Genomic DNA, 72,089 nt, shown 5'->3' with positions numbered 1-72,089 from the left:
TAGAGGTCAAGTTTCTAATGAGGAGTTTGCTAAGTTGGAGAAGAAAGAAAGTGAAAACCTCACTAGAAAGTACTCATACAGAATAGGCAAGGTATATTTTTGGTGGATTCTTTGGCTTCTACCTTGCAATGCATGTCTTGAAAGTCATTTGTCACCCTAGAGTTAAAGATTGCTTTAGCTTTGACAGATCTTTAATATTTTGGATCCAAAGTTGGGTGGTGAATGGAAGAAGGCAGTACTCTCTTTGAAACGGAGCGAGGATAGTTTTGTTTCATTGGAGAAGCTTAATTTGCTAGCTTTGTGTAATGTGAGCACAGATGTGAGGTTGTCATGGCTTTCACTTTTTGAAAGCCTACAATTGTCCATGTTGGTTAGACATGGAGAAAGGCCACGTTCTAGAACGAGAGAGAGAGAGAGAGAGAGAGAGAGAGAGAGAGAGAGAGAGAGAGAGAGAGAGAGAGAGAGAGAGAGAGAGAGAGAGAAGCCTTTCTATGATGAAAAAGGATGCATCGGATGATTTCCCATTGTCAGCACACACGGTTCGTTAAAACTTTATGTGAAATATGCTTTTTGTTCTTCTTGAGTTTATTTGGGGGCTAGGAGGTGAAACAAAAAGAAATCAGGTGGCCGATGTTTTTGCACCGCTTTTGGATCACATTGATGATGACTTATCTGCCAATGAGAATTATTTGGCTCATAATGATGAGTGGGTAGCTTCTTGCACTCGTAATTGTTGTGAACATTGCATCATGGTGTTTGTGTGATGGTTTTTCGTTATTTTGTGCTCTTGTACAGAGTCTCTTTCTTTGTCTATATCTACTTTGAAGCTTCCACAAACCTTCAATTTTTTGAGAGAGCCCACTACATGCTTTGATGGTATCTCTCCATGCATGGCAGTTCATGGGGGCTACATCGTGATTAGCAAAGATTTTGCTAGTGGGCAAAGAGACCCCGTGTACACACACATTCACAAGTTCTTTACAAAGAATAACCCTATGTGAGTGGTATGTACACTAGAAAAGTAAAGCAGTCGCCATGGGCGGCAAACTTTGTTATGTTGGACGTTCTGTTTGGAGGGATTCTCGACAGGAGTGCACAAAGGCCTCAAAGGGATATGTTCATAGAGGACCATGTCTGTTATGGTCTATCTTTGGCGCAGTTTATTCTCTTTCCAACAGTGGTTGGTTGGTGGTGGTGTCCTACATGGCAGGTTAGAGCTTTCCTTGAACTCACTTTCATGTTCACCAACTATTTGTCATAGGTTTCAACTTGGTCATGGAGTTTATGCAAGGGATTCTATGGGGTGGATTGAGCGCTACTCCAGAGTATATGACATGGAGGTTTGGCGTATGGATTGTTATCTTTTATCATTCCACATACAGGTACATTGAACAGGAAGGCATCATGGTGGAGGTGATGTGACTTACTCTTTTAATGCCCTATGGCATTTGTGTTGTTGTTTCTATGGTGTTATATAATTGGAATATGTTGTGTGGTTGTGTTTATACATGCGGTTCTTGAAAATATAGTTTCGGACTTCTATGATGTACCTTGTTCGCAAAAGTGGGATGTTTGCGCCCACTTTTGCTTCAGCGAGCAGACCATTGTTTGAGGCATTTGAATGGGAGCCATGGACTCGTGTTTTTGCATTACCTGCTGATGAGTGAGTGCACTATAAGTGGAGGATTGGAGCTTCGAGACAGGCTAGAGATGAGCCATACATTTCTATTTGGAGTTGCTTTGTTGTGGGGTACGGCACGACGCGTGCTCTGAAGGCATGCTTCTGTTCGAGGAGATCATGTGTTTTATTGGACGTAGATGATGGCATCATCTCTGGCTATGTAGAGCCGTACTTACGCAACTACACATGCCCAGGCTCATTTATGAGGATGAGATTGGATGCGCACTTGGAGGATGAGATCGATGCTCGTGCAGGGGTGAACCCCTACGATGACTAGTGAGCTTTGGCAGTACCTCTTTGACTTCTTTTGGTGGTTTTTTGCTAGATTTGGAGTGCAGCTTTTATACTACACTGACATTTCCATTGGTCCTTTTTTTTGGCTTTGTCTCTATCATGTGGAGTGTTTCTTGCTAACTATTTGTGACGATGGATAACTATTTTTGTGCTGTATTTTGGGTATTTGGCTTGTCCTTTTTGCCACTAGTAGTTTGGACACGAGCACTAGTTTTTTAAATCGAAATTAGTGGTGTCTTTTCTGTGACTCTCTTTTTGGTTGTTCTATTCAATTGGAATTAACAAATATACTCCTTTGGGATTCAATGCAAGCTTCGTACTGTTGACACATGTGCTTTTGGTGTCATTGTAGTGTATTATCCTCTTATGCAGAGGCTACAGCTCATAGAATGGTTGCTGAAAAGAAGTACGAAAGGATGTCACGAGCACATCGTCGAGCATCGTGCTTTTATGTGGATGATAGAGTGTGAGAAGGGTTAGATAGTGTGCCTGCTCTCTTTAATTGTCCAGTCCCATATTTCCTCGAGGTAATTGTTGTCATGACATGTACAATTTGAATTCCATTTGGTTTTTATTTGGTTCATGGCTCTCTCACGTGTTGATAGATTGTCAAGATGATCAATGTTTGAAAACCACATGGTTGTAGGGTGAGGAAGTGTTGGTTGTTTCGTCTATTTTTGTAATTATTTTAGTGCTATGAGTATGTTGCGTGATTCACCTTTTATGATTGCACGTTGAATTAAGAACTCTTAAATGACAATACGTGTTAATACATTCAAAAGCTATTACAAGACTTGGTGGTTTGGACAGATGTGGGGATCCATCACCTAGAGCACTATATGGTTTTTGTAGTCGCTTGAGTTTGGGCTTGCTCGGTTATGTTCGCTCGGTGTCTTGTAACACTCGTACCAACCCTATGGAACCATCAATGGTGCTTTGGCAAAACCACATTGAGGATTGTGAGAATGGCTGACATAAAGAACTTATGGCCTTTGAAAGAGAGAAGCTGATTGTGTTTAGAGAGGCAAGCTTTGTGATTGCCAATGCCATGGACTGTGTTCTCTAAGGTAGTTGAAGAGCTTCTCCTGAGGCACCATGAAAAGCTTGAAAGAGTGGGATAGCCATAGATTTCCCCCAGCTGCTCCAACAACCACCCAGCACTTCAAGTCACGCAATCGGCATTCCAAATACATTGCCATGGCACGCTTGCCCAAGCAAACACCATCCCACCCTAGCACATTCAAAGCATTGCCCTGCCACTCGACAAAGCTCCTAGCCCCCTGATCAAAAGACTGAGATGCTAGCACACTAGCTCCGAAGATGGTGCAACTAGACGCAACCACCCGGTACACCACACCACCGCTGGCAACAAGATGAAACCACTGACAGCAAGAAGCCACCGATGAGAAGAAGACTGCATCCGACCGCTACTTGCAGTTCGGCAAGCAATGATCACGTCCACGTCTTTTCGACAAGCCAGTGTAAGTGCCAGTAAAACACTTCTCACCCTCCTTTTACTACTTAATTGGGCTTCCCACCACGAAGCGTAGAGCTGGTATAGCTAGTATTGTTTGCAAGTATATCACCCCAATAGCCCAATTGTCAATTCACCCGTAAACCCAAAACAAAATCTTGCTACCACCAAACCCAAATCAACTTCCACTTCCAGCCAAATCCTTGCAAGTTTTCGATGTGCAGTCAATCTCAGTCATATCTATTCACCAAGAGTACTTAGGCACGTAGAACCGGACCATCCTTCCTACCTTGTGGTCCATCCGACACCCATCCTCGCACCCATTGGTCTCATCCACATCTTATCAAGGTACTCTGATATTGGATCCCATTCTCGCATGCAGCATTCATGTCTATGCCAACACCTTGCATGTTTGACTTCGATCTAATTGTCTTGGCCCATGGTACAACCCATCACCCGAAGAACCCTTGACCTTGTAGGTACCTCCAACGAGCTTCCATGCCTAAATCCTCTGCTTTGACTCCAATTCAACTCTTAACAAAACCTCGCCCTTGCTCAATCTCTAGGCATCACACTATGAAGACCAATATCTAGCATGCTCCACTAGGAAGACGGATCTCCATCTAATCATTGAGAGCTCTCCCTTCACCCTTGTCACAAGGAGCATTTATGATAAATGTGTGAGAGCTCTCCCTTCACCCTTGTCACAAGGAACATTTATGACAACAGAGTGCGGACACGATGGCCGAGCTAATGCACCTACAATGGAAAGTTACATTTGTGGCTCAAAGGCAAGACCTTATGGCACATGCTTCAATAAGGCTAAAGTAAAGTCTTAACTTAAATTAAAGGAACAGCCTATGACGTGATTATTCCCAACAATGAGAGATGTTTCAAAGACAAATACATACATAACATTGACTTGACACACCAAATGCACATGTATTTAACCATTGACACCACCAAATTACACAAAACTAGTGAGAAGTAAGAGAGGACGCTATTCCTTTCCTACGTTGTTAAAAAAAAAAGTCCACATTATATGTTGTGTATGAAAACACATGAAACTCAGATGCACATGCCACACAAATACAAAATGAATTTAGTACAAACAATCCAGAAAACCACATACAACAACTCCACAACCTCACCCCTTCATATGAAGTCGTCTTGCATGTTAACTTGAGTGCGTGGCAAAAATGCCTAGTTTGAACACAACAGCTATTACATAAAGCCGAATTTCAAACACTGCAAAGAGAAACAGGAGACGTTTACAGAAAAGCAAAGCAAACTTTACAAGATAACATACGGTACACATACTCTTCTTGTTAGTGGAAGCCAAGGGTAAAGGCTCCAAAAATGTGGGCAAGCAAAGTCCGTGCAGAAGGGATTGGAAGGAATGGGAAAATCCACATACAACTCAAGCGCTTGAAAATGCTAAAGTATGCCCATTGCTCTTCTTCATTGCACCAAAGCTTTGACATCCATCACCACAAAGCACTTCAACAGTATTACCTATAATACATGATTTTAGAACTTCATGACACTAGGTGTACACCATGTTATCTGAAGGTTCACAAGCATCACCAAAGGGCTGCTTCAAAAAATCAGAAACCTTGGATGCACACACACAAATATATTTATATGACCATCCTTGCCCTCTGTTGGTCACTGGGAATGTGTATAAGACACCTTGCCCTTGTCGGTTAATCTTGTTCTATGAAGCTTTGAAGCTTTGTGTATGTATGTAAGTATCCATAGTCACATGCCCTGGCTAACAATAAGAATCTGCAACAAAGCGCTTGCCTTGCTCTTACCCCTGGGTGATCCTGACGTTAGAAGTCTTGCGAGTGAGCGAACACACGAGCTTGCATCGAGAACCTCCTCAACCACACGTGTCCCTCCACTCTTGCAGAGATTGAGGAGCGCAGATGTTGCATTCTCTTGAGCCCTAGGACTACCTGTATCCAGTAGATCAACAAGCAAGGGGATGGCAGATGCCTTATAGAAAGCATCTACACTCTCTGGACAACTTGCAGCCTGCGCCAGGACGGCGAGGGCATCCTCTATGACCCCAGATTTGCTCTGCAGAAGCAGGAAGACGAGCGCCGGGATGGCGCCGCTGCTGACAACACATGGCCTGTTATCAGAACAAATGGCTATGTGGAAGAGAGCTTTGAGGGCATCCTTTTTACCTCGCGGGGATCCTGTGCGCAGCAAATTGAGTAAGGCGTCGATTATGCCGGATTTCTGGCCGATGAGAGGCCTGTGATCTTCCACAACCATGATGCTGAAGAGGAGAGCGGCGGTGTTCTCTTTGGTTTCCATCGTGTGGCCAGATGTGAGGGCATGCAGGATGGAATCGAGAGCACAGGGGGCCTGCACAATGAGGGCCTTGTTGGCCTCGCAGATGGAGAGATTCAAGAGCGTGGTGACTGCGTTTTCCTGGACTTTGTCATTGGAAGAGGAGAGGAGCTTGAGGAGCAAGGGCACCGCACCTGCTCTGGCGATGGCGAGCCTGTTGTCCGTTTCATATTTGGCCAGCAGCCTCAGCTCCCGGACGCCCTCCTTCTGCTGTTCCACGGACACCGAAGCGAGCTTGGAAACGAACGGAATGACGGCCTGGTACTTCACATCCATCAAACGAACAGACCGGGCGAGCGCTTACAGAAAAAATGGGGAAACCCTAGCACGGAGAGATGGGAAAATTGCAGCAGAAACAGCAGAAATGGGGAGGATTGCAAGGGGAAGAAAACCCTAAGCCTGTTTTTTTGCAAGGTAAGAGCAAGAAATGGAGAGAACCCGGTCATGGCAAGACAGTTCCGTATACGAGAAAGAGAGAGAGAGAGGGAAGGTGTTTTAAAACTTTACAGAAAGAGAGACACGTATTGAGGTTTACACGTGAGAGATATGGGCTTGGAAGGAGCTTTACACGTATTGAGAGAGAGAGCCCCTCTCTCTCTCTCTCTCTCTCTCTCTGCCCTTCATACCCCCGGTGGAAAAGTGGAAGGAGCTTTACACGTATTGAGAGAGAGAGCGTTACACGTATTGAGAGAGAGAGCCCCTCTCTCTCTCTCTCTCTCTCTCTCTTTCTGCCCTTCATACCCCCGGTGAAGAAAAATCTTATAAAAAAAAAACACCTTCATGGACCTTCCTTGGCTGTTATAGGTCTCCTCTCTCTCAGTGTCGGCGGAGTGGTTTAGGCATCAACCTTCTAATCGATGGACCCCAGGGTCAAGTTCCATGCCCTTCACTTGGTTGATGTTGGCGTAGTGGTTTAGGCATCAAACTCCTAATCGATGGACCCCAGGGTCAAGTTCCATGCCCTTCACTTGGTCGATATCATATACTTTACTTTGGATATGAAATTGAAAACCAATCTCTCTCTCTGTCTCTCTCTCTCATATGTAAAGACTAAAATTTTCCAGTGTATAGTGGGTTTTTCTTTTCAATGTTCACTTCAATACTACACCTCAAGGTATTCCACCTTTTTATTTCCCCCCCTCTATGCATCCTTGTTAACAAGCTATGATCACTAAATACATTTCAACACATACTGCCTTGATCACTCTATTTCCCTTGTTCTCATTTCAAAATCATACAGGTTGGCCTTTATAATTGTGAGATAAATAAGTAATCAATTAAAAATCCTTGCCTATCCTATGGTTATCTAGCTATTCTAATTGTTTTTTTCTAACCAAAGTTTCATACTTGGTAAGTTGAGATTTCCTTATAAACTTTGCTTGTGACCACCTCAAGATTTACCACCCCTTTTGGGGATTTAGGTGGAGTAGTTAAGCAAGTAATAGAAGCTAGAGTAAACAATGTTCAAAATGTGATATGCAAGAAATAATATGATGCACGATGTAATAGAATGTATCACGATCCAATGGCGGCTATTGCATTGCTTACTTCTTGACCATTGTTGGAATGTAATGAGCTGTAACCTTCAAAAACACATGAAGTCATGGATGATGATATTCACGATTGACTTACTTCCCAACACTGTAAGAGCTTAGAGAAACAAAAAATAAAGCATCTACATCCACTAATATCTCTAATATTCACGATTGACTTACATTGTAAGAGCTTAGAGAAACAATAAATAAAACATCGATATGCACTGACATTGGGGTGCCCACTAAATAACTTTTTTAAGGGTAGGTATCATACATGCTATCAACATCTCAATCTACCATGCTTTGAAAAAAAACATAGTTTCCTATGTCGAAGGATCATGGATGCGTTATCAAAGGAAATCTGAAACTTGAAAAAACGCAAACTTACAATTTCACATGACTAGTGTTTGGGAAAGGGTAGCTAGCTCATCCTTCATCAGATTGAAAATCTAAAATGACTTCTTGTTGAGAGCATGTCTCTAGAAGGAATTGATCTAGTTGACAAAATTGTAATAATGCTGATTTGTAAAAAAAAAGTACCACTACTTTCAACATCTTTTTGGTTACATGAGAAATCAAGAGCATGTCTCCAGAAGGAATTGATCTAGATGGAAAAATTGCAATAACAGTGATTTTTTTTAAAAACAAAAGTATTTTTATTTTTAACATTTTTTTGGTTACATGAGAAATCAAGAGGAAGAAATGTGTACGCTTCTTAAAAATAAGTTTTCCCAATGCACATATGATTCATTTATAATTTTACAAAACGTAGCACAACACGTTGTAATGTTTGGGCAATGTAAACTCATGAATCATTGATTTATACTTTCCGTGGTAGATTTTTCTTCAATCATGAAGCGATTCCTGAGAGAGTTCCTTGAAGTTAGGCATGTCATTATTAGGGCAAATTTGCACACTTGGAAGTAGTTGTGTTTGGGTAGAGCATTAAATAAAATAAACCAATAGGACAAATTTGCATGCTTGGAAGTAGTTGTGTTTGGGTAGAGCTTTAAATTAAATAAAACAAATCAACAAAAACTTTTCTGAGGTGGCAAAGTGGACCCCTAGTACTTGAAAGACTTGAAGTTGCTATCAATTGTAAAATTTCGTGCTTTGAAGTGCGCAAAAAAATGTATTCCACAAAAAGTGTGAAACCTTTATGTGAAATCACGAAAACAAATAAGAGTAACTCCCAAATTTTAAAGTTTTTTCTTTTGCAACTTATCTGAATTTATGAGTTTTGAGGCCTTCAATCTTAATTTCTATAGGTCGATGCACAAGTTGAGGGAAAACAAAATGGTGAGAATGAAGATATAACAAATAATGTATTGTACTTTTCTTGTTTATATATGTGTTGGGATTGTAAAAAGTCAAAACTTGTATCAAAAGTGGTTGGTTAGAAAGGTAGCTTTATGACTTTATATATGTGTTGGGATTGTAAAAAGTTTAAACTTGTATCAAAAGTGGTTGGTTAGAAAGGTAGCTTTATGACTTTATTTTGGATAAGTTTTAAGGTGGCCTCTTTATGCCCAAAAAAGTGTAAAGGTATACCTTCCTTTATTGTTGTACCTTTAGGAAATATTGTCTCATTGTTGTTAACCTCCCTTTATTGTTGTACTTGTAGGAACGGTTGTCTCATTGTTGTTGAGATCTCTCTCTCTCTCTCTCTCTCTCTCTCTCTCTCTCTCTCTGTGTGAAACATCATACAAAAATCACACATGAACAAACAACCATAGTCTAAGCTTGAATCAACACTATAAAAGCATGGAGATGAACAAAGATAGAGAGAGCACAACACAAGACCAAGAACAAAACTATTGGGTACAATGTCCCCCCTCCCCAAGCAGGAGTGGATCCATTACCTAGGTATTTAAATATTATACTTCTAAATTCAACCCTTGGGGCCAATAATAGTGTGAACATCCAAAATTAGGTCTGTGCTTTTACGAAAATAACAGTAACCTTAGTGCTAAGCACACTTGCTTAAGCACTTGAAAATAAATACGAGCCAATACACACATGGCATAGATACAATATGCATCACTTATATAAATATAATGCCGCATTAAAGCCAAAATAAGGCATGAAAGCAAACCAATTACTGAGACTGGCACACGACCAACTTAAAAACAATGCTCTATTTGACACCGTAATATAATGCCGCATTAAAGCCAAAATAAGGCATGAAAGCAAACCAATTACTGAGACTGGCACACGACCAACTTAAAAACAATGCTCTATTTGACACCGTAAAGGATGTTCACGTGCTATATACAAACCATCATTAATGCAACACCTTAGTCGGGCGCTTATCTCACCAATGTGCTATACACATAAACCATCATAATGGAGCAGCTCATTCGGGCACCATCACATTGCTTATTATCACCTATCTCACCAACGCCAATCGTGTTAGTTAAAACAATTAATTGGAATCCGTACAATCAGTCTCACGGGCATGATAATGTAAAATAAGAACACACACACATGCCAATAATACAATAGCTCATTATTTAACATAGTGATCACCGCCATACCAATAACACTAGCATAGCCCCAAAAATAACATTGGCTCACCCACAATACCAATAACACAGTGATCTAATGCAATACCAATAACACATTGATCTAATGCAATACCAATAACACTAGCATAGCCCCAAATGTATATAACAAACATTGGCTTGTTAGTATTAATGTGGTCTCAGCCATAATACCAACTACTAGCATGATACACAAATGCATATAACAATAACATTGGCTTGTTAGAATTAATGTGGTCTCACCGATGATACCAACTACCAGCATGATACACAATGGTATCTCATGGATCCCCAATCAACCATAGATTGGGCTTCCTAATATCCCTTTTGCTTAGGTTTACAACTGACCTCACTTGTGTGTTTGATTATATGAACAGATGAGGTTTGGAAAAGTGTTAAAAAACTACTTAGTCATCCACCATGTTAGTATATGATCAATGCGCCCGCCTCTCAGCATGTATCTCACATTGATGTACGCTGCACATTTGTATGGCCCCCATTGTGATGTGAGTGAGGAGAAGCCATTGGTGCACATATCGTTAGTGGGAACCCCAGCTTAGATGCTTGAAGGGGTCTTATTGTGATTGACCGTTGATGGTTAGGAGAGGGTTGTGCGTGAAGCTACTCTAATAGGAAGTGTGATGACATCATCTCATGACATAAGCATGATGTCAGCATATGATGTAAGCATGATGCCACCCATGGCATCATCACATGACATCATCATATGATGTCACCCACATGACATCATCGCATGGTCATCCATGACATCATCACATGATGTCACCCATGACATCACATAGATGCTCCCTTTCACCTATAAAAGGATGTAGCTTTGCATTGTGTGGAATCCAATGCTTGTGAGCATATATTCCCTATACTCTAAGTACGCCCTCCATCTAGAGTCTGTCTAGATCGCCATCTAAGCTCTACACTAGATCGCACGGGTGGACAGCACAATCAAATTGTACCTATCTCTTGTTTGGTATAATCAGAATTTTAAAATTCTCTCTATTGCATTGTCTCGTGTACTTTTCTCTTGCTGTATCTCTTTCTGTTGCACCATATTCTTCCATGGTATCAGAGTTGTAGGTAAGGCACTAGTAGTGAATAGATCCACAATACATGCCAATCAAAAGGATCTATTTGTGGTGGATTTACTTGAACAACAAGCAACAAATTCATTTTTGATTAACTTTCTAAAGCTACCCTCTGTGCCCACCAGCATGCTAAGTGAAGCCATTGTTGAGCAATGAATGCTTGAACTGATGGGCATGTTGCAGGGTGAACACAAAGAATCTGAAGACCTACATGTCTAAGTCACTTGCAAAATCTTCCACACACTGACTATTTTCCTTAAAGGTTTACATGATAAAGAGCTCTCGAGGGTGGCACATATATCATGAAAGCGAAGTGCAGAAATTAGCCTTTGGCTTTGCAATCGGTCCACCGACTCTGTGAGGCAAATATATAAGTATTATCATCAATGAGGACATTCGAGGAACGTTTTATGACAGAGATTTTTTAGTGTGGAATGTCAAAGATTTTTGAGTCTTTTTTGTCAATCCCGTACTATGACATGATGCCACCCGTAACTTTTCGCTCATGCTGTTTGCTATATAGTGATGCTTTTGAGTACGGAAGCTAGACTAGGTAGGGGGGTTGTTACTCTTTTTCCATACTCTCTTTGTAATCCCCACCCTAGCTTAGTTATTTCACATTGTGTATGGCCAAAGGCCCACCGTTGTAATGAAATTTGGCCATATAAGGCTTGAATATGTAATGAGAACATGTTTTGGGCACCCCACTTATATATTAGTGACTTATGAGGGTGTGTCAGGAAACTTTTTCATAATAAAATCTACTATTGAGATCGAGCTTGGGAGATCCTTTCTTCTGGCTTGTATTGTTCCTTTCTTAATTCTTACATGCTTCCATGTTGATAGTTGTCTTTAGCTATGGAATCTTGTTCAGTTTCTTGCTTGTATGTCTGAGTGCTTGAGTGTGTGTGTGTGTGTGTGAGTGCGCGCTTGAAGTAAGCTTTCTTGATATTAGCTAGATGTGGAGTGTGATTGAGAGAGAGAGAGAGAGAGAGAGAGAGAGAGAGAGAGAGAGAGAGAGAGAGAGAGAGAGAGAGAGAGAGAGAGAGATGTGGATTGAGAAGAGAGGAAGCTTGCTAGCTTCTCCCTCATGAGTGATTAGATTATGGAGGTCTACCCTTGAGGGCTTGACCACCCTTGAGGCTTTCATTCTTGTGAGCAATGCACTATCAAATGACTCTAGATGGGTTGTGCTCCTTGGTGTTGACATGCTTGTTGTGGTGGTGGACGTATGCGCAGCATTGGAATAGCAGCATTAGCAGCACATGTAGACATCACTCCAAGCTACTTCTATGCAAAGAAAGAATAGACTTCATGTACTATTGTTGCTAAGAGTATAGTACGTGTTTCTTTATATTGGGGCCTCTCGCAAACCATATGAGCCTCCATGCTGGCTGGTTTTCCATGGTGCTTTTGGCAAAAAGTTTTTTCTTGAGTGATCTGTGGTGGTAGCCCGCCCTCTCATATTCGATATGATCACTATTCCCCATTGTCTCTATCTGGACTCCAGGTACTCCAAAGGTAGCTCCATTTTGTACATATCTAGTGTTGCGAGAGACTGCACTCTATGGTGAGCTATGGCATAGATGAAATTGTTATATCTTAGAATATTTCTTTTGTGGAGAAGGCTAACCTCTAAGTTTCTAAGCAGCAGCTCCTCCTCATTCTTGCTTTCCTCTCATGCACTTTCTTCGTATTCTAGTAATAGTGTGTGCCATCGGATGGCCCTGGTTCTTCCTCTCATGAACAGCTATTGGAAATAGTTGTTGGAAATGCCTTGGGGATCTTCCATATGCTTTGGTAAGGGTAGTGCCAAGACTTATGCTACTTTCTTTGTGGGCTTATAGAAGATGGTAGATTTGTGAAATTAAAGTCTCGAGGTTGTACGGGTTGTTCCCCTTCCTTTGGTTGCTCGTTGTATTTTCCAACCTTGTGCATTTCCTGTGTAGATCTATCTGTCTGGTGGACCTTGGCCTCCTTCAACGTGGTTCTTCTAATCTTGCAAACCCTAGGAGTCTTCTTTTGTCTTTGGATCTGGTCTTTGGCCCTCCATGTCTTTGTTCTTAGGCTCTTTGCCATCTTGCTTATCTTTCCCCTTATTACTTTTGTCATCACCTTCTTCCCCCTCTTCAGAGCTGTTTGAATAATCCAATCCTTAGTGCTTTTCTAAGCACTCTAGTTCCTCAAGGAGATCTTCTACTTCTCCTTTCTCCTTATGGGATGGTCTTGGGATAGGCTATGTGCTCCAGAGGTGCTTCGTCTTGAAGAAACAAGCATTCTCTTCTATTTACATTGTAAGATGCCTCTGTGGACTCAAAGATATATAGTAGAGCAAAAAATGTGTGAGCTCATATGTTGGGCACATAATTTTTGTCAGTTTTTTTGTAAGTTTTGGTGCGTATATGCACATCTCATAACGCAATCTCATACATATGTGTCTTAGCTACATGTGACTGCAATAGCTACAGTGTATTGTATACAATTGCCTCTGCACACCCCTCCTCTAGTCTCAAACTCAGCATTGTTGCATAATCAATATCTCTTGCATCCAACAATTATGCTATTTGCTTGGCATTTTCAAAAAGTTTGGACAATTTTTCGGTTGCTTGCATTTGCAGCATGAATACTATAAAGGGGATGTGTCGCCATGGTGGTGGTGGTTGTGTTGGAGGCTATGGGACAGGCTGCAGTGTTGATGTGGCTTGATGCTTTTCTTCCACCTCAGCTTTGACCTCCTTTTACCTTTACTTTACCCTTTTCTTTCTTCTACATTTCTTTACCCTTTTCTTTCTTCTATGGGGCTCCCTTATCTGCTTCTGTGTCAGTCTCTAGCTTCGACCTAGACTCAATAGTAATGTTACCTTGTTCATCGATACATAATTTTTTCTTCTTGGGCATTCTTGTTGTCCCCCTTGTCTTCTGTCCTTCTTATCCTTGGGTGGGCTCTTTTGTTGGGAACTAGCACTTGCTATTGTTAGCAGTGGTGGGAGGTTGTACAAAAGAATCTATGGCCTGATAAATGACTAGTAGGGGAAGATGCGGGTTCCTTTGGGTTGTCCAAACCCTCTTGATCTTAGCATAAATAGTTTGGTCTAATTTTATTTTTCTTGAATTGGATTTGGGTATATGTGAATCATGTTGAAGTGAGCGAGTAGCCCTACATCCACCTGGGTTGTGTGATGAAGCTTGTAAGAGGATAAGTAGGTGTAGTACATGTATGGCATGATTAGATGTGGCAAGATTACATCCTAACAATGTAGTAACATTAGATGAGGTAAGATTACATCCTAACAATGTAGTACATGTATGGCATGATTAGATGTGGCAAGATTACATCCTAACAATGTAGTAACATTAGATGAGGTAAGATTACATCCTCCCAATAAATTTACATCATGCCAATACGGTAAGATTAGATGAGGTAAGATTACATCCTCCCAATAAGATTACATCCTGCCAATATGGTAAGATTAGATGAGGTAAGATTACATCCTGCCAATATGGTAAGATTAGATGAGGTAAGATTACATCCTCCCAATACGGCTTGTACTTGTTTATTGTGAAACATGTTGCATTCTCTACAGGTTTATTTATCCTTTTGAAATCCCACTATTTTGTGACCATGCACAAGTTAAATGTTGGGCAAATGCTTAGGGGACGAACTCTTACATGAGCTTTACTATTCTTCTTTCATTGCTAGGTGGCCCACCATTGGTGGCTGTATGACAAAAGACTCAATGCAATTAGCAAATGAATGGATGGCCTAGCAATACACCAGGCCAGGTCCTTTCCCTAGGGAGGTAACTCAAATAAGAGCAACATCCCAATCTTCTACAACAACAGGCGCCTTATTGGCTTATTTGACAATGTAAGCTTGCGGCATTTTGGGGTGGGGAGTGCCCACCACTGAGCAGTGCATGAAGGGTAGTGGATCCCATAATTGGAATTTAAGGATTGCACCACTTGTTGACCATCTGATAGAAGTCACAAATTGGTGGGACCTGAAAAACTGGCCGGCCAACATAGGCCGATAATAAACGGCAGTACATGCGGCAATGCACAGGCGTGCTCATTATAATCATATGTATACTATTGTAACACTATGATAACAGAATGTTCTTGTAACAGTAAGGGCAACAATGGGACATAAGAAGAGGGTCCTTCCAAGATAGTAAAGTAGGAAGTAGTTAGGAGTACAAGACAGAGATATAGAGGGATAGAAAGAACATTCAAGACAGTTTTTTGGGCAGAGTAGCATTGTACAAGTTTGGGAAGCACATTAATACAAAATAATCTAGCAAGGCAGCTTATTACTACCTAGTCAGTGTTGTGCGAAATCAACTGTAGCAGTCAGTGCAAAATTAACTTATTGCCCAGTTAGTAATACATGGTAATTCTAGCAGTCAGTGCAAAATCAACTGTAGCAGTCAGTGCAAAATTAACTTATTGCCCAGTTAGTAATACATGGTAATTCTAGCAGTCAGTGCGAAATCAACTGTAGCAGTAGTCAGTGCGAAATCAACTTACTACCCAGTCAGTAATACATGGTAATTCTAGCAAGGCAACTTATTACCCAGTTTTAGTGCAAAATTAACTGTAGCAGTAGCACACCTCGCTAGGCTTGGCAAACGCTCCCCAACATTCATCATTAGCATCAAATGGCTTACCAAGGAGGAAACAACAAGTATCCCACCTACAAGGGTAAGAAGGCTGAAGACCCCAACACACGTGTCATAAAATTTGAGGCTGTGTGGAAGGTGAATCACACTCACGCCAATGCTCCAGATGAAAGGAAGCAAGACTAGTTCCAGGCCACATTTAGCGATGTACCAACTAAATGGGTATCCCAATATGATCCGGATCACTTCCACACCTTCCATATGTGTTGAAAGAGGCATTCTTCATAAGATTTAGGGCTGTCAAAACTAACTCTGAACTGCAAGACAAGCTAAGAAGTTTGAAACAGAAGACATTGCCAGAAAAGATTATGTAGCCAAGTTCCGCACTCTACGTGCAAGGCTATCTCTAGCTGACAGACCATCAGAAGTAGTTCTTGTGGACTGGTTGCTGCATGGTCTTAACAAGAAACTGAATAGGCATCTTCTGCCCAATCTATGAGAATGAGGGACATATGAAAGAGGAATGCAAGATGCAGCCAACCTGTGCCATTTGCCAAACCTTCACACACCTGACATCCAATTGTAGATACAATGCCAAGAATCGGGCAGGCACAAGTGTCAATGCATAACCAATAGCAACACCCATGGCTACTACACAACACCTTACAGACCTTACTATGGCCAAGGGAAAGGAAGAGAAAGATGTGGTGCTGGGCAGTAAGACAGGTTCCAATGTATTGTTAGAAGCTTGGTCACAAGCAGAATGACTGTCAGCTATTTCAAAAGCACCAACAAGAGTTGCAAAAATTAGAAGGGGCGGATACTACAACATCGTCCATCAATGTGATCGAAATGAAAGAGATGGAAGATGTACAACCAACTGTGGCCATAATCACCGGATCCCAAAAGGGGAAAGAGAAGATGGCTGTGTCAAATGCACCACTCAGTCTAAGGACACCAATATGGAACGGAAAAAACAAAAACAAGTTAGAGACTCTATGACAAAGGAGGTACAAGAAGCACATAAAGGGAGTTGGAGAAGAAAACCCATCATATTGCACATAAAGGGAGTTGGAGAAGAAAACCCATCATATTGCACAAGGTCTAAGGGGAACAGAGGAAAGCTCGGAGGAGGCAAAAGAACAAAAGTTGCGAGAAGATAAGCCTCACAAGGAGTCAGACAAAGAAGGGTTGTGGGAGGATAATCCCCACATGATGGCCATGATGGTAGAATAAGGGAAGCTGTGGGAAGGTAATCCTCGTAAGGTACAAGGATCAGCTGACAAACTCAAGGGAGAAGAGGAGCCTAGGCAGTAAGCAGAAAACCGTGTGCTCAAGAAGCAGGTACAGCCTTCCCAAATGCAACAGAAGTGTTGCAGAAGGATAATCCCCACATGATGGCCATGATGGAAGAACATGGGAAGGTGCGGGAAGGTAAGCCTCGTAAGGTACAAGGATCAGCTGTGCTGACAAACGAAAGGAAGAAGAGGAGCCTAGGCAGTCAGCAGAAAACCATGTGCTTAAGAAGCAGGTACAGCCTACCCAAAAGCAACAGAATGGAGAGTGGACGAAAAAGTCCATAGAAAAAGCTGAATTAGAAACGAGGAGCAACAATGAGGTGGAATCCTCAGGCGCCACAAAAAAGAGACAGCAATAGCAAACATCAAAAGAAGTTCCTCAAGAAAACAGCAGTAGACAGAAAAAGGCGAGATGATATGACATATGGGAGGATATGAAAGGTTAAAAACTAGACATATCCCTTGATCAACTCTTGTACTTAGTGCCTAACTACATGAGGAAATTGTTGAGCAATCTACTAGGTCCCAAGGAATAGGACAGTAGCCTGTTTGATTCCTCCAGTAGTGAGTTGGAAGCAGATTGCAAGTTAGTTTTGTGAAATAACAAAAATGACAGTAACGGATAATGATGTACCTCAGATAACAATAATGTTAAAAGAGAAGCACATCCAAGGAGAAATACTAGATGGAGGCTCATGAGTCAATATACTGTCAAAATCCACAGCAAAAGAACTCGGCCTCACAAAATATAACCAATTCTAAGTCCAATCTATCCTAATCTGATAACTCTGCATTCAAAAGCTTTTGATCTTACCGCTTCTGATAGCTTTTGATCTTACCGCTTCTGATAGCTTCAATTCAAATAGCTCCTATCAGCTCTTAATTTGACAGCTCCTAATCTATTAGCTCCTGAATTGAACAACTCTTGATCAAATCAGTCCTTTGACCAGCTTCTAATCATATAGCTCCTGAATTGAACACCAGTCTAACTTGTTTTCATCTAAGCTCTCGATTTGGATAGCTGGGAATCTGGTAGCACTCCTCAATGTGATAGGTGAGCTTGTGCTCCACCTTCTTGTCGGACTAGATGCGACGACTATGAATCATGTGGTCGATGACTTCTTAGTGCAACTCCCCCCAGCGGTCGATGACTTCTCAATCCAACTCCCCCCTAGTGGAGAGAAGTCGGTGGTGGTAGCTACCTAGTATTCCAAGAGCTTGTCGACCTTGGTGGCCTTTCTCTTCTTGGTGGGTGTGAGGAGCGCAGTATTTGAAGAGGCCTCAAAGGCCCCTATTGCACATCGTCGTCGAAGGACAGTGGTGGATGTAGAAGATTGGGAGGTGGAGAAGATTCTGGTAGCACTGTTGAGTGTAATAGGTGAGCTTGTGCTCCACATTCTTGTCAGACTAGATGCGGCGACTATGAATCATGTGGCCTATGACTTTTCAGTGGAGCTGCCACCCAATGGAGAGAAGTCGATGGTGGTAGCTACCTAGTATTCCAAGAGCTTGGCGACCTTGGTGGCCTTCCACTTCTTGGTGGCTATGAGGAGTGCAGTGGTAGCTTGTGAGGTAGCTTGGTTTCAGAAGCTACTTGGTGATATGGGTGAGCTCGTGGATAGAGCAGTCGTCATTCATGACAACATGAGTAGCATACAGTTGGCTAGTAACCTAGTATACCATGCTAGAATGAAGCACATTGAGGTGCACTATCACTTTGTGAGGGAGAAGGTTCTAGCAGGTGATGTAGATCTGGTATATGTCAGCATAGAGGATCAGGTGGCTGACATCTTCAAGAAGGCATTGGGCATAGAGAAGCTCCACAGGTTTAGGAGCTTACTTGAGTAAAGTGTGTGGAGTTGAGCTCAAGGGAGAGTGTTGAGATATCGCGCTTAACTAGTGCTACGACGGACTTTGATGACCCACCTGGGTGATAGCTTCTGCACTTATGTCACTGGCATGGTTGGTGAGATAATGGTTGATATGCCGCCAGTGGATGATAGGTTGTGTGACAGCCACTTTGGAGTACTAGAGTTATGGCATAGTTCTAGCACCAACTCATATAGTCGGGTTCACACTATAGACCGATCACTTATTATGTTGTAGGAGAGTACTTTTCCTTTATGTATGTACTCTTATCTTTTAGTTATATGGTTGTAGAGAAGAGAAGAAGATAGAAGAAAATTCATCCATCCATCTCTCTTGTGTCTTGCACTCTCTTGTGTGTAGGTGCACTTGGCTTGATTGAGGCTCAATTTGGCTATTCTGCACTTCTCTAGACAATCATAAGGTGCTTTATGTGGTCTTTTTTCTTTCTAAACACATTGAAATCATCCACAAAGACCCTCATGAAGGTGGTTAAATATTTGTAGAATATTTCTTGAACCATCCTTTGGAATGTGGTTGGAGTATTCGTCAGCCCAAAAGTCATCACATTGGAGAAAAAAGCCCCCATTCTATTATAAAAGATGTTTGTCCTTATCTTTTGGAGCCATCCACACCTGGTTCTACCCACTGAACCTATCAAAAAATGAGTATGTCTCATGTCCTGCGACCGCATCCAGTAGAGAATCTATGAATGGTAGCGGGAGGATCTGATATAGTGGAGGCATTCAGTTTACCATAGTCTATACAGACTCTGAGCTTCTCGTTCTTCTTGGGACAATGACTATGTGTGATAGCCATTTTAATATGTCAACTGTGGATAGATGAACCCCACTCTTAATAGCTTATTAATATCCTGTTTGACTTGCTTGGCATAGTTAGGGTTTATTCTACACCTGCTCTTCTTGATAGGAATTGCATCCTCCTTTAGGATGATCTTATGCTAGTAAAAGCTAGGATCAATTCCCTTCATTTCATAGTAGTTTCATACGAAGACATCCTTGTAGGATTTGAATAGCTCTAGGAGTCTTTCTCTGAATTCCTAATTTAGTTTCGTGTTGACTCTGACTATTTTGGGCTCTTGATCATCTCCCACGTTTACTTCCTCAAGCTCGTAGACCTTGATGTTTAGCCTCCTCAATTTCTCTTCTTCTTGCTTGAGAGCAACCACGGCCTTCTCCTGCTTGGCGTTTATTTCTGCTATACTGTCTCGAGTGTCTTCCTCATCTTCCCTTGTACTTTCCTCATTCATGAGTGAGCACCTTAGGATGAGTGACCAAGACTTCCGGATCGTATCTCTGTATAATCCGCTCAATGTCCACCTCAAAGAGTGACAACAGATATGGATTTTCTTTTAGGATCTTCTCTTCCTTGTGTCACCCCTTCCAAATAATTTAGGCCTTCTGCATGCAACAATCGGTTGGCCATATTTAACTTGTCTTTCCCTGCAAGATTGAGATGCATACCTTCTTTTTTCCCCTCCAGATTGTAATCCTGTCCGTATCCTAGTTGTGCTTGATTCTTCCACTTCAAAGCCACGATCTTTCCAACAGCATGGGATATGCACCTACTATCTCAGTCATCTTTAAGACTATGAACACGGCAGTGAACATGCATCCCGCCACCTCAATTTATTCTCCCCTGATGATTCCAACTGGTCGAACTCTTCTTTGATCAGCCATCCGGATTTGAAATGGAGCACGATGCATATTTGTGATTTCTAGCTTTTTGGCCAAGCTATCTGATATTATTTTTACTCTTGATCCTCCATCCAGAATGACCCTTGACACTGACTTCCCTCTGATATGTAAGGTCACCTTCGGAATGGATGTGTCATAGTCTTGGATTGTTTCCACATTCCTCCACTCTGCAATCGGATATTTTGTTTCTTGTGTGAGCATCTGCGCTAATCTTTCACTTGGCACTATGGCTTGGAGTAGCTTTTGCTTGTACTTGGGAACCAGATTTAGCATTTGCTCTAATGTGATGTTTAGCTTCATCTTGCTGAGATCCTCCCATGGGTCATATTCCTTCACAGGGTTGCTGCTTTTCTCCTCATCAGTGGGCGTACTCTAGCCTTTATAGACTCTTCCTTCTCCCTCCTTTGCTTCTCTTTCTTTTCCCTGACCTTTCCTTGTGATTTTTCCTATCCGAACTGGCTCTAAATTTCTTTCCATTTCCTTTTTGGGGACACTTCCACTGCTTTGGGCTTTAATGGGCTCCAGTTGGCACTTCAACATCCTTTCTTTGGTCGTTTTATCATTGCATAACGCCTCTTGCCTGATGCAATTTGTTCCTTCTTCTTGACCAGGCTTGTCCTATCTGGATCCATGTTAGCACGCTCACTCAAGAGCAGGCTTTTCTGCATTGTTCACACCATCCCTTGTGTATTTTGACCAACTTCATGATTTTCTCTCGGACCCTCTGCTACCTTGCCCACTGTTATGGCTTTTTCTTCTATTCCGACTCAAAATTCTTGACTACCAACTGTCTTGAATAAGTCCTTATGATATTGTCACATCCATCACCACTAGTGGCTTTTCTTGTTTTCTTGCCCATTGGTCCACTTTTACCATATTTCACTGCTACATCAGTTCCTGTTGAGTTTACCTCTCTTTGTGGCCTTGCCTCTTATAGTTCCTGCTGATGGTATTGTAATATGGGGCAATCATTTTGTCTATGCCATAGGGCACTGTAGCAGTAGCATATAAGCCCGACTCCCCTCTGTCCAAATCTTCCACCTCCTCTTCCATATGGTTTGCTATTTTGGACCCGATGGCGACTTGGTGGGACCTGTTGTGGGTGGCTGATGTTGCTACCTTTCCACCACTCTCGGATTCCTATTCTGAGTGTTGTAAAAGCGCGTGTTAGTTGTGTGGTTTCTCTTTTCGTCTCGCAGATAGCGCATGGATCATGCATGTCCTCTGACAAGCTTGGCTAGGGCGATCTTCAGTTCTCCTTAAACATCCATTGCTTGCGTCTTGCCTTTCTTCTTTAGGGGCTTCTGCTCTTCGGCATTCGACTCCAAACTAGAATCTGATTTTGGGGTTTCTTCTCTATAATCTGACTTGGAAGATCTTTTTCCTTAGTCCTCTCATAAACCATTAACTCAGTGTGGCTGGGGCAGGTTTGTTGGGCTGATCTAGATGCATTAGCAGTGCTAGGAATTCTATTGCATAATCCTCTGTTAGCCTTTTCTTTCAAGTCAGCCTGTGTAGCTTCTCCACTACTTTTGTGATGGCCTTGTTTCTCCAGAATCTTTTCAGAAAATATTTCTTCAATTCTTCAAACATCTGGAAGTTCTCCAGACCATATTGTGCATACCAGTTGGTGGTAGCTTTGCCACGTAGAGTTATCGACAAAAGTACTTTGTCTTTTGCGGTAAATAGATTTTCTATATGGACTTGCCATGTAGGACTAACCTTAGAATTAGCCTCTACCTTCATACTCCCCTTCCTAGCATACCAATCCCCAGCAAGATCACCAAAAGTGTCGGTGTTCGGTCAAGAACTGGCACTTATGTGCTTCCGGACCACCTAGTCGGCTCCTGATGCAACTGTGCCCAATGCGATAAGCCAACGTTGGCACATTGAGCTACCTATCTGTTTCCAGATCTAGGGGAGTTAATTGTGACTGCAAGAACGTTAGTTTCTAGGCTTATCTCATGATTTCGGATAGGATTTCACGTCCAGACAGGAATGCACTTAACATGGAATGGATGCAAAATAGATAGAACTATGCAGAGCAGAATAGAGACAAGTTAGAGAGACCAACTCCTGTAACATTATTTAGTATTAGCTTGAACAATACAATTCAATACATTGGCAAAAGCTCAGCTCATCAACTCAACCAAATTTTGATCTGGTGTTCCATGTATTCGTGGATGCTTCTTATTTTGACATTGGAAGTGCTTTGATGCAGAAGTCATAAGAGGGCTAGTTTTGACTAGTCTATTATGCAGAAGTCATAAGAGGGCTAGTTTTGACTAGTCTATTATGCAAGCAAAAGGATGCCAAAGCCAGAAAGGAACTACTCCACGACGACAAAAAAGGAATCATTGGAGAGCTGATCTACTTGATTAAGAAATTCAAGCATTATCTCTTAGGGAATGTGTTTGAATTCCATGTGGACCACAAAGCGCTCTTGTACCTGGTAAACAAACCAGACCTAGTAGGAAATTTATCCAAATGGATGCTGCTATTTTTACAAGAGTTTGAGTTCACTATCAAGCATGTAGTGGTAGATTTCCTGTCCAGACTGGAGTTGGGAGAAAATCCAGAGGGGGTGGAAGATGACTTCCCAGATGCTCGACTCTTTATCATAGATGGAGAGAGACCTAGGTGGTATGATGAGATGCTACAGTTCCTCTCTGACTTGTCCTTTTTGGAGTATATGTCATCCAAAGATCAGAGGAAAAAGCTGACTCTCTAGAGCAAGTTGCTTATGATGTGGTGGTAGGGAAACTTTACAAGATGGGCATTGACTAGATCCTAAGAAGATGCATTCTCAAGCATGGATAGTAGCCTGTGCTAGAAAAAACACATTATACCTCTTCTCTCAATAGCTTTTACTCCTTGATACCCTCAATAATCAATTTGATACCCTAAATAAGCTCCATGATTTTGTAAAGGAGTTTCTTTTCATGTGAGCGATTTGTGTCAAAGGGATATAGTCTAAGAACCCATTAACCGCCCATGGGGATGGCCACAATTTATCATTCGATAGGGATCGAGTGATATTATTGTTATTTAGGTACCTTGATAAGCCTAACGCTACGATGTGGCAAATACTAAGTAGTGAGATTGGAGTCTGACCGAGATTACATAGAAGCGGCACCTTCATGATGTTGTGCTAGCTCCAATTTTAAGGTGCCACAAAGTGCTTTCATAGCTTACAACAACTAAGTGGCAAACCCAACATAACTAACGAGTAATCCTATGTTAGTAATGAGACAAACTTTGTAATAGGAAGGTTCAGTTTCCATGGAGATTTATCCATCTGTAATAAGAATGAATTGATAAGAGTATAAATAGAAACATATTCACCTTATGTTTCAATTATGAGTGAAGCGATCCAGATACTTGCACTAGTCTAGTCTAACCTTTTGTGGCTCTTTCCAATGAACATAGATATGAATGGGAGATATCCTCATGACCTGATGGTTAATGTGTGATAATGACATTTGTCGATATGCCATGTACTACTTACTAGGATCATCATAGATGATTAATGCGTGCATTCCATGATCCCTAGAAGACTCTCCCATAGCACAACCATGATATTTTGTCGAGAATTATAGGGGAGCATAATCCAAAGCTATGATGTAATAATAATGAAATATTTTGGAGCACTAGCTTCCGAGGGAATCTTAACCAATTTTACACGCAAAACAATCTTTCACTATCGAAGGTGCCCTATGCATTGTTTGGTTTCTAATTCACAATGGTATCAATAGAGCTATAGTAGTCTTTCCGCATTTTTAGCCCACCGATTATTTGTTCTTCCCATTGACCTGACCTATAAGGACTGGGCTATCCACCTCTTTTGACTCTATTCACATAGGTTTGTGGACAGATTTACATGCAATAATGTCGGAGAGAAGTTAGAGGGCCCATATAAGCTTCCTATCTTTTGGGGTTGAATAGCTCCCTATTATTTAGATTTGTTTATAACCCTAGTAGGCTATATTATCTACTACTTTGGTTTGAAGCCATTTGTTTGCTAGAACTAAAGTGTGTTAGAAGTCTATTGATTTGAGATTTTCTAGAACTAAAGTGTGTTGGAAGTTTGTTGACTCGGGGTTTCCTAGCAACGTTTGAAAAAAACCAAGTTTAGTGTAGTTTGTACCTGCATATTTTGAAAAATACCATCAAATTTAAAACTTGAAGGTACAAATACCTCTAAATTTTGAGAAGTTAACAGAACAAAAGCCTTAAGATTTCAAGATTTTCCTTTATAAATAATTTAACAATTTTTAGAGAAAGGTTTTCCACTTATTGGAAAAATACTTTTTTTGGAACAGAGTAAATTTCTAGCCTACCTACGTGTTTGAACTTCGTCTCACAACCACCTATACACCGTCTGGAAATCTCCAGAACTGTTGCCGCATACATACCATCTAGAATCCCAGACACACGTTGAGGGCCTCTGGCCTCTCCATTTCTACTAACTCTGAAGTAACCGTGGAAAATCGAATTGCAAACTCTCCATGGAGAGGAGAATACACTTGAGCACACCTTCAGCCCCACACATACAGCACATACACACCTTCACTCCATGCACGTAGCCCATGCATGACACATGCAATTATCACTAAGGGCTTTGCAATTCATAAGAAAATCTTGCATCAATAGACGCCATCCATGTACATCTTTGGATTGGGAGGTGTGTGATTGGAAACACTTTAACCTTACAAGATAGAGAGAAGGAGAAGAGAATGCAAGGGTCTTAATGGTTTGCACCTCAAGCCACTCTTAGTGGAATAACTCTCTCTTCTAGATAGCTAGGGTCCTCAACCTTGCCTCCTTTGAAGGAGAATTGTGAAGGAGATTCCACAAGGAAGCCAACACTATTTTTATGAAAAGTGGTTCTCTAATCACTAGCTTTCTAGGTACATCTAAAGATAAGGGGGCCATGGTGGGTGTGAACCGGGTATATTTTTTTGGCGAGCATTTTTGAGTGAGCGCTTTTTGGTGTTTAGGCAAGCGGTTTCTCTCTCTACACTTCTAAGTGTCTATCAGCTATCTATGGTCTTTTGTTGGAATTAGGGTTGCAGGAAAGCACACAGCTTGGAGAAGAAGAAGCAAGAATGCACACAACACACCATGTATTAGATTGTGTCAATGTACAAAAGATAGTTAGCCCTAGAATAATGGGCGTATATACAAGCCGGGGAAAAAAACCTCCTAAAGAGGAAAAAAGTGCCCCGGCGGTTCTAAGTGTGTTCACACACAACACTGCCTATATATATGGCAACAAATCCCCCCTGGGAGTGATGGTGTGAACGAGAGCTGGCACTCATGTATAGGGAAGTGCCATGCCCAAAGTAGACCAGTCCACAAAGGGGAGCAAGCCCAAAGCTTTGCGGAAAGCTTCGAACTTCTCAGCCTCAAAATTCGACCCAGAAATCGAGACAAAAAAACATACCAAAAACCACAAAATCGTAAAAAAAACAGCGCGAAAACGACAACGGCCATATTCGGGCTACTTTTTGAGGATCTAGATGACAAAATCACAGACGACTCAGGGAAACAAAGTTGTAGTACTACAAAAATACTAACACCTTGTGACCAATGTGTGAGTAATGTGGCATTGATCACATGTTCTAAGATTGCCCAAGATGAGTTGCTTCAATGCAACTTGTCTCACAAAATAGAACTCTTAACATCTTAACACGACAAATAGTCAAAAAGAACGTAAAAGACAATACCTCAACATGGGTAGAAGAACATGTTTTAAATAGAACCTAAAAGAGAAAACAAAACCTTCTAAAACCAAGAAAAACAAAGGACAATAAACTATCAAAACCAAGGTCGAATTAAAAGACAAGAAAAGGCAATAATTCTTTTACAAGATCAAAACAGTCTCTCAAAACCTCATTCGGAGGAATGCTCTTCTCTCGTGATAAAGCCAGCATCACATCAACACTTGTACCTTTAATGGCTCAACCTAAGTTATACAAGGACATAACGAACTACATAAAACAGGAATGTCAGGATTCACAAGTTTCCAAATAGCCCTCATTAAGAATTGTCAGAGGGCCAAGTGTGCCATTGTACGCATTGGGTACTCTTGAAAAAGCTGAGACCCAAATAGAGAATGAAAGTGAATGGGAATATGAAACAAACACAGGATCTGAAGCTGAAACAATAACCGAAACACCCATGGTTCCTTTGGAAGATTCTATCATAGTATGGTTGGATTTTCCTATAGGCAATGATGTTCAGTGCAAACGTGCATTGATTAGCCCTCGAGCAAGTCATAACATCATGAGACAATAGACACTTGGGTGTCATTGGGACAACCTAAACTCACCCTGACAAGCAATAGTCTTGCAAAAGGAACCAATGAACAAAACATTGAAGTTCCAGGTTACTTTAGATACACTACTCGAACAATCAATGGTGCGATATGGAATTTACATTTCATGTTACCCTAGATTCCCTTGAGTATGATGTCATCTTTGGTGGACCTTGGTGGATAAGTGAATCGTTGTATTCACTAGATGAATCCATGAATACTCTTGCCGGCAATGTACAATTGTTATTATTACGGGAGGAAGAAACCTTGCAGGAGCTGGAACTTCCAACATATCTTACTGAAAAGATCCCTAGGATTTTGGTTGGATTAGAAATTGCAAATAAAATCACCACAGCTCAAGCATAGCTTTATCCAACACGAGAACACAATCTCATGACCCTTGAGCTATGAGATTTGTTAGGTCAACCAACACTCACGGCCCATCCTGAAAAGGATTACCTTTACACACAAGACTTAAACATGCCATGTCTGGGGTACTTTGAACATATAATGTATATTCATCAACAAACCTCACCAAAGGAGACAACCACATGCTCAAAGGCCTCGTCATCAATAGCCAAGGAAATTTAGAGTTTAAAATTTATCTCATGTCACTATACACATAGCTATGCATGTGTCTAGAACCGTGTATATAGCTCATGGGCATAACCCCACCTGCATAGTAATCTACGCAAAAAAGGGGGGGTTAGAATGGGAGAGAAATAGATTTGCTTCTCTCTCTCCGATTCCATCCTCACCCCCCCCTTTTTTCAAACTAATAAATGCATGCAAAACACAACATTTTTGATATTTATAAAAAACTTCAAAATATATTTACGTAAAAATGCCTCATTCAAAAACAGAAACATATATATTGATAATAGTCTATATCAAGTTTCAATATCACTTTTACATAATCCCAAAAAAGAAGATGTTAATATTGTGATAAAGGAAAAATGAACAAGGTCAAAATGTTTTTTAAAGATAGAGTGTAATAAAAAACAAGCAAACTAAGATTATCTTTAAATTTAGTCATCCTCCTTATCATCCCCACCACCACCACCTTCACCTCATCCTGACCACTTTTGTTTTCCTCCTACATTACATAGTGAAAAGTATGCACATTAGTGTACATTTAGTGCTAAAAACCTCTCATATAAATCTTCAAAGAAATTAAGTACATGTGGGACTATTGACCACATAGTTGCATCGAGCTCTCTAGATGTCATCATCAATCACAACTCCTACTTTTTAAACTACTACCAAGTTTCAACTTCAGTATAACATCTCCGCTATAACTATTCTTCCATTCTCTTAGCATGCAACTAACTGTCATGCATACGTGGCATGCATATTGGACAACATAGACAAAGTATTTATCTCTCTAGTCCACCAATGGTTTGAAGGTGTTCTTGTATGTTCGATTCACCACTTGGTGGTGGAAGCTATAATAAAACCTCCTCCCCATATCATCCTTAAAATAGCCAACATTATCACTCAAGGAATAATAAATATTACCATCCTTGGCTCCTTGTCTCATCACTTCTAAATAAAGAACGATTGCTCATCTCATCCAAAATAACCAAGGCATTCCCCCCACCACTTACACTAGAACATTGATGGCTTTGTGAATCGCTCCACTTCTACCACGACTGTATGTGGCGATGAGAGACAGAGCCACATGTAAGAGATGGTTGTGATGTGAGTGGGATAGTGGGAGCATTGCAGGGGGCAGGGGTGTGTTGGGTTGTTGGAGGAGCAAAGATGGTCGATTTTGATTTCGGACGACCAAGTCCAAAGTCAAAGAGCTCGATGTCAGCTTTTCGATGAGCCCTAGAGCGCCTTCATCGGATTTACGGTTTAGGACATACGGGCCTCCAAACAGGGGTGTTTTCTAGAGTTCCCCCCTCCCCACGTGAAACTGGTGTTTCACATTGTGACGGTTCAAGCCTGACTTCACGAAAAATTATTATTATTATTATTTTTTGCTGCAGCCTGCGTGAACTAGTGTTTCACGCCGTGAAACGGTTTTCACACGTGAACCGGACTTCACGTGGAAATTAAATTTGGTTTTTTTTTGTTTTTTGCCGTGTGAATTAGTGTTTCACGCCGTGAAATGGTTCACATGCGTGAACCGGACTTAACACGTGAAAATTAAATTTTGATTTTTTTGGGTTGCGTGAACTGGTGTTTTATGCCATGAAACGATTTTCATGCATGAACCGGACTTCACGTGGAAAGTAATTTTTTTTTTGGCCGCGTGAATTGGTATTTCACGTGTGAACTGGACTTCACGTGGAAATTAAATTTTGATTTTTTTAAAACCATGTGAACTTGTGTTTCATGCCGTGAAACGGTTTTCACGCATGAACTGGACTTCACGTGGAAATTAAATTTTGATTTTGATTTTTATTTTTTTGCCGCCTGAACTGGTGCATGAAACGGTTTTCACGCGTGAACTGGACTTCACGTGGAAATTAAATTTTGATTTTTTTAAGTCTAATGGAAAATACGAATTTTCCTTTTGGGGGGGAATATATTTTTTGAATTTAAAATGAAAGGGATATGGGCATTTTCCCAAAAAAGGTAAGTGGAATCAAAAAAGTCAACCTTTTAATGACACCCCTTTCACCCTTCATAAATGACCCCCAAAATGGATAAATTGACAACTCATGAGCATCTTCTCATTGAATGCTCATTAGCCTTAATGAGCATTCAATGACACCGCTTTCACCCTTCATAAATGACCCCCAAAATGGATAAATTGACAACTCATGAGCATCTTCTCATTGAATGCTCATTAGCCTTAATGAGTTATGTAAGAAAGTGATTAAGGATTAACTTAAGATTAATCCTTTCACTAATCTTTACCTCTTTTACACTAATCAAGGACTCTAATTAACCATTAATTCTTAATTAATTCAAACAATTGAGCACATCATTGGATAGAGCAAGGAAAAACTAATCTTTTTGCATCAACAATTGTGTAAATTAATCTAAATTAGGAGATTAATTAGACTCTTGATTATAGTCTCCTCTTTAAGGCAAAATTAAGCAAAGAGAGTCAAATTTCTCCAATTGATCAAAAGATTGATGTAATTAGGTGTTTTGATGCATCTAGATGCTCTCAACACTCAAAAACCCCAATTTTGACTACTCATATGATCCATTTAGACCCCAATTGACACATTTTCTAAAATTTTGGCCTTTCGAACAACAAAAACCAGTCCATTAAGAGAAATTAGTCAAATTCAAGGGTTTTTTGATGGTTTTAAGAAACTTTTTGAAAGATTAAGCACTCTTAATGCTTGCTAACACTCTAATCCAAACAATTTCAACAATAAACATACAATTAAACTAAAATTATTGATCTTAGATCTATGTTTAAACTAAAGAGAGCTAACATTCACTAAGAAATGCATTCTCTTGCATTCTTTGATGCAATGGATGTAAACTAAGCCTAATACAAACTATGTGCAAGTCCTAAGAACATGAAAAACCACAATAACAACAACAAAAACAACAAATTAATTTAAAAATTAAGCAAAAAAAATATTCTTTTGAAAAACGAAAAAGAGAACTATTCTACACCAAATCTCACATAAATCACCATCAAATCCACATCTTTTTCATGGAAAACCACTAATCAAGATAATGGGAAATGGGTTATGCATATATTAGAGACAAAACAATAAAAAAAGCTAAGGGATGGCTCCTTAGTAGCAGCACCAAAAATGTTATGGTTCACCCTACCCCTCCTTGAAACACATCCAAAAAGAGCTTACCTGGTGAACCGCAACTGTCCTGAGGATCTTTCCAATGGCCGAGCTCGTAAACCTTAAGGTCTCCAAGACCTACAACTCCTTGAGAAGCAATTCCACCGTGTCTCCCAGGAGCGTTGTCACACCACCGCGCATTGCACCACGGGTCCTTGTCCCTCCTCTCACCTCACTTCACTCACACACACTCACTAGCATGCAATAGGGAGAGAGATTAGCAAGAGGATTAGCAAGAGCAAGACTCAATTGCACAATCGGAGAGTCCCTTGTATTATGAGAGAAATTCACTTATATACATGGCCATAAGTGTTCACACTCACTTAAACTGTGGTCGGCCGGGCACTTTAGGCTCATAAGAGGCCTAATGCTATTATAATGACTACTCTCATAATATATCCATGAAGTACATCACTTAGGACTTCATCCTATCTTGCTATCACACGGACTTCATCCTATCTTGCTACCACACGCTCTTGAAGTGGGAATCCATAAATACTCCGTCACACCATTACAGGCACCCGTCCAAGTTGTAGCTTTGGATACTATTACTTTATATCTTGAATGTATGACCCTTTGGTGTATTTACCATGACTCCTGGATGTAAGATAATGGCGGTAGCTCTTGTTAATTCTAGAATTGGATTAACAATTAACAAAAATCCTCCAAAATTATGTGTTTTTATTATTTCTTACATCAATTTCATGTTTTTCATGTTTCTAATCATTTCTTGTTACTCTTAATACTTGTAATTTCAAGTTTGTTTGATCAATTTTGTTATTTTTTGTTTAATTTTTCACTCTTTTTTCAAGAAAATTGATTTTTTTCCTAATTGAGCACGAAATCATGGGATTTTGATGAAACAAAACCCTCCATTGCGTCCGTAGAATGCCAATTAGTCTAGTACACATGAATCGACAGAATTTGAGCTTTAATTTAATATATGTAGCAAAGGGGTTTGTTGCATAAAAATTTCTGGTTTTTTGCAAAAAAGAGAGAGCTAAAACTCTCCTTTAGCTCTCAAATTGTCAAAATTGGGAAAAAAGAACATTTCCATCGTGTCTAGAGCATGATAATTAGTCTAATTGGCTATGTGTGCACACCATTATGATAGCATTGCATAGGCGGTCATTTAACCATGCTATTCAAGTCTCGTCCCTGTGCATTGCTAGGTACATGGGGTACATGTGTTCACCCTCCATCACCTAATGACTTAGGATTTGCAGGGTGGACTGCCTGACTCCGTGGGTTCAAAGGTGGTACTGTTAATGGCTTCTTCCTTCTCACCTTCTTCAAAGATCTCCGTCAAGGTCAACTGGTGAACATGGGTCACTCTAGGTAATGGTGGACAGTGAAAGAACTGGGGGTGGTAAGGGTACCTCACGCACCCTAAGAATTCCTCTGAAGGCCACTTCATGGCCTAGTTGACATGCATTGTGCTGCACTGGGGCGCCGGTAAGGCCAGCGGTGGTTGTCTAGGATTTGGAGGCAAAGCCTGGGGTGGAGCTTGATGCTTGAGTAGCTCTCCGGTGGTAACAATTGGAGGTTTTGTGATTACCCCACCTTTGGCAATAAGCATAGTAGAGGGTCGGGGTCTCAAATGTGGACACTCCATACTAGTGTGGTTAGCTCCACAAATCGGGCACCATAGTATTTCTCTCTTAGGGTAAAGATGTGGTTGCCCAACTTGGTCATGGCCTTGTCCTGTTCTCCAGTGTTGGGTCATTTGTTGCATTAGTGCAGCTGCTAGCTGCTCCACTTATTGTTATGAGAAGGACTCTTTTCCTTTTCCTTCAAATTTCATGCTCGTAGTTTTGAAAGAAGCTTTAGAACTTCCCTTGTGCAATTTTGGGGAAGATGTTTCTTTGAAATTGTCCTCAAAATCCATGGCACTTCTGCAACATTTCTCAAAGAAAGTGTGGGCTAGAGCATACACGGAGTTATGCAAAGCTACATCTTCAAGGCCCTCTAGGAATCGCCCAATCAGTCTCTTGTTAAAGAACTTGTCTCTATCTTACAGCGAGAGTGGAGATAACTCAGTGGGTTGATGTAGTCCTAGATAGATTCTCCATCCTTTTGTCTTATATTGTGTAACTATTCGATTGGACTCCATTGAGTTCCTTGTGTTGATCCCACTTTGAAATCCTCTTTCAAGGCGTCAAAGGTAGCCTTGTCTTCCACCTCCAGTGATCGAAAACACTGTCTTGCTTTTCCATCCACGGTGAGGCCAAAGGCATTCACATTAACCTGACTGTCCACATGGCCAAATGCCTCACAAATCTGGTTGAACATCTCCAAATGAGGTATGGGGTCTCCTGTCCCATCAAACTTAGTGATTAGTTTGGAGATGTGGGCTAGTTTATTCCTCTCGTGTCTTGACCCTTGCACCAGTTGAGCAGGTGCTTGTGGAGAAATTCTTGAAGCTTCCCCCCTCCCTATTTCCACGGCTATCCTAAACATGGCTATCCTAAACATTTCTAGTGTCGATCTTGTCATGGCTAGAGCTGGTGTAGGTTGGGGCATGAAAGGTGGGGGAGCTAGACCTAGAGGATAATATCCCATCTGTGGTCCATGCCTCAGTGGTGGGTGAGTGTGTGCTTTGTATAGGGATCCACATGGTATCAGGGATACACTCTATGAGGTGGGTAGTGGTTATGCATTTGCGACGTATATTGGCTAAAATGTTAAGAGGTCCCTGGGCTTTGGTGAGTGGGCTCTTGAACCCTGCAGGTATGGTGCTGGCGTATGATCCGGCTACGAATTTACCGTTACAATAGTCGTCATAGCTCCCTAGATTGTTGGATTAGTATGGATTGGGCTACTGGGGCTCTGCCCCACCTCTGGTCTTGGATCTAGCGGTGGTGTTACAATTCTCTCTAGTTGTTATTCCATGCTTGAGTCCTTAGGATGAGGCTCTTCCGATTGCGCGTTTCCTAGGATAAAGTTTCTTAGTCTTGAGGCTTGGCTCCTTTGTGAGTGGGCAAGGGATCTTGGGTCTTGCTCGAGATTCGGTGGTCTATCCATGAACTGGGTAGCCAATCCTCCTGCCTCTAGGTCAGGGGTAGAGCATCATGTGCTTGGATGCTCTTCGCTTTCGCTAGTGCTGTCAAAGACTAACACTGTTCATCTCCACTCTATGCTAAACTGACGGGTCAGATCTCACAAGTGATTATACGCTTGATGGTTCAACGTTGTCAAATAGAGGCTTATTTCACACCAATTTCCTTGAGCGTAGGTGCATAAATGTGTCAAGTGATAGTGCGAGCTCAAAATCTGGATAGTTTTTTTTAAAGGTATAGTCATATGTCTACGAAGGTATGGGCATGGCTTAGTGGGAGGAATAGGTGTACACTTAGGAAGGTATGATCTTTCCCTCATGAAGGAACAAGCATTCACAAGCTATAAGGGTATGGACATGGATATGATAAGAAATGCTCATATGCTTGGGAAGGTACAATCATTCACTTGAAGTTGGTGCGGCCATGATATGGAAGAGAACGGGTTTACACTAGGGAAGGAACGGTCGTTCACTTGGGGAAGGTACGGCCATACGTACGACCGTTCACTTGGGGAAGGTACGATTGTATGTGTGTGAAGGTACGGGCATACGTTTACCCTGGTGGTGGCTTGAATGCACTAGAACAACATGTCTTCTGATAGTTGCCCTCTAATCTCCCCTGACAGTACAAATGTACTCCCTTTATACCCTTTTTAATGCTCTTCATGCTCTCTTTAATGCACATTATACCCATTTTATTGCATAGTGCTCTCATTAATGAGGAAAATATGGGAGGATCGTGCCAGGGGAAGCGAATGGACATGGCTTTGAAGCATATGGCCTTACGTCTGAGAAGTGAACGGCCGTTCACTTCTTTGAGAAGTTGGCTGAAACTGAATGCGCCTAGTTTTTCCTCTGGTTTCTCTGTGATTTACTACAACACATCGAGAGCGTAGCAACGTTTTTGCAGTGTTTTTGGAAGGAAAATATAAGGGGTTTTCAAGATGCTCAGTAGTCATTGCTCCGCATTGCTTTTTCGCTACTCATCAGTAGCGTAACATCAGTGCCCAGCACTGTTTTTTCGCTGCTCAGCAGCATCTATAGTAACGAAAAAAGGCTGCTATACTGTAAAAATAAACTTGTACTCTGAGTTTTTTTTGCAGGTTTTTTGCCTTGTCTATCACTTCTACCTCTCCTACCCTATCCTCCTTAAGCTCAAGCAAGGTATGTCTACTACTGTTTTCCTTCATTTCTTATTCAAACAAACTTTCCATTAAAGCTTTCTTGTGAGTATTTCCCTTCTCTTTCTTCTCTTTTAAGTTTTTCTTTTCTTCTTTTTTCCTTCTCATTGAAGCTTGACCCTTACCCTAGCTTCTACATAAAAACCCTAATAAAGAGATTTGATGGAGAGCTCTCCATCAAATCTCTCTATTATGTTTTCTATTTAGAAGCTAGGGTTAGGGTTAAGCTATAATGAGAAGGGAAAAAGAAAGATTCAATGAGTTTTCTATGTTATGCATAATCTTTCATTAAGATTAGGGTTTTGTATATGCTTTCTATTAGGGTTAAGATAGGGTTACTAATACTTTTTTTCTTTATTTGGTTTGATTTTGTAGGTTATCCACACTTGCAAGCCTCATAAGGTAAGAGATCTCTCCCTTTTATGTTTCCTCTCTTATGCTTTCACATGTTATAGGGTTTGTAAGTTTTAGGATTTGTCATTTTTCTCCCCTACATGGATAGCATAGCTCCTCCCTAGAGGTGGCCATATGCCTTAGCCTCATGTATGAGGCTAGTGTATAAAGCTTATGCATTAGCCTTATGCATAAGCCTCATACATAAGGGTAGTGCATAAACCTCATGCATAAGACAGTCTTATGCATTACCAAATGTATATCCACATATATTCATGTCACATCACATTCTTTCATATACACATCCACATTTATTCTTCCACATACAAGCCTCATGCATGAGGCTTATACATAAGGTTTATGCATGAGACTTTTGCATAAAGCCTCATGTATAAAGCTTATGCATTAGCGATAAGCCTCTATGTATAACCTTATACATAAGCTTATGCATTAGCGATAAGCCTCTATGTATAACCTTATACGTAAGCTTATGCACGAGGCTTATGTATTAGCTGTATGCATAAGCATCATGTATAAAGCCATATGCATAAGCCATGCATAAAGCCATATGCACAAGTCTTATGCATATGGCTAATGTATAAGCTCGATACATAAGCTTTATGCATGAGGTTTTATGCATAAGCCTCATGCATAAGTCGCATACATGAGGCTTATGTATAAGCTCATGCATAAGCCGCATACATGAGGCTTATGTATTAAGCTTATCCATATGTCTAAGACATAAGCCTCATGTAAGCGGCGGTTTATGCATAGCTTTATGCAGGCTACAAATGTGTAGCCTCGTGCAAGCTATGAATGTTATCCATAAACCTTATGCATAGTATGCATGAGCCTTATGCATAAGGCTTATGCATTAGGCGAGTGTGCTACCTAGGCATGCACGCAGCTATTGGAATGCATCGGAAGCTCCCATTACATGCCAGGTGCTACCTATGCATGCCGGTAGCTACCTAAGCATGCCAGTAGCTTCCTACGCATGCCGAGAGTTACCTAAGCATGTCGGTACTTACCGACATACCGATAGCTTCCTATACATGCCGGTAGCAACCTACACATGCCGATAGCTTCTAACGCATGCTGGTAGCTTCCACGCATGATGCCAGTTGCTTCCTATGCATGCCGGTTGCTTCCTACTCATGCCGGTAGCTTCCAATGCATGTCGGTAGCAACCAACGCATGCCGGTAGCTTCCAACGCATGCTGGTTAGCTTTCTACGCATGCCAGTAGCAACCTACGCATGCCTGTAGCATCCTAAGCATGCCAGTAGTAGCAACCAACAAATGCCGGTAGCTTCCTATACATGCCGGTAGCAACCAATGCATGCCGGTAGCTTCCTATGCAAGAGTTTTAAGTAATTATGTTTTTTCTTGGATAGATGGCAAATAACTTGAGGTGTGATGTTACACGTGAAGGAGAAGTTGATATCCCAACAATATTTGTAAGTATATATTAGCCTCAAATTGTATCTTATCTTTTGATTAAAGAAGATTATCTTAAATAACAAATTTCTAAAATGTTCACTTGTTTGTACAACTGCAGCTTGAAGCAGTGGACCGCTCCCCTATATACTAAGAGGAATATGATTTTGCATTACAATGGGGTTTGAAAGATCTATTTGATAGGGTGCAAGATGAAGGATGGATTGTTATTATTGGAGGAGATGCTTGGCAAGCATGGCAAGTAAGTACATTCCTAAACCCTAAACCTCTTTGTTTTTGCAAAACTGATTCTCACTTGTGTTAGTTTTATTGTGTTTTAGGATCATATAACTCAAAACGGTGGTGCAAATGTCCATGCCTATAGCAATGGAAATGTGAGAAGCGAAGGAGCTGGAGCCGTAAGGAACAATACCAATTGCACAGCATGAGATCTAGATAGCCCCTAGATCCATAGGTTTTTATTATGCTTTACCTTGTATATGAGTTTTTTGGAAACATACACTTATGTAATCCGCTAAGTATTGTAATTGAATTTTGACATTCCTAAAACCATGGTTTGCAAATGTCTTTTCTTTTTGGTATTTGTAAGTTTTACATTACACTTGTCCATGATGATGTGAAGTTATATTAGTTTTACTGTGTCTACATTAGAAAAAAAAGAGTTGGGACACAGACTAGGGAGTCCTTTGCAGACTCCCCAGTTTGCCCCAGCTTTTTTTAATTATGCAGTACGTTTGCTACTTGGCAGTGAAACTAGCAGCGCTATTTCATTGCTGAGCAGCGAAAAAGTGTTGCTAGTTTTGATGTGGAGCAGCGAACCCATTACAGCAGCGAAAATAGCAGTGATATATGTCCGACATCTCCGCACCCTTCTAGTTATAAAAGCGTTGCTATTTTCGCTACCAAACCCTCATTCCGTTGTAGTGATTTCAGTCCTTCTCCTAGATGATTTTTTATGTTTTTCTTTTTGTGGATCGCTTAGGCTATTCAATGATGCCTATAATGCCTAATTAGACCTAATGACTTAAGATTAATTGTGAGATTAAGCTATTATGTAGTTTTTAGCTAGGTGAAGAAAATTAAGAAATTAATGGACTCAAAAGCAAGATTAGGGCACTTACTTGTAGTTCCAACTTTTGATGTAACTTCATAAGCTCCTCATTCTCCATTGAACTCCATTGTATGAAGAAAAAAAAAATCAAACGAATCGAACATGCATCTCAAACATATTCCTAGCGCGGTGGATTTGCATTCCAACCGACCAAATCAAGACTCTACCTATGGAATAGGATGTGGAGGAAGAGAGAGAGAGAAGAGAAGAGAAAGAAGACAATGCAAGGGTTGGTTCAGGATTTGCATTCCAACTGGGCAAATCAAGACTCTACCTATGGAATAGGATTGTCCCCTTTCATATTTCATAAGTCACTTATATACATGAGCTCTCTGTTTGCAATGCCTTGTTGCCCATTCTAGAATTGGGGGCCCAAAATTGGTTCTTCTAGCTCTATATACACCTAGGCTTATGCTCATGGACAAGTCATAAGCTTAGTCATCCCATATAACTTTTACATGAAGCGCTTAGCGCAGTTTACATAAAAATAAGTTACATTAAGCGTAACCACGCTTAAAAATAATGTTAACTAGTGTGGTTAACATTCATATATATATATATATATATATATATATATATATATATATATATGTTAACTAGTGTGGTTAACATTCATATATATATATAAAGCCACATTTTGTTACATACCTTTAATGTAAAGACTATAGATTAGAGAAAGTCTTTTTCTAAGGCCACAATTTTCCTTTATCCTTTATCGCATGCTATTTATTCTCTTTGGAGCTCTCTCTACACTTTGGCTTTTCAGGGTGTTTCTATCTCTTGATGTAAGCTTGGAGATTAATGGAGATCCCTCTTTCGCTTTACTCCATGAGCTTGTCTATTTTTCAATGTCTTCTTCTTTGATTTATGCTTGCACGTATGCTTGGTTTTTTGCTTCATGTGTCATAAAGTGACCTTTCTCACCCATCTTTTTGAAATGCATTCCTAGGAAAACATTTGGATCAAAATGACAAGCTAAATGCAAATGGAGGTGAGATTTTGGAGAATACCACTATGTACAGGAAAATAGTTGATTTACATGACAATCACTAGGCTAGACATGGCAAGCTAAGTGTCAACGTAGGTAAGATTTTGGAAGGGACCCAAGAAAATTTAACTCTTTTAAAAAAAGTCCACTCAAAATCTACACCGGTTTTCCATCAACCTAGCCTTGAGAAAATACACTAAAGGCCAACCTAGCCTTGAGAAAATACACTAAAGGCTGGTTTTTTCTACACCAGTTTTCCATAAACCTAGCCTCGAAAAAATACACTAAAGGCGAGCACTGCTTTGGGCGTACCAGATTGTGAAGCCCCTCCCATGGTCATCCAAATTTAAAATCATCAGCACTGCCAAACGACGAATGCTTGTTTGTTTGCCACCGCACGCCCTATGTGTCACCCTGCCTTCCGCTCAACGCTCCTAGAAGATCGCTTTGGGCCTGCGGAGCCCATGACTATACAGCTTTTAGTAGCATGCGGCGTCATGCGCCCACGTGATGTGTGTTTATCTCGGTGCGAGCCTCCGCCCCTAGAATATATATAAAGAGGCTGAGGTTGGCAAGCGTCGATTAATTATGCTTTTGAGCGTTTAATTAATCGATTAGTATTCACAAGGGTGAGAGCATTGAATATGGCTGAGCAGGGTGCTACTAAGCAAGCTTGGGAGCATGCGCAAGGTATGGTTAAGCAAGCTCAGGAGCATATAACACAAGGCGTGATTCACAAGCTACAGCAGCACAAGCCTACTTCGAGCCAAGTGCTAGGGTTCATAACGTTCCTTGTGACAGGAGGGATTCTTCTGCTCTTGGGAGGGTTGACACTCACCGGCGCAGTGATAGCCTTGACGCTGCTCACTCCCGTGCTTATTTTCTTCAGCCCCGTGCTTGTCCCGGCCGGCTTTGTGCTCTTTTTGCTGACTGCGGGCGCCCTCACCGCAGGGGGCTTCGGTATAGCTACTCTCTCTGCAATCTCGTGGATTTATAACTACTTCAAGGGGCGCCACCCCCCTGGTTCTGAACAAATTGACTACACACGTGCCAGAATCCAAGACGCCGCCCAGAAAATGCGCCACAAGGCCAGAGAGATCGTCGGCTCCCTCCAAAGCAAGGCCCAAGAAGCTGCCACCACCGGAGCTTAATCATCATCTTAAGCTAAGCTAGCTACCATGGAGCAATATCCGAAATAAAACTAATTATCTGAGCTTTTATGGAATTTTCGATCACTCCTAGCATTCCCATAAGCTAACTGTGATGTAATATTTTCTCTTTATCCAACTGCAAAGTGCTTTTATCAAGTGTGTGCTGACTCGTTCTGTAAAGTCACACTTATTTGAATATATATTAATTTATACGAAAAGTGCAATGTGTTTTTGTATCACGCGTACTTGCATATATAGAACTTTAACCATTTAATCAATTTTCTGTAAAATACCCTAATACATAGTTGCATGTGACTTTTGCTAAAGCGGAGAAATACAGTAATGTGCTAACTAGATAGGCACAGTTGAGTCTCGAGTAGATCACTACGCTGTCAGGTCGTCGTAATTAGTGTAGACTCGGATGATTGTGAGGTGTGGTTAGTGTATTTACGTATTTGTTAACAGTTAGCCATTCTTCAGAAAGAACGATTTGAGAGGGAGTATAATTTGATATCTATGTTATTTTGTTAATCTGATTATGTGGCTATTGAGGAACGAGGGGGAAGAGAGACAAGGAGGAGTGGGGTGTAATTTAAGCATGTATTGATTAATGCCACGCGATGATTAATGCCACTGGTGTGGCATTAACTAATACATATCAGAATTTGTGGATATACATATATACATATCAGAACTTGTATATGTGCTTTTTTTAATTAATTAATCAAAAACAAAAGTAAGGCGCCAAATTAAAATAATATCACACAATATAATATATTTAGGCCATTCCCACTTTGCTATTTATTACAAGTGTTGAAAGTCCCTCTCTCACTCTCTTAAGTGGATCGGGGATGCTATCGGAATCAAGGGCACATGTCAACCTGAAGTTTGCCGGACCCTATTGGAGTTTTGGGCACATGTGTAAATAGAAATCCGGGAAATGTGTCAGGGGCGATGCGTCGCTGCAGGGTTCGGGAAAAGACGGGTTCGCTTTAGCCTAGAACTTGTTCAACTTTGGGAAAATCCTTCTCAAATTCTTATGAGAAGGAAATAAAACCCTTTCAAATTTTACAAGTTTTAGTTATATTTTCTAAGTTCACATAGAAAATACCATCTCAAAAATAGCAATTTCCTTCTCATTTAGTGGTGAAAAAGATTTAGTTCCTTTTCCCTAACATTGTTTTCCTGAACCCTGCGTGGCTGCATGTTCTCTGGTCTGCCTGCATCAGGCTACGAGAGGCCAACATTCTGTGTTCGTTTGCGAAAAAGGTGGGACCTTGCTGCCACGTGCGCGAAAAAGGAGCCGGCGGGCCCTGACAAAATGCCTTGCAAGGATTGCTAAGGTTCTCAAATACACGATAAAGAAACCATGCCTTGTTCAAAAATTTCAAATTTGAAAGCCAACAAGCTACCTTGGTCTTTCATTTGGAAACCATTATTGAAGAAAAATCACTTAAAGGCTGCCTTATTTAAAAAGTGAATTTTAAAGGTAGCCTTTTATTTGAAACCCATTATTATTGAAGAAAAATCACTTGAGGTGGCTTTCTTTAGAAAGTGAATACTGTGCAATCTGTCTCATTTTGTTTTGTAATCATCAGATGTATACCCCTACTTGTGAGAATTATGAAGAAAATACACCAAGAGGAATCATTCACCTTTTCTTCATCATGAGGATTATTCTAGTCAAACTGAGAGAATCTAACGAGATAGCCAAGCATTAAGATATTGTGATATGAGGCCATGAGTGAGTCGCTCTATCCTTAGTGCGATTTTAGTGCCATAGATAGAAGGGTAAGGGTCTCACATGGCTGAGAATATGATGATTTTGAGTTTTGTATATATATATTTTATATATCATAAATATACTTTTAATATTTTGAATATGCAATGTCATGCCTTTCTATGCTCTTAATGATGGGTACTTAAATATAATTTTTAAAAATGATTTTTTATAAATTTTTACAGTTATAAACGTGATTACAATTATCAATTAAAATATGATTATGAATACAATTATCGATTAAAATACAACTTAAACATGGTTATAAACGTGATTATAAACATGGTTGTGATGGTCCAGTTTGCGAACCTGTAGTTGAGTTGTCAACCGCATTATAATCACACACAAAAAAAATCTCTTTCTAATTCCTTTGATTTCTTCACGGATAGAAATGCAACTATATGCCCTATTTCTAATAAATACTTTATCAAGATTCTCTAAATCTCATGGAATTATTTGTACATCTTCTTATCTAAGTGACATGGGTTGTGCTTTGAATTCAACTTTCTTATTGGCAATAAGTCGATAAACAATTTCACCATTTATAATGTCACTCTCTCCGAGGGCTTTTTCATATTCTTTGAGTACTTTCTAAAACTACTATTCTCCTTATTTAGATTAACATTTGTACACACGAAAGAGAGAAGTGCATGCCTTGAATTATATGCAGTCTCATGTACTTTAAAAAGACTATCTCCATATCCTCCTCTAAAATGTGCCTAAATTCATGATAATAAATATAAAATTTCAAAGAATATTCAATTTACTAAATGAAAACATTAAAAATTATGCATTTCTTTAATGGAACATCACCAACTTGTAAAGTTTTACCTCCTCTAAAATGTGGATTACCTAAATTCATGATAATAAATATAAAATTTCAAAGCATATTCAATTTACTAAATGAAAACATTAAAATTTATTTTCTTTAATGGAACATCACCTACTTGTAAAGTTTTAATTGACGCCAACACATTTGATTTTTAAATGTGTTTTGAACCCTAATTGGAATACGAGTACCAAACCAGTGATAAAACTAAAATAAGATGTAATAATCTACATAATCATAATATGTAAGTATACCATGTGAGTTCAAATGAAGGGGTTTTTTAATTCAACATTTTAAGGTAACTTTACAAAAATACATTTACATAAGGGAGTTTTTTATTGCTTTAAAAAAAAACCCGTAAGTCCACAAAGAAAAAGGGGTCATTTTATTCATGAAAAATTTATAGGTAAGGGGTTTTTTTAATACCCCTTGAACGCATATAACGCATGTGATACATAGGGTTTCTTAGTAGTGTACCCCCCGAGCTGTGGGGGATGACAGATCGTGGACTTGAAGTATGCTTCAAGAAAGCTGAAGCAGAAATTCTAGATACTACTAGCAAGGTAGTCGGTAAGACAGTACGGTGCAACAATCTATATGATCTGAGTGCCCTTGCAAGCGATAAGAGCACAAGCAGGCTTTGGCATGAGTGATTTGGTCACATCATATTTGCAGTATGAAGGAGATGTAGAAAAAGAGAATAGTAGCTAATTTACCTATATTTTACAAAATTGCATGAGCCATTTGAAGCTTATATGATGGGCAAGCAACAATGCAAGGCATTTCCATAGGAGAGCAACAATAGGGCAAAGACTCCTCTAGAGCTGTTATATGCTAATCTTTGTGGTAAGATGTCTACTACTACATTGGAAGGATCTTCTTACTTTATGCTATTAGTTAACAATTATAGTAAAAAGATGTGGTTTTATTTTCCTCGAGATAAGGCTGAAGCTTTTGGCAAGTTTGAACACTAGCATAAGCTTTTGGAGAATGAGACAAGAAAAAAGGTGAAAAAATTCCATACAGATCGACGAGGATAATTTCTTTCAGTGAAATTTGATGGCTACTGGAAGGAGAATGGCATCAAGTGCCAACTCACAAGTTCTCACACACCTTAGCAAAATGGTGTTGTAGAATGCCGTAATCAGACCGTCGTGGAGATGGCATAACGCACCAACTCACAAAACTGCTCACACACCTTAGCAAAATGGTGTGTGTAGAACATTGTTGTAATTGGACCATCATGGGAGATGGCTCGATGCAAGCTAAAATGAAAGGGGTTACAAGACACTTTCTAGGTTGAAGCAATAAAAGCATAGCAGTTTACATCCTCAATCGAAGCTACACAAAGGCACTCAAGCGTATCACACCATAAGAGGCCTACTCTGGTAAAAAACCTTCAGTGTCTCATTTCAAAACATTTGGCTATGAATGTTATGTGCATATACCAAATTCATCCAGGAAGAGGCTTGATGCCAAAATCAAGAAGTGTATCTTTCTTGGATATAGTCAAGAGTCAAAGGCTTGTTGTCTCTATGATCCAGAGGTGAAGAAGATAATCACCAACAAAGATGTGGTGTTTGTGGAGCAGCCACAAACACCACATGATCCAGAGGTGAAGAAGATAATCACCAACAAAGATGTGGTGTTTGTGGAGCAGCCACACTTAATGGAGGAGACAGGTTCATCCACTCTATCATCAACTGGAGAAATATTTCACCATGAGCCCAACCCATGATCTTTCTTGGATATAGTCAAGAGTCAAAGGCTTGTTGTCTCTATGATCCAGAGGTGAAGAAGATAATCACCAACAAAGATGTGGTGTTTGTGGAGCAGCCACACTTAATGGAGGAGACAGGTTCATCCACTCTATCATCAATTGGAGAAATATTTCACCATGAGCCCAACCCATGATCTAGATTTCCTCTTAAGGAGGAGAAGTTTTAGAGGACGAAGGGTCTTGCATGTCACACCAGCCTACTGCTACACCACACAAAAAGCCACTTCCAAAGTGGGTATTGGGTTACGCTCTGATGAGCGTAACCCAATACCCTGAGATGCTAGAATCTTCATTAGATGGACCCCACACAGATCAAGGGGGAATAGAGGAGCAAAGAAGCGCATCTGATCTCATTGTGAACATGGCCTTGATGGTGGCTAAGATAATGGGAGTAATGAAGGATCCATCCACCTTGGATGAAGCCTTAGCACATCTAAAGTGGAAAGTCACAATGCAATCTAAGTATGACAGGATCCTAAAGAACAACACCTGGGAGCTAGTTGACCGACCACCAAACATAAAGGTAATTAGTACCAAATGGGTTTGGAAAGCTAACATAGTAGTGTGGTGTGTGAGAGTGTTCATCCTCTAGAAACTCCTCCTCCTTAAGAGAAACTCCTCCTCCTTAAGAGAAAATCTAGTTGCTGGTGGATTATTTCTTTGGCTGATGATAGAATGGATGGACCTTATATCCTCCACTGAGTGTGACTACTCCATCCCATACTTGGACAACATCTCTAATATATACTGTCTCTGACAGCCAAATACCATCAGGTGTGCGAATGACCTCGATGCCCAAAAAGTAGCACAGATCTCCCAAATCCTTCATGTCAAACTTCCTTTTGAGAAGACTTTTCACATGCTCAATCTCTTCCAAGTTGTCACCCCCAACAATAAGATCATCTACATAGATGGTGATGATCACAATACCCTTATCACTCTTGCGCACATACAAAGAGTGATCTACATCTAGCATATGAAAAGATCATCTACATAGATGGTGATGATCACAATACCCTTATCACTCTTGCGCACATACAAAGAGTGATCTGCATCTGCCCTATATGAAAACCAATAGTGATAAGATACTTAGCATTCTTGTCATGCCATGCTTGTGGAGCTTGCTTCAGCCTATACAAGGCCTTAAGAAGCTTACATACATACTTTGGGTGACTTGTATCTTCAAAACCAAGTGGCTGATCCGTATACACTTCTTCTTGCAGGAACACATTTTTTACTTCCATTTGATGTTAAAACTAGCCTTTAGCTGTGCAGCCACCGCAATCACAACTCTCACAATTGCCATCTTTGCAACCGGGGCAAACGTCTCCTCATAATCAATCCCATGTGTCTGCGCATATCCTTTGGCTATGAATCTAGCCTTGTACCTGCTTACGCTACCATCACTGTTATGTTTCACCTTATACACCCACTTACATCCAATAGCTTTTTTGCCAATCCCAAGTCTCATATCCATACAATGCATCCATCTCCTCATCTATAGCTTTCTCCCAATACACATTTCCAATAGCCTCATCATCACAACCTGCACAACTTTTGCTAGGTAAGCATAGTGATGTGCCACATAACCATCGTATGTCAACCTCTGCACAGGGTTTTTGACTCTTCCAGATCTTTGTAACTTTGCATTCATGGCTTCCAAAGCCTTCTTTACATCGTGTCCTCATATTGTTTGTTGGAATCCCAAGCTCCTCATCAAGGCTCATCTCAGAGCCACTAGACTCTCCATCAACAAAAGAATACCCTACAGAAATATCAGACATACCAAGGGGCTCAACCACTTTCTCTTTTTCTTTATGTGATGTACCAACTATATTTCTAGGACTGGTATTATGATATAGCCTTCCACTCCATGGTCTATCAATAGACCCAACACAAGAGGACTCTCCAGGTCCACTCAATGACTATGATTGCTGACTTGCATTTTGTGCAATCACATTTCTAGTTACATCACCCCCAACATCATCTTTTTCAATAGCATACCAACTACTGATTTCATCAAACACAACATCCCTCAACTCACGTGTAGTAAGGTTATAGCATCTATATCCCTTTTGCTCAAGGGAATATCCAATAACCACACATTTTTCAGCCTTTGGATCGAGCTTCGTACGCAACTCATCTGGCACATGCACATAGGCAATACATCCAAAAACGTTCAAGTGGGATGAATCAGGTTTCTTTCCAGTAAACTTCTCCTCTAGTGTTACATCATGTATGGTTATAGTAGGGGTCTTGTTCATGATATAAACTGCTGTAGAAACAGCTTCAGCACGCCCAATATCTATGCAACATATTCTTCTATGTCATCAATGCTCGTGCTATCTCTACTACAATGTGCATGTTTTTCCACTTATAGCAACTCCATTTTGCAGTGGAGTATATCTACATGTAAAATATCTCTTAATGCCATTCTTTCACAAGAAATCAGAGAACTCATTGGAGAAGTATTCTCCCCCTCCATATGACCTTAGGCACTTCACATGCTGTCCTGTCTGCTTTTCAGCCATCACTCTGAAATTCTGAAAATGAGTGAAAACTTCACTTTTCTCCTTCATGAAAGACACCCACACTTTCCTTCACATGCTGTCATGTCTGCTTTTCAGCCATCACTCTGAAATTCTGAAAATGAGTGAAAACTTCACTTTTCTCCTTCATGAAAGACACCCACACTTTCCTCGTGTGGTCATCAATGAATGTTACATAGTACCTACAGCCACCGATGCACATAGTTTTTGGTAGGACCCCATACATCTAAATGCACAACATCTAGGACATTCGTGTTCACATTTCTGTCATGTGGAACTTTACATAATTTTTCTGCTTCCAAATTGACATGCTTCACATACTTTCTGCATACCATCAACCTTAAACTTAGGCAGGCCTGTCACAATTTCTTTAGTCTACATGGACTTCATTCTTTGCACATTCTTTGCACATTTACATGTCCAATTCTCTTATGCCAAATGTCTGTATTTGCAACAACTCCTAAACCATTTGCAAACATTGCAACACTCACTTCAAGCATATTTACATTCAATCTAAACATTCTGCCCACTCTGTTACCTTTTGCAACCAACCTGCACTTATCTTTAAAGTCTCCTACATAACAACCATCAGGGTCAAACCGCACCTGCAAACCCTGCTCAATCATCTTGCCAACAGAAACCAGATTCTTTGTAATGTTCGAAACATGAAGTACATGTGGAAGGTACTTCACCTTACCATCTTGCATAGACAATGGCACATCTCCAACATGGGCAATCGGATGAGCAGTGTCATCCCCTATTTCAACAAAACCTAGTCTTTCAAGACTCTTCATTTCCTTCAATCACTCACCATAACTTGTCATGTGGTTCGAAGCACGTGAATCAACATACCATACATCATCCTTACATGCTACTACATCATTTCCAAACACAGCATTAACTACATGTTGCATAACAAGCAACCTCTCATTATCCTCATTATTTTTGCTAGAGGACACATAGTTATTTTGATGCACTTTTCCATTTCACATGTTATTCTGCTTCTTATGGCAATCTGCCTCTACACATGTCCAGGCTTACTACAATAAAAATAGCCTCGTGTATCATTATGTTGCCTTTGCCAATTACCACCATGACCTCTTTGACTCCCCTACCTCTAAACTGGCCTCTTCCACTTGTGTGTTGTTTTTTTGATTCATGGAACTGTTGTTTGGGTGTTAGTTTCATACAATGTCACCAAGATGTCCCATGCCTCCTTGGGTTACTTGGCATCCTGTATATGCCCAATCATAGTGTCATGTATGTTAAGAGAATGCCAATACATGACTTTCCTTGCCCCTTGATTCCAATCCTTGTATTCTTTTACATCTGTAGCAGTTGGATTAATCTCTGGTATCTCTGGTGCCTTGTCATATTCACCTTCAATGTAGTCCCAATAGTCTTTTCCCATCAAAATTTTTTACATCTAAACGTCCAAGCATGGAAGTTGTTCTTGTCAAGCTTCTCTGCAACACTCTGGTTAAGTCTATCATTTGACATCTTGTCTACACAACTCACCAAATGCAGCACTCTTGTTTGTCCTACACAAGCTGCTGTATTTTCTATAATGCACTCCAACTATCATAACCAGTGACCTCAATTTGCATACATACACCCAATAGAACCTGTAAGACCTCTTTGCAGTACACATAGTGTCTGCACATGGGCGGCCCTTCCTGCAGTACCAAAAATAGAGTTCTATAGAGAATCAAAACTTACCTTGGCAATGCACGTGAATGCTTGCAAATTAAAAAACGGAGGTCCAGAGGTGCCCAAAACGCGTTTTCGGCCCAAAAAAAGATAGCTCCTCAATCGGAGTTCGTTTGTTGGTGCCTCCCAAAGAGCTGTCGAGACAAGGGTGTAGTAGCCAACACAAAGGGTGAACAGTAGATGAAGCTCTTACCCTCGTACCGCTTCCTATGCTTCTCTTGCTTGTCTCACCACTCAGCTCTTAGCATGAACTAGGCTCTGATACTATGAAAATATGTAGGGGAGACTCTACTCACAACAACCTCATTCTACTCTAGGTCATATAACCTGTAGCCTTTGGAAAGAGAGTTGTATCCCACAAAAACAAGCTTCTGGGACTTTGAGTCAAGCTTCCCCCTTTGCTTCTTTGGTATGTGAGCATAGGCATCACTCCCAAAAACATGGAAATGAGAGACATGTGGTCTCCTACCAAAAGCCTCAAATGGAGTCATCATAGGTACTGAAGTCGTCAGAGATCAATTGAGGATATGGACAATCGTAGTCACAGCCTCTCCCCAAAGTGGACGAGGAAGATCACGATGCTCCAACATCATCCTCACCATCTCCACCACTGTCCTGTTCTTTTGTTCAACTACTCCATTCTATGAAGACAACCCTGTATTGGCTAGCTCTCCCGCTTGATGCCATGATCCGCACAAAACTGCACAAAAGCATTAGAAGAAAACTCCCCTCCTTTCTTAGCCTAAACAGTCTTCACCTACAATCTAGACTCCTTTTCCACCATAACCTACCAATCCTTGAACTGAGAAACGGCTTGGTCCTTCTCTGAGAGAAAAAAAAACCCATCTGAACTTGCTACAATCTAGACTCCTTTTCCACCATAACCTACCAATCCTTGAATTTTAGAAACGGCTTGGTCCTTCTCTGAGAGAAAAAAAAAACCCATCTGAACTTGCTACAATCATCCACAAGCAGCATGAAATACAAAGAGCCTCCCAAAGATGGGGTCTACATAGGGCAGGTCCACACAAGTCAGTGTTGTGTACCAACTCCAATGGTTTCAAAGCCTGCCTAGTGTTACTGCCTACTTCAGAAAAGACTCCATGTGCTACCTCCCACACGGATGCAAGAACTGCAATATCCCTGCTTGCTACCAACATCTAGCAAGCCATCCACCATCTGGTCCTGGAAAGCTTGCTGCAACACATCCACATTCAAGTGACCAAAACGGAAACGCTACAAATCACCAAGCTGAGTCATGTAAGAGAAAAGAGTGATAAGAGTTTGTAAATCACATTCTACAAGGCTCTGTCTTCCCAAACAACCTGGCCTGTTGCTTTGTCCTAGAAAGCAACAAAATGCTCATCAAACTCCACCCACATGATGCCAATCTTGCAAACCTCATGCACTCACAAAAGGTGAAAACCAAGAGATGGAACATAAAGAACCCGAGAGGAATTCTTCCCCCCTCTGCCATCGAGAATGATCTCCAACCTTCCCTCACTATGAGACGGGATAGTGGATTTATCACCAATAAAGATGTGACCTGTTTGCTTTCGAAGATCCTGGAATAACTCTCAGGATAGAGTCATGTTCCTGGAAGCACCACTATCTAGAATCCACTCCCGAGGATCCCCAATGGTGAGGCCAACCATTTCCCTACTCAAAGAAGATGAATCTTCGGTATCCATAATCTCCAAGTGCACAAAAGCTAGAATCTTTGCGGATACAGCTGAGGAATCGGCACCTTTCTCAATGGTCCACTGAGGAAGCACAAAAGAATGATACCCCACTATGGAAGGAAAGGACACTTCAAAATCAAGTGTAGACTCAAACACAAGCCTAAATGTGGACACTGCAACAAACTTGGGCGCAAAGAAGAGCAATGTAGACTGAAGGACCAAGAGGCCAACTATGTGGATTCTTCATCTCAAGAAAAGAGAAGACCCCCTATGAACATCTCTTCTAAAATCCCATGGTTGCAAAAGGTCACCAAATGAGTAAACCCAGTCTTTTGTTTTTTTATCACACCTGACCACCTATGAGAGTAGCAACTTATGCACCCACAGATTGTAATACTACACTTAACCACCTTAAGTAGCGTGTTGCACTAAGGGGGAGTGATGGGTCTTTTGTAACTCACATCCAACCACCTTGTAGTAGCAACTTATGCACCCACAGATTGTAATACTACACTTAACCACCTTAAGTAGCGTGTTGCACTAAGGGGGAGTGATGGGTCTTTTGTAACTCACATCCAACCACCTTGTAGTAGCCTATACATCATGGCACCAAGGAGGGGGGTGTTAAGATTTGTGGTGCCATTGAGCACAGGGTAAGGGCAAGGCATGAGTAGAGGACCAGAATCACGAGCATGTAGCCACATCACACTTGGACATTATCCCACATGAGCACATTTGTAACAGGTGTACCTCCCTTGTATAAAAGGGGTCATTTTCAAGCAATGTGAATACAAGTTTCTCTCAAGTCTTTCTACGAGTACAAGTTCCCTGCATTGCTCCCACTATCCCACTCACATCACAACCATCTCTTACATGTGGCTTTGTCTCTCATCGCCACATACAGTCGTATGGTAGAAGCGAGCGATTCACAAAGCCGTCAATGTTCTAGTGTAAGTGGTAGGGGGAATGCCTTGGTTATTTTGGATGAGATGAGCGATCGTTCTTTATCTAGAAGTGATGAGACAAGGAGCCAGGGATGGTAATATTTATTATTCCTTGAGCGATAATGTTGGCTATTTTAAGGATGATATGGGGAGGAGGTTTTATTATAGCTTCCACCACCAAGTGGTGAACCAAACATACAAGAACACCTTCAAACCGTTGGTAGACTATAGAGATAAATAATTTGTCTATGTTGTCTAATATGCATGCCACGTATGCATATTGGACAACATGCATGTTGTCCAATATGCATGCCACGTATGCATGACAGTTAGTTGCATGCTAAGAGAATGGAAGAATAGTTATAGCGGAGATGTTATACTGAAGTTGAAACTTGGTAGTGGTTTAAAAAAGTAGGAGTTGTGACAGATGATGACATCTAGAGAGCTCGATGCAACTATGTGGTCAATAGTCCCACATGTACTTAATTTCTTTGAAGATTTATATGAGCGGTTTTTAGCACTAATGTGCATACTTTTCACTATGTAATGTAGGAGGAAAATAAAAGTGGTCAGGATGAGGTGAAGGTGGTGGTGGGGATGATAAGGAGGATGACTAAATTTAAAGATAATCTTAGTTTGCTTGTTTTTTATTACACTCTATCTTTAAAAAACATTTTGACCCTGTACATTTTTCCTTTATCACAATATTAACATCTTCTTTTTTGGGATTATGTAAAAGTGATATTGAAACTTGATATAGACTATTATCAATATATGTTTCTGTTTTTGAATGAGGCATTTTTATGTAAATATATTTTGAAGTTTTTTATAATAATTAAAAAAAATTGTGTTTTGCATGCATTTATTAGTTTGAAAAAAGGGGGGGTGAGGACAGAATTGGAGAGAGAGAAGCAAATCTATTTCTCTCCCATTCTAACCCCCCTTTTTTGTGTAGACTAATATGCAGGTGGGGTTATGCCCATGAGCTATATACACGGTTCTAGACACATGCATAGAGTGCAAGACACAAGAGAGAGATGGATGGCTGAATTTTCTTCTATCTTCTTCTCTTATCTACAACTATATAACTAAAAGATAAGAGTACATACATAAAGGAAAAGTACTCTTCTACTATAGCATGAAATGGTCGGTCCATAGTGTGAACTCAAGTATATTGGCACTAAAACTATGCCATAACTCTAGTACTCCAAAGTGGCTATCACAAATCTTGTCATCTAATGGTGGCATATCAACCATAATCTCACCAACCATGCAGTGACATAAGTGCAGAAGCTATCACTTAGGTGGGTCATCAATGTCTACACTCCAAGTAAGCTCCTAAACTTGTGGAGCTTCTCTATGCACAATGACTTTGTGAAGATGTCAGCCACCTGATCCTCTGTGCTGACATATACCAGATCTACATCACCTGCTTTATAGTACCTTCTCCCTCACAAAGTGATAATGCACCTCAATATGCTTCCTTCTAGCATGGTATAGTGGGTTACTGGCCAGCTATATGCTACTCATGTTGTCATAATAAATGACAAATTCCCTATCCATGGGCTCACCCATATCACCAAGTAGCTTATGAAAAACCAAGCTACCTCAAAAGCTGCCATAACAACACCCCTCTACTTTGCCTCTGTATTTGACAAGGCAACTATGGGCTGCTTCTTACTGCTCCAACTCACAGCAGCACTCCCAAATGAAAACATCTCCTCTTTACAACACTACCAGTCCAATGAGCATGTATGTACCCATGTAGCTATTTCTCTGTACTAGCCTCATAGAACCATCCATAATAAACTCTGTGGACTTTATATACCTAAGAATCTGTCTAGTTGCATCCAAGTGTGGCTTCCTAGGGACGTGCATAAACTAACTCACAAGTACAATGGCATAGCTCATGTATATCATGCTACCCACTATGCACATGTACGCAGTTGGGTTCTCCAAAAGCTCACCTGTATTTATGGAAAGCTTCGTGTTCTGCTCCAATGGCACTGAAATAGGATTACAACTTGTCAAACCATACTTGGACAACATGTCCAAGCCATACTTCCTCTATAATAACAAAATTCCATGAGGTGCTCTCACCACCTCTATGTCCAAGAAAAGACACAGCTCACCCAAATCCTTCATCTCAAGCTTTTACTTCAAAAGCCTCATGACATAATGTATGTAAGAATCACTATCACCAATGATAATCAAGTCATCCACATAGATGACTAATAGCATGATCCATCTATCTATCTTTTTCACATAAAAAGAAAAATTTACATTGGATATTTGAAATACAATGATAACAAGATACTCCCTGATCTTGTTTGACCATGCTTTGGGTGCCTACTTCAAGCCATACAAGGCTTTGCGTAACTTGCACATAAAATTTGGGTGTGCATCACTCTAACCTGGTGGCTGCACCATATTTTATACTTCTTCTTGCAAATCACCATGCAATTCAAAATCTGGGGAGTCTCCACCTCTAACCCTAATAGATGTTTCAAATGCTTTGTAGACTTTGCACAAACCATTCAATGTAATGGCAACCAAATCATCATCTTCCATAGGGGCACCAATAGATACAAGTGCATTTGCACATTCTTTAATCTTTTGCACATACTCATTAATGGTCCTATTGTTTTGAGTCACACTATGTATCTTTTGCTTTAACTATATCTTCTTTGGTTGAGTAGTGGTATCATATAATTGAACCAATGTATCCCATGCATCCTTGGGATTATCTATGCCTTGAATATGGTATAACATCCCATCTAGCACACAAATTGAGAAATAATGTAGCACTTTGAATGCCCTCTCTGTCCAATTCCTATGTGCTATAAGCTAGGTAGGTGTTGCATTCACTCGTGGAACCCTTGGCTCCTCACCTATCACCAAATTCCAAAGTCCTTTCTCTTTTAGAAAGTTCGTCATGCGATACTTCCAAATCCGGAAGTTGTTTCTATCAAGATTTTTCCCAACAATCTTGTTTGGACCATCACTCATCTTGCTATGCACAATGTTCATTGAGTATAGCAACTAATCAAAAACACTCATACATACATGTGCTTAATCACCAATGCTGTCCACACATTCCACAATTTTTATGGCAATTGAATCCGGGACTCGAAGCACTTGTTTGCATAAGCTGACAATCACTTGGCATCGTTCACAAATTTGAGAAACACATCCAAAATAGTCCTCCACTTTCCAGAATAAGCCCATTCACTCTTATTACATCACATGAGCATACCATATGCTTGTATCACATACATCTCAGTTTCAAACCTATCCACAAATAACATTCTTTTTTTTTGTTGTCTACTGATTTGTAGCACCCTCTAGCTTCCAATCATGAGAAAATGGGCTCCACAAATTCCACATATTACATTCTTGGATGCCATGCACATGTACAACATCACCATTACATGTAGTACTAGATAATTAGTCGAGCAAACCTCCTCACTTTGATGAATTTGTAGGTTTGTAGGGCACCCTTTGTTCCTTGTATTCACCTTCTTGTCACCTCTAGCTCAATGGGACCTTAACCTAATGTATAGACTTCACTATATTGATGCGTGTGACCCAATGCTTTAACTTAACTCCAAGTTGCTCACAGTTTAGTACTGATTGGCACTCTGTGCTGATTTACAGTTTCCAGCCTGCACTTGTCTTGCGTATGCTGCTCTGGTGGGCATTTGTTGGGATCTACCTTGTTTGATTACTCTCATATTCAAGCTTAATTGACTGTTGACTAAAGAATAGGGACACAGTGATCAAGTTCACTGTAGCACAGCTTTGTTGGCTGCCGCTAGCTGCTGTGGATGATGTGTGATGCCGCTGTGAGAGTCTTTTCACTATACATTGCTTTAGGTAGCTTCCATGAAGCATATTAAGTCCAAGATTAATGCTTATCAACCTTGCATATCTCCTAATATTGCATTTGCTCTAGAGACATAACCATTTGCTTAATTGCCATACATCAATACATCAACCCCTCAAGGCTCCACAATGCCATACATTCACATAAGCCTTCTCTCATAGCTTCAATGTAAAGCTTGAAAACCAAAAAAAAATTGTTGCTTTGGGTAGCCACTTGTTGGCTTCAATCTCTCTAAAAATACATGCAATCCGTAGTAGAGTGTCTAGGGTTACTCATCGGCCAAGATTTAGATCTACATACTTTAAGTGTGCTCCACAGCTTCTCTTTTCTCCGTAGCTCCAATGGAAAGCTCCAAAAACCAGAATTTTTCCTCTTTCTTACTCACTCAAGAAGCCCCAATGAGAGCTACCTAGGCTCTAATGCCATGAAAAGAGAATGGAGGGGAACATAGGAGACACACCTAAACCATACTTGCTCTCATTTCATCAACACACACCAAGTAGAGAAGCTCCATAGCTTTTCTTCATTGAGCTCCACAAAACACAACACATTTCCTAATGATAAGTTCACACATAAATAAACCTAAGGCTAATGTCCACACACTTGGCGAGTTAGGCATGTCCATTATTATCCACACACACACTGCCACTGTTTGGCTTCTTGAGGTGCACCCATGTGCACTCATTCTTATACTGTGATGTGAGGCGGTGTGACTTGTGGGTTGTTGTACCCTCACAACCACCCTCACACCCTTCTCTCTCACACAAGCACTTGAATTGTGGATGGTTGATGATGATGATCATGGAGATTTATCTGCAGAGCAGCGCATTTCAGAGTCCTCCCTCAACACTTGACGATCCCTGTTGTCCGTGAAGAAGGAATCCAAAATCTGAGATTTTGCCTCAGTGTTTGTAACAACAGGCTCAGAAGAATCTTCCACCATGAGCATCAGAGGAGTTACAGAAGGTGAAATCGAAGGGCAATCTAAAGCGCGAATCCTCGTTCCAGTTTCGAAACCATCTGGATCAGCAGCCAAATGGCAAGTATAGGACTGTCCGGATGATGGCAAAATGGCAAGTACAATTGGAGTGGGACTGTTCGAATGGCTAATAGCCCGAGAGATGGGAGCCTTGAAGCATGACCCATCAGACAGACTCACTAGAGGTGGAATTCCGAGCTGAGGTCTAAGTTCCAGGTCAAGTCTGAGCAGCACTTCCAGATCCAAATCCGATCCGAAGAGGAATCCAAATCTTAGCCCAAGAGGCTGAATTAAAGGTTCATATGCTCATTTTCTTCTTTTATCTCAAGCTTTAAAAAAAAAAACCATTATTACTCATTTTCACAAGTGGGGGAAAGAGATAATTGATCATAAAGTTTAATGCTTGCATATTCGGTTGCGATTTTGAGATGCCTGGGTGCAGCCAAATTTTTTCCATGGCTTGGATCCTGGTATAACACCAAGCTCTCAAAGTTGTGTACGTTCTTGGTCTTGCGTTAGCGTGGTGCGCTTTCTACAAGAGCTTGCATTTCTCATTATCGTGATCAATGGGTAAGAAGAAGAAGAGAAAAAGGTGTGAAATTTGTCGAGGAAAAGCATCATAAAACTAAAGCATGCTGATATATGTGTGAGCCTTGTCATAAGGAAGATGGATGCAAATATTATTGCATGGTAGATTTAGCAAATGAATTATATGGGATCATTAAATCTTTCCGCAAAGCATCAACCAAATCATAAGACTCCAAGATAGACTCCATCATTACCTTCCAAATGCCATAGTTTCTCTCATTCAATGGTCGGTCCACGGGAATGTCGGGAGGGTGGGGATCTTCACATGTTTCTCTGCCATCTCGAGCAAATCTACCATCTTGGGGGTTTACTTGGTCTTCTTATGAAGGGAGGGTGGGTGCAAAAAAAAATATGAAGAAGAGGCTACAAATAAGTGCAAGGTGGCAATCCAATAGTGATGCCACCTTATACCTCCTTCTCGACGTCCCAAATAGCCCAACAAAACTCCAATTAGCACCAAAAAGTAGCAGTCCCAAATGCTCTCACTGTCTTTGAATCTTCAAGCCACTCGGGGCTCTAATACCATGTCAAAATGGGCAGCAAAAATGAGACAAAGTAATGAGAGACCTCTAGAAGAAAACAAAGTCAGCCCAACACAGAACCAGTCGGCCAACTGAAATAATCCCCCCATGACTAGCAAAACTAGGAAAACAACATGGAAAATGAGGAAAAATGGAGACTACTCCTAACTAAGCGGGCACACCCACAATAGAGGCCCTCACTCCCCACTTAGTAATATGGTAAAGACAGGAGATGACTGCTAACACTTGCCACACTTCTAAAAAGCATGCCTAAGGAATATAGTGCACTAGTGACCACTCTAAAGAATTTACTTGAACTTACATTTGAGGGTTGTATTTCATCCCTACTTGAAGAAGAGAAGTGATTAAAGAATGGAACATGAGAAACCATAAGCGAACAAGTTCTCTACATTAACAAGAGCACAAAAGAATGATACCCCACTATGGAAGGAAAGGACACTTCAAAAGCGAGTGTAGACTCAAACACAAGCCTAAATGTGGACACTGCAACAAACTTGGGCACAAAGAAGAGCAATGTAGACTGAAGGACCAAGAGGCCAACTATGTGGATTCTTCATCAAGAAAAGAGACCCCCTATGAACATCTCTTCTAAAACCAAAGCTACATCGACAAGCCTCACCACGTTATCCCATGGTTGTAAAAGGTCACCAAATGAGTAAACCCAGTCTTTTGTTTTTTTATCACACCTGACCACCTATGAGAGTAGCAACTTATGCACCCAACTGTTAGGAGTTTTTCTGAAAGGTGTTTTGGGCTTGTGTACATATGGAATGCATGGCGTGTGAAGAGCTTTGCCCTAGATTGCCTTGGCAGATGTACAGACTGGATGGTTTTGCTATAGGCTTGTTACAGGTTTGTTCAAAGTGTGCTTTGCTGGAGGTGGTATCAGCCATTTGGTCGCTTTGTTTGTGTACGCGTCCAAAATGGAACTGGGCACTCGTAAGCTGTATTATTTGAAGGTGTATGGAAGCATGGGGGGCAATTAAAAATTGAAGGGGCCAATGTTGCCTTGAATATGGTGTGAAAAGCAGAGGCTTGAGGATGGACTTGTGCATGGTAGCGAGGAGGAATGCGGTGCTCTTGGTGGACATGTATACCAAGTGTGAAACAATACGTGTATTCGCCGGTAGGAGTAAAAGGATTTTTGGGCTAATATTAGTAAGCACATGGTTGAAGGATGGCGCATGGAGGTTTGGCTGTTGGAGTGAGTTCTCGTGTTTTTTTGGAAGCTGGAAGCTGGTAGAAGAGAAGCGGCTGCTGCGATGCCAGCTTTGGGGAAAACGGGTAATTTTGCTTACTGTTCGGTGGACTGGTGGTGCAGAGGGTGAAGGGCTGCCGCCTCTGATAGAGTTTCTTGGAGGGTCGCTATTTTGTGGCGCTGGTGGCGACTGCTAGCGAAGAACAGAGGAGGGCCGCCTAGCACCACTGGTGGGAGACGGAGGGGAGAGAGCTGCAAGGACAGGCTGATGGGCTGGCGCTGTAGAAGGGAGCTCATTTTGCACGATCCTAGACTGGAGGAGAGCCTGTGGAGCGCTTGTAGAGCTGTGGATGCAGAGAAGACTACTAGGAGATCTCTAGTGTGAGCGAGGAGAGTAGACGCAGAAAAAGGTAGCCAGGCCGCTCTGGTGATTCTGCAGAGACAGACGAAAAGGGGGCTGGAAGGTGGTTGCCGCCTTGTGATGTACGGGGAGGCTCTCTTGGGAGCGGACAGAGCTAACGGAGAGAAGGTGTGGAGAGCTAACGAAGAGCTGGGTTGTTTCGTGTGTGGTCACCTACGAGGGGCTGTTTAGCGTGGAAGGATGGGCAAGCGAATTGGCTGCGAGAAGCTAACGGCGACGACGACTGGGAGACGCCGACACACAAGGGACGTGAGAAGAGGGCCGCAGAGCAGTGCATGAGAGTTACTGGGAGCCTAGGACAGCGTGGCTGAAGGCTAGTAGCGACAGAGAGGCTTCTCTGGGGATACGAGGCGGTGGCTGGAGTGTGTGTGACCGCCTGAGGAGAGAGAGACGGGTTATCTGTACAAAGGTGGAAGAAGAGGCCTCTCTTGTGAGCGTGCAAAAAAGGAGAGAAGAGGCTGGTGCAGAGCTGACTGGGGACAGCTGAAGAGAGAAGGGCTAGCGACGGCTGGGGAGCCTTTGGGATGCAATCAGAGGGGACAGAGTGAAGCAATGAAGGAGGGTGGCGCCGACTTCTGAGAGAGCTGCCTGGGGGAGCAAGGAATCAGGTGATTACGGGAAGACTGCTGCATGGGCAGATGTGATGTGTTTCTGAGGAAAGGTGACAGGGATTAGCCAAGATAAATGGGGACAGCTTGGTGAGTATACATCCTTGTGTTGATGTGAGGGTCATGTATGTAGAAGGTTGTGTGAGTGAAGCTTCTGTGTCGGAAGAAGCTGTATGAAGTGTTGATTGGGAATCAAAGATGAAAGACACTGGTGATGTGTCTGGTTATGTTGTTGTGTTGGTATCCTGTGTGTGTTGATTTGCAGGGGAAGGCGTGATTGACGTGTTTGGTGGTGTAGTCCACGGGTTACACTCTCACAGCGCACTTTGTGCCAGCCTTTGATTACCTCGTCACGCACACAGTGGAAGTGTATGTGTTGCTGGGTGTTTACTTGGTTTATGGTGCCCCTGTTTTGGCTGTTCTTTCTGGTGTGGGTGGGTGGTGAACTGTGAGAAGTGTTCCAACCGGTCGCTGGTGGTGCCCCCGTTCGTGGTGTTTTATCAAAGTTTGGGAGGTGAAGGGCTATAGAGGCATGGTCTTTTTTCTTTTTTTCACCTCACATGCTTTCTGGTGCCTCCACTGAGGATCTTTCCTGAGGTTCCTTCAGTTCTTAGGTTGCAACCATGGCGTTTGCTTATCCTGAATTTCACGGTGATAAGAATGAGGATGTAGAGGATTTCTTGGAGAAAATGGAGTTGGCATGTATTACCAACCATGTGGATAGTCCGGATCAAATTTTAAGGCTCTTCGAGATCTTTTTGAAGGGCACAGCGGGTAAATGGCTTCGAGGGTTTGAAGCAAAAAGAACGATAGGTAGCCCATCTCGAATGACGATGGTGGAAAACCTGAGAGAAGCCCTTACAAAGGAGTTTCAGAGAAGAGAAGATCCCAATGACGTTTGGCAGGAGCTCCAGCAGTTGAAGCAAGGTGAAAGCCAAAGTGTGGCAAGTTATGTTATAATTTTCAGTGAGCTATGGACAAGATGGTGTTTAGCTCTTGAAACAGAAGTTCCCCCCATGTTTGTGAGAAGAAGAAGCGATTCATAGCAGGTTTGAAGCAAAGTTTGTTGGTAAAAGTGGACTTGAAGCAACCTTCTACTTATGAAGAAGCGGTGAGGATTGCGAAAGAGAAAGAATGGAAGCTGAAGAAAATGGCGGATTATGGGATGATCCAGGAAGACGAAGTGGTCAAGAATGGTTGTCTTGATGTGAATATGGTCCAGGTTGATTTTGTGCAACAAACACCTACTATGTACCAACAAATTGGCAGGGGAATGTACCAGGTAAATCCTAAGGCAGTCGCCAAGGATTTTAAGCAGTTTAATGAGAGCACTGTGAAGTCTATAGCGGTGGATGTTATGCCAGCTTATGGTTATGAGAATTATCAGATTTCTGATAATGTTTCCACTAGTCAGGGTGTGTTAAGTGATGTTATTTATGCTTCTAAAGTTCAAGCAGAGAAAATTCTTGCAAAGAATAAGGTTTTGCCAATCATAGGCAGGGATTTAGATGTCGACAGATGCTTCTCTTGGCTTCAGGAGCCAGTTCAGGAACCTAAGGTGGACAGGGGAGAGACAGAAGATAGTCTACAAGAAGAGGATGGAGTGGAAGAGCAAGTAGATGAAGAGATTGAAGGAGATGGACTGCAAATGGAGGATCTAGCATGATTTGACACGAGGGGTGAGACAAGGGAAAATCTTGAGCCTGAAGAAGAACCAAAGGTGGTTGGCAATGAGGAAGTAGAGGACAAGATGATGCTTGAAGCACCTTCGGAAATGAGTCTCTCTTCCGAAGAGGAGAGGACAGTGAAGGTGGAAAGCTGGTTTCACGAATGATCCTATGAGTGAGAGCAATGCTTATCAGCTGGATTCTGAGAATTTTCTTATTGAATCGGTTGAAGAAGAACTAATGCTTGAGCAACCCGGCATGTGGGAGCCAGAGTCAGGTGAATTTGGGGTTATGAGGTCTGGGAATGCTATGCTGGAAAAAGACGGAAATTTTTCCACAACAGTGAATGCTTATGATACAGGTAATCAAAGGCCCAAGGATTTGGGTTGCAAAATGTTAAAGCATATGCTTTTAACTGTGGCTGTGCAGTGGGCAGGTGGGGCCCAAGTATGTTTGGAATTGAGGTGGTACGTACCTTGTCTACTCATAAAGAGTGGCTAGTTTTTCACATGGATGTTAAACTAACATTTTTGATCAGACATCTCATTGACATATGCAGCCACCAAGTTTTGAGATGCTCGGATCACGAAACAAAGTTTTAACGCGCTAAAGAAGGCATTGCACAAGTTGAAATAGGCCCCAAGGGCATGGTATCACATAGGTTAGACCAATTTTTCAAAATATTAGGTTTACTAGAAGTGCTTTTAATGCTAACATGCATGTTCTAAAAAGGCATAGCAAGATTTCTTTGGTTATTCTATATTTAGATGACTTAAATATCATATATGTAGATGACTTAAACATCATAGATGTAGATGAAAAAATGATCTAGTAGACAATGGATATGTTGAGCTGTGAATTTGAGATGATAGACTTAGGTAAGATGCAATTGTGTTTGGGGATTAAGGTCAAGATCTTCATATCATTAGGATAAGTACACTTGGGAGATTCTCATAGCATTTTAAGATGATTGACTACTACAAACTTGTGTCAATGCCTATGGAGGTGAACATGAAGCTTTCTATAGAAGATTTTTCACCACATTAGTAGACATCAAGAAGTATGGAAAATTTGTCAAGAGTTTAATTTTTCTCACTAACGCTAGACTTGATATCAGCTTCATAGTTTTGGTGTTTGGAGTATTTTTTCTGGCAAGCAATAAGAGAGTCATTGGAAACAAGGGATGCAAGTACTTAGGTACATTAAAGGTACTCTTGAGTATGGCATCACATACAATGAAAGTGACACTTGTATGGGTTACTGTGATTCAGACTGGGTAGAAGATTGTGATTCTAGGAAATCAATTTTTGAATATTGTTTTTTGTTTGGTTCCACGATGCTCTCTCTTAGACTAGCAAAAGAAGCAACCTATAGTAGTGCTTTCTTCTACAAAAGATAAGTACAAGGTATCTTGTTTTATTGCTTGTGAAGCAGTATGGATGAGGAGCATTTCAATGGAAATGGGAGTTCAGTTTAGTGGGGCTACAACAAGAGTTGCATGGCCATTGCCAAGAATCGTATTTTTCATGCTAAATGAAGCACATTGATATTCAATATCATTATATGCGAGAGCTAAATGAGGATGAGATAGTGCAGGTGCTAGGCCAAGAACATAATCTATCTTTGGGTAGACATTGAGAGGGGGGGCGTTAGTATACACTCAATGTCTACCTCTCAGCATGTATCTCACATCTATATTTGGTGCACATTTGTAAAGGTCTCCATTATGAGGAGAAGCCATTGTTACATGTATCTTTAGTGGGAACCTCGACTTAGATATCGATGGTGTTTTGAGGACAGTGACCATGTCTATGTTGCATAATTGCTATCACACCACCTGTAGCACTATATATGGATATAGTTATCACAACAAGATAAGGTATCCAATGCTTGTGAGTATCTACACCCTCTACACTTAGTACATCCTCCATTCAAAATCTATTTAGATTTCCACCTAAACTCTATTTGAGAGCCCACGAGTGGACATCACCCACCACATTGTACCTATCTCAAAATTTTAAGTTCTCTCTATAAGAATATAGCATAGTGGAAAGATAGATAGCAAAACAAAGTGCAATTGACAATGTAATAGATAGAGAATTTAAAAAAAATTCTGAGATAAGTACAATGTGATGGTGTTGTCCACCCATGTGCTCTCAAGTAGAGCTAAGATGGCATTCTAGATAGACACTGGATGGAGGAAGTATTAACTGTGGAGGGTGTGGATACTCAAAAGCAATTGATACCTTACCTTGTGATAATTGTGTCCATATATAGTGTTGTAGGTGGTGTGGTAGATGCATATACAATGCGGAAAGTTACACAGTATAGATGCGGTCACCACCTGTGTATTAAGAACGCGGCCAACCGTCCACCACCCACTAATAATGAACTTAGGTATCCTAGGAAATATTTTAGAAATATTCTCTATGCCATCGGGGCCCAGCTAACGCTTGCATCCCTGATCATCTCCTAACCATATATACTCACAATAACGACCCCATTGACGTGTAAGCCGAGGTTCCCACCAAAGACATGTGAACTAATGGCTTCTCCTCATAATGGGGGCCTTCATATGTGCACCAGATATAGATGTGAGAGATGCATAGAGGTGGGCATTGAGTGTATACTAACACCCCCCTCCCCCCCTAAATGTTTGCCTGAAGACACATTATGTTCTTAGCCCAACACAAAGTCAATGATAGATGCCAAGTGAGCTGATCCTTCCCAAGAGCCTTGGTGAAGATATCAACACACTTTTGGTCAATAGAATAGTACTCCAGCTCCACTATCTTATCCTCAATCAGCTCTCGCATTATAATGATACTGAATCTTAATGTGCTTTGTTCGAGCATGAAATATAGGGTTCTTGGAAATAGCCATGCAACTTTGGTTGTCACGTTGCAAGGGCTGTAGCCCCACTTATTTGAACTCCCATGTCCACTAAAATCATCCTCAGCCATACTGCTTTGCAAGTAGCAAAACAAGCTACCTTGTAGTCAGCTTCTATAGAAGAAAGTACCAATGTAGGTTGCTTCTGGTCCAGGAGAAAGCACCAGAACTAAGCAAAAAATCATATTCAGAAACTCATTTCTTGGAATCACAATCTCCTACCCAATGTGCATCACAGTAATCCATAAGAGTGCCACCTGCACTGTAAGTGATGCCGTACTCGAGAGTACCTGTAATGCACCTAAGTACTCGCATACCTTGCTTCCAATGACTCTCCCATAACCCATAAGAGTGCCACCTGCACTATAAGTAATGCCGTAATCAAGAGTACCTCTGATGTACCCAAGTACTCGCATCCCTTGCTTCAAATGACTCTCCCATGGCTTGTTAGACTACTCAAAACACCAACTGTGAATTTGATAAAAAGTCTAGTGTTAGTGAGAAAAATTAAACTCCCCACTAGCTTCACGTACTTCTTGATGTCTACTAATGGTGAAGAATCTTCTGTAGAAAGCTTCACATTCACCTCAATAGTTGTTGACATAGGTTTACAGTTGTTGACATAGGTTTACAGTTGGTCACCCAAATGCTATGAGAATCTCCCAGTGATATGAAGATCTTACCTAACTCCTGTTAGATCTCAATCCCCAAACAAAAAATACATAAGACCCAAGTTGTCATCTCAAACTCATGGCTCAGCATATCCATTGTCTATTGGATCATTTCTTCATTGTCACCTATGATGTTTAAGTCATCTACATATAGAACAACCAAAGCAATGATGCTATTCCTTTTTAGAACATACAAGTTAGCATCAGAAGCACTTCTAGTAAACTCTTTTTTTTTGAAAAATTGGTCTATCATGTGATTCTATGTCCTTACAATGCTTTCTTCAGCTTGAAAAACCTTGTTTCAACCCATACAATGCCTTTTTCAGTCTGCAATCTTTGTTTTTGATCCAGGCATCTCTCTCAAAACTTAGTGGTTGAGCTACATATACCTCCTCCTTGAGATGCCCATTTAGACATGTTGATTTGACATCCACGTGAAAAACTAGCCATTGTTCATGAGAAGCCAAGGCAAGTACCACCTTGATATTTATCATGCAAGCTGTGGGACCAAAGGTTTCAGGAAAGTCAAAACCCTCCACTTGTGAAAGTCCATGTGTAACCAACCTAGCTTTGTATTTTTCAAGTGAGCCATTAGCCTTATACTTAGCTTTCCAAACCCATTTGGTACTAATTACCTTTATGTTTGGTGGTCGGTCAACTAGCTCCCAGGTGTTGTTCTTTATGATGCTGTCATACTTAGATTGCATTGTGACTTTCCACTTTAGATGTGCTAAGGCTTCATCCCAAGGTGGATGGATCCTTCATTACTCCCATTACCTTAGCCACCATCAAGGCCATGTTCACAATGAGATCAGATGCGCTTCTCTGCTCCTCTATTCTCCTTGATCTGTGTGGGGTCCATCTAATGCAGATTCTGGCATCTCAGGGTATTGGGTTACGCTCATCAAAGAGCTGTTGTGCCCAGTTTGGAAGTGGCTTTTTGTGTGGTGTAGCAGTAGGCTGGTGTGATGTGTAAGAGTCTTCGTCCTCTAAAACTCCTCCTCCTTAAGAGGAAATCTAGCTCATGGGTTGGGCTCATGGTGAAATATTTCTCATGGGTTGGGCTCATGGTGAAATATTTCTCCAGCTAATTATAGAGTGGATGAACCTCTCTCCTCCACTAAGTGTGGCTGCTCCACAAACACCACATCTTTGTTGGTGATTATCTTCTTCACCTCTGGATCATAGAGACAACAAGCCTTTGACTCTTGACTATATCCAAGAAAGATACACTTCTTGATTTTGGCATCAAGCTTCTTCCTGGTGGATGAATTTGGTATACGACATAACATTCACAGCCAAATGTTTTGAAATGAGACACTGAAGGTTTTTTACCAGAGTAGGCCTCTTATGGTGTGATACCCTTGAGTGCCTTTGTGTAGCTTCGATTGAGGATGTAAACTGCTATGCTTACTGCTTCAACCTAGAAAGTGTCTTGTAACCCCTTTCATTTTAGCTTGCATCGAGCCATCTCCCACGACAGTCCAATTACAATGTTCTACACACCATTTTGCTAAGGTGTGTGAGCAGTTTTGTGAGTTGGTGCGTTATGCCATTCTCCTTGCAGTAGCCATCTCCACGAGACGGTCTGATTACGGCATTCTACAACACCATTTTGCTAAGGTGTGTGAGAACTTGTGAGTTGGCACTTCATGCCATTCTCCTTGTTGCAGTAGCCATCAAATTTCACTGAAAGAAATTATCCTCGTCGATCTGTATGGAATTTTTTCACCTTTTTTTTTGTCTCATTCTCCAAAAGCTTATGCTAGTGTTCAAACTTGCCAAAAGCTTCAGCCTTATCCTCCCGAGGAAAATAAAACCACATCTTTTTACTATAATTGTTGACTAATAGCATAAAGTAATAAAAACTTCCAATGCAGTAGTAGACATCTTACCACAAAGATTAGCATATAACAGCTCTAGAGGAGTCTTTGCCCTATTGCTGCTCTCCTATGGAAATGCCTTGCATTTTTGCTTGCCCATCATATAAGCTTCAAATGGCTTCAAATGGCTCATGCAATTTTGCAAAATGTAGGTAAATTAGCTACTATTCTCTTTTTCTACATCTCCTTCATCACTACAAATATGATGTGACCAAATCACTCATGCCAAAGCCTGCTTGTGCTCTTATCTACAATCGCTTGCAAGGGCACTCAGATCATACAGATTGTTGCACCATACTGTCTTACCGACCACCTTGCTAGTAGTATCTAGAATATCTGCTTCAGCTTTCTTGAAGCATACTTCAAGTCCACGATCTGTCATCCCCCGCAACTTGGGGGTACACTACTAAGAAACCCTATGTATCACATGCGTTCAAGGGGTATTAAAAAAACCCCTTACCTGTAAATTTTTCATGAATAAAATGACCCCTTTTTCTTTGTGGGCTTACGGGTTTTTTTTTAAACAATAAAAAAACCCCTTATGTAAATGTATTTTTGTAAATTTACCTTAAAATGTTGCCTTCATTTGAACTCACGTGGTATACTTACATATTTTTAAGTGAAACCTAGAGCATCGTAGCAAGTGACAATAGATTTTTCTTGATTTGAGGTACATAGAGCACATTTGACAGCTTCTTACCTTCACCTGTAGATACCACAAAAGATATGGTTCTAGACCCTTTGGCTGGACATTTAGTGTTATTCCCAATAACAACATTGATGGGTTCCTGTAGGGGCTTCCAAGAATTGTACCAGCCCTTCTTAGTGGTTGTGTTGAGATGCTCAACTATCCAAAATCCATGAACCATCAACAACTGGGTCCTGAGCAGATGAACATACCTCTTTAATAGTGACCCAAAGTTCAAGCTTGGTCACGGCATTGTTGACTGACCCCTTTCCCTTCTATGAAGACTTCAGGGTACTGTTCTTCTCGTCAGCCTACTTCTTTCTATAGTCTTTGATAGCATGACCCTTCTTGTCACAGTAATAAAAGCTCCCTTGAAACTTCTTCTTCTTTGGCTTCTTCTTCTTATCATCAGAATATGCCACACCTTTGCCTTTAGCATTGGTAAAAAATGGAGCATTACCGCCATCATCTTTAGTCGCATCTCCTCCTCAAGCAATGTAGCACTAAATTTTTCAAATGATAGAGGTGGAACTCTCACCTGAGTGTTTAATGCTATAACCAAGCCATCATAATTTTGTGGATTCGGTTGATGATGTAATTCCCCACTTGTTTTTATAATCCTCATAGTAGCCATTTGATCACCGTGATTTTGATCCACGTGATAAATGCTTTAACAGCTTCTCCTTCAACAAACTTCTCAGCAGTGTAACAAGTTGATTCTCTAGGTTCTGAATCTTGGTCTGATACTGGGTCTCATACTAATTTCTCAGTATGGTCCAAGCCTCTGATGCTTTAGTTGTGTGTTGAATTAGATTAATAATAGAATCACTTATGTTGGTGAAGATGGCACAAAGTGCATCAACATTACGCCTCTTCCATGCCCAAAGAAGTGTAGCATCTGGTGGAAGTATGTTCCCATTATTATTGGGGTCCTCACGGGTTTCCACTGGTTTTGCATCCATTTCCAAAACAATTTTTAGAAGATTCTAAAATGACATTGATTTTGAATTTCCAGAGAGTGTAGTTTGTCCCATCAAGATTGCCTTTTGTGGCTGGTGGACGAATACACAGGACTAGTGTAGCAATAGTAACAAAAGAGGCAGAAGCCATTACTCCTAGTATTTTATGTAAAGAAAGACTAGACTTTATGCACTATTTCTACTAAGAGCACCAAAATCTAATACCATATAAGAACATAGTAGCACAATGAAAAGATAGACAGCAAAACAAAGTGCAATAGACAATGCAATGGATAGAGAATTTAATATTTTTTAAGATGAGTACAATGCAATTGTTTTGTCCATGCGTGCACTCTCAAGTAGAGCTTAGATGGCAATCTAGATAGACTTTGGATGGAGTCTGGAGGGTGTGGATACTCACAATCATTGGATACCTTACCTTGATAACTGTGCCCATATATAGTGCTGCAGCAGCAGCAGGTGGTGCGGTAGACACATATACAGCATGTTCTTTGCTAGCTCTTTGTATTCTTAATTTTTGTGACTCTTAATTATATTCTCTTTCTCATTTTTACTTTTGTGCCTCTTAATGCTAGTTTTTGGTGAGAAAATGAAAACTCACTTGGAAGAAACAAGTCAATAATAGGGCAAAATCTTTAGATCAATAACATTTTTAAAGGTATTGTTATAGATAGATGTACTCTAATATGATTATGTAGATTATTACATCTTATTTTAGTTTTATCACTGGTTTGGTACTTGTATTTCAATTAGGGTTCAAAACACATTTAAAAATCAAATGTGTTGACGTCAATTAAAACTTTACAACTAGGTGATGTTCCATTAAAGAAATGAATAAATTTTAATGTTTTCATTTAGTAAATTGAATATGCTTTGAAATTTTATATTTATTATCATGAATTTAGGTAATCCACATTTTAGAGGAGGTAAAACTTTACAAGTTGGTGATGTTCCATTAAAGAAATGCATAATTTTTAATGTTTTCATTTAGTAAATTGAATATTCTTTGAAATTTTATATTTATTATCATGAATTTAGGTAATCCACATTTTAGAAGAGGATATGGAGATAGTCTTTTTAAAGTACATGAGACTGCATATAATTCAAGGCATGCACTTCTCTCTTTCGTGTACAAATGTTAATCTAAATAAGGAGAATAGTAGTTTTAGAAAGTACTTAAAGAATATGAAAAAGCCCTTGGAGAGTGACATTATAAATGGTGAAATTGTTTATCGACTTATTGCCAATAAGAAAGTCGAATTCAAAGCACAACCCATGTCACTTAGATAAGAAGATGTACAAATAATTCCATGAGATTTAGAGAATCTTGATAAAATATTTATTAGAAATAGGCATATAGCTGCATTTCTATCCGTGAAGAAATCAAAGGAATTAGAAAGAGAAAAAATATTTTTTGTGTGATTATAATGCGGTTGACAACTCAACTACAGGTTCGCAAACTGGACCATTACAACCATGTTTATAATCACGTTTATAACCATGTTTAAGTTGTATTTTAATCGATAATTATATTTATAATCACATTTTAATTGATAATTATAATCACGTTTATAACTGTAAAAATTTATAAAAAATCAATTTTTAAAATTATATTTAAGTACCCATCATTAAGAGCATAGAAAGGCATTACATTGCATATTCAAAATATTAAAAGTATATTTATGATATATAAAATATATATATACAAAACTCGAAATCATCATATTCTCAGCCATGTGAGACCCTTACCCTTCTATCTATGGCACTAAAATCGCACTAAGGAGATAGAGTGACTCACTCATGGCCTCATATCACAATATCTTAATGCTTGGCTATCCCATTAGATTCTCTCAGTTTGACTAGAATAATCCTCACGACAACGAAGAAAAGGTGAATGATTCCTCTTGGTGTATTTTCTTCATAATTCTCACAAGTAGGTCACATTGAGTAGCCCCTCTAGGCTTAACAAGATGTCCTAACTCCTTGATTATGAAGGTAATGTGTCTATGTTGGCAGAAAAACCAACATAGTGATAAAAGATTTAACATTAGACTTATGGCAAAATCAAACAACAGACATTTGATTAATGCATACTGTAGAGACGAAGACGACACTACACAGACAAGGTGAAAACAAAAAGTAAACTCAAGACTTCTCCTTCTTGATTATCCATTCATCCATTCACGATTACAATGAGCGCTTGTGAGTAGGTATATAGTTATCGACTTTGAGAATTAGAATGACACATATGACTGTTGGAATCCTATTTCTAAACTACCCCTAAGCTAATGTTATAAGATTATTTTGGCGGGTTATTTCCTAAGCTAACATCTGCTAGCACACCCTGCGGTGGTAGTGGGTACTCCGCCCTGCGCGGAAAAAACTCAAACCCACTTGATGGCTAGGATTATTTGGATAAGTAAAAATAAATCCAAATTTTGTAACTTCTTGATAATACAGATTTTGTTAAAAACCTAATCCAGATCTATCTAAAGATTGTCTAGAATCTATATCTATAACATTAGCTAAAGAATGAACTTGTTTATAAGAATGAAATATAGAAAGTAAATAATCTAAAAAATTTGTCCTACTACTATAGCCACCAAGGGTGCCCACAGTGGGGCAACTTAGCAGAACCAGTGAAAGCCGCATGATGCCAACTCAGTAGAACCAGCCAAAGCCACATGCCAACTTAGCAGAACTAGCTAGAAGCCATGGGCAACTCAGCAGAACCAGTTGGAAGTAGCGTACAAGCATCAACATTGAAGGCGCCACACTGACACTTCAACGACCAAGGTTCGTTGGACACCCACACGCGTAATAACACAACTTAAATATCACAATATGAATGGACAACTCAATAACAACTGAAAAACTGAAATGAAAGGAAATGATGATCAATGGACACCAGCACTGGGGCCGGAACGGGCCGACCCCCCCCCTCAATATATAATATATTATTGGGAGTATTTAAGTGATACAATGCTCCATGGGTTCAATGAACTAGATGATGTCCATGTACAACTGAATGAATACAGTTACCAAACAAGAGACTCAAAGTAGACGTTCGAAGAAGAGCAATCCACTTGAAGAAGTTTAGTCTCTACGGTCCCGTGCCTTCACTGGAATTTGCAGAGAGCGCCCCACTAGTGTTCGAGGACCACACACAAACAGGCGCTCCCGTACTAATGCCTGGCTCTCCCGATCTCGACACCCATGGACCGTGGTTCTCCAAAAGCTTGGACTACCCGGCACCGGTGTTAGCAGCAGTGAATATCCCTTATAAGATTTACATCAAAGACCTTTGCTTGAGTTTCAATCGATGTGCCTTGTAAAACAATGAATATGGCCTTTAGTAGGACTAGGCACCCACGTATGAAAGGAGAAGTCTCAATTACTGTTGTTGCTGCCAGCTTGAGGGATAGAGGATGGATTGCCAACAGCAGCAGCTGCCCGCCGCCGCCGATAGTATGGGGAGCTAGAGTCGCCTTGTTGTGTGTAGTCTGCCTATGCATAAGCAGGAGAGGAGGTCGTCTGGGTACAGCCACCTGCTGCTGCGAGCAAGAGAGAGAAGACCTATGTGCAGCCGCCTGCAAGGCAAGAGATGAGGGAACCTGTGCGTAGCTGCCTGCAAGGCAAGAGAGATGGTCAGCGCGCCTGGGCGGCCCAGCCGTCTGCAACAAGCAAGAGAGTGTTGCGCCTGGGCGTAGCCACCTGCGAGCAATAGCAGAATGACTTGTGCGTAGCCGCTTGTAAGCAAGAGAAGGGAAGGTTGCCTGCACGCCAAAGTGGAGAGAGTCGCTTGCGGGCAAAGGTGGCCGACCACGTACAGCTGGCCAACTCACCCTTTGCATGGGGGGGGCCAGTTAAAGGCTTCCAAAGG

The 72,089-nt window shown here is 40.8% G+C and overlaps 2 protein-coding genes across 2 annotated transcripts; one reads left to right on the top strand and one right to left on the bottom strand.

Moving 5' to 3' along the window:
- Positions 1–4,719: 4,719 nt before the first annotated feature.
- LOC147642346 (U-box domain-containing protein 17-like) lies at positions 4,720–6,286 on the bottom strand. Its single transcript, XM_086805510.1, has one exon. The coding sequence runs from the start codon at positions 6,087–6,089 to the stop codon at positions 5,211–5,213; it is 879 nt and encodes a 292-aa protein (XP_086661636.1). The 5' UTR covers positions 6,090–6,286; the 3' UTR covers positions 4,720–5,210.
- Positions 6,287–39,422: 33,136 nt separating this feature from the next.
- Positions 39,423–39,929, top strand: LOC147642345 (oleosin G-like). The gene has a single exon (XM_086807251.1). It carries the CDS (start codon positions 39,423–39,425, stop codon positions 39,927–39,929), a length of 507 nt encoding a protein of 168 aa, XP_086663377.1.
- The last annotated feature ends 32,160 nt before the right edge of the window (positions 39,930–72,089 follow it).

Source organism: Cibotium barometz, chromosome 1, assembly GCF_041138505.1.
Source record: "Cibotium barometz isolate CiBa-2024 chromosome 1, ASM4113850v1, whole genome shotgun sequence".
Lineage (NCBI taxonomy): Eukaryota > Viridiplantae > Streptophyta > Polypodiopsida > Cyatheales > Cibotiaceae > Cibotium > Cibotium barometz.
The sequence above is the reverse complement of the archived record's forward strand: the minus strand, read 5'-3'. Positions and strand labels throughout refer to the sequence as shown.

Coding starts and splice junctions, on each gene's coding strand:
- LOC147642345 (XM_086807251.1), top strand. CDS start 39,423: ATGGCTGAGCAGGGTGCTACTAAGCAAGCTTGGGAGCATGCGCAAGGT.
- LOC147642346 (XM_086805510.1), bottom strand. CDS start 6,089: ATGGATGTGAAGTACCAGGCCGTCATTCCGTTCGTTTCCAAGCTCGCT.